The 72,089-nt window shown below is 37.7% G+C and overlaps 2 pseudogenes; both read right to left on the bottom strand.

The window, feature by feature from the left end:
* Positions 1-4,419: 4,419 nt before the first annotated feature.
* LOC143690151 (WW domain-binding protein 11 pseudogene) lies at positions 4,420-6,309 on the bottom strand (annotated as a pseudogene).
* A 46,652-nt stretch (positions 6,310-52,961) lies between these two features.
* On the bottom strand, positions 52,962-57,984 carry LOC143690150 (electrogenic aspartate/glutamate antiporter SLC25A13, mitochondrial-like; annotated as a pseudogene).
* Between the last annotated feature and the right edge of the window lie 14,105 nt (positions 57,985-72,089).

Genomic DNA, 72,089 nt, shown 5'->3' with positions numbered 1-72,089 from the left:
AAGCCTTTTATTTATTAACATAGTTTTGGCTATTCATTGCATTCACACTGGCACAACATATACTAATAGCTTTAATAATAACCAGCAATAAAGTATTACTAAGTACTAGGTACTGCACTAAGCCCTTCATCATCTGTGTAAACTCTCATAAACCTATGAGGATAAATAATTTTACATCCCCATTTTACAAATAAGAAAAATGAGGCATGGAATGTTAAATGACTTATCAGCACCAAGATTTATCAGCTAAAAAGAGGTAGAGCATCTTGACATTAGTTCCATCTGACTCCAAAATCCATGCTTTGTATTAATAAGATCAAAAGTCAAGGAATTGCTTTCTAATCCTTAGTTATTTTGACTAAAATTTAGGAGTACATCCTCCAACATGCTGCCTCTGTTGTGGTATATTGTCCAAGTGATGGGTTTTTACCCCTTCCAACTTAGGAACAGTGGGCTGCCCTTTCTAATCATTTGTGTTCTAAGCATTTCTTGTTTGTTTCGATTCAGTGTTTAAATATTGATAGAAAAGCAATGCTAAAGGGGAGGACTAGGGGAGAGTGGCATTGATCTTTTTCTTTTATGTGTCTCCCTATGTGTATGTACTTCTACATCTATACATATACACACACAGAGGCAGATATGTGATATGGATATCATTGGGAATTTTGCTCACAACTTTATTTTAGGAGGTGGGGGAGTACATGGGCCAGGAATTGAAGCCAGGTCTCCTGTATGGCAGGTGAGAATCCTACCACTGAACTACCCGTGCACCCAGCACTGGTCTTTTACACCTGTCTGCTGCTTCTTCACCCCACCCCAGACTTATGCTATAGTTGTGCCATCATCCGCGAGAACTCTGAAGTCCTACAGCCACAGGAAGCCTGTGTATGACTTGAGAACAAAAGTTAGACTCCAGCACTCTTAGCCTAGAGGACTCCCCAAGAGAAGTTAGAAAGAGAGAGGAAAACCCAAGAGCAACTGGATTAATGCTAATCTGGCAGGTGGGGAAAAGCAGTATCACTGTTAGAGGATGGATATAAGTATGACATCATCTTCCCTAACTTGTCAGTGAAGCCTGGACATTCCTGTTGCTTGTGCAAGTCCTCTCTTTTAAAAGACAGTACAGTATGAATTTTTTTCTGTTTTCTTTTTATTGCTTTTTCTGAGTTGATACAGATGTTCTAAGAAATGATCATGATGATGAATATACAATTGTGTGATGATAGTGTGAGTTATTGATTATATAACAAGAACAGAATGATCATATAATAAGAATGTTTGTGTTTGCATGTAGTTATGTATCTAAAAAAAGACAGTACAGAAATCTTCCACAAAAAGATTAACTTAATATGATACGCTAGTTGTGAGGCTATTAATAAAACTTGAAATATAAAGCAAACCAAGTCTTATTTATAAGACAGGACCTTTCTCATTAATCTATAGCTATTATCAGTTACTTTTTCTAACATTGGACCATTTCCATAATTTTGACAGCAATAGAACCAGACAGAACAGGTGAGACCAGGATTGGGAATGGAGCCAGACTGTTGGCAAAACAAATCATGTTGTATATCGGCCAAAGCACAGAACCAGCTTATATCGGTAAGGTGTGAAGTTAGCAATAGTCTTGTTCAAGATACAGGATGCCAGATCAACCTGAACAATGCAGAATGTTTGAGATTTGACTGGCTGGCCTGTGATGAGGATATAGAGATCTAAGCTGAGTAGAGAATGCAGGTTACTAAAGCGTCATGGTGTCAAAACCAGAGTTAGTGTCTACAGTTCCAAGCAGGGAAAGTAACACTGACAGAAGCCAATCCAAACATGCGGCATGGGCTAGAGGTGGGTATTAAAAAGATAAAAGGGAGCTCATCTAGGAAAAAAATCTGCTAGACTCAGCAAATGAATATTTGTCTGTATGGATCCATAACCCAGACTGTAGATGATTTGAAAGGCAATTTTTTGTTGTTTTGTAGCAGCATTTCTCTTATAGGCAGGTATGGCAGAGATTCGTAGATATTCTTCAAAATGTTTTGCTTTGTGTAATCCCTAAAAGAATTTTTAGGAATTATGTGTTGCTGGTTAAACAGATAGAAATGAGAGGAATTTGTGTCTTAGTGTCACAATTAAAAGATATTTTTGACTTACGTGGCAAAAATTACAGATAATATGCTAACAAAAATATTTTTAAACAATCTGTCCACTCACTACCTGATGAAGTCTTTTTTAATTTGGTTGCTGCAAAGACACCAATGACTCACAAAAATATTTGATATCCAATTTTTATACTCATTCCTTTTCTCAAAATGTGTTCACCACCACCAAAAATGTGTTCAAGTTCTAATTCTGGTATCAGTGAATGTGGTGTTACATGAACAATTTCTCCTTTACTGTCAGAAATTGTATATTGTCCCTTTTTTCTTTTTGAATATATATTTCTATTCAACTTTCACCAGAGAATTTTATTTAATATATTTTATGTTTGGAAGCCCTTTTCTGTTTGGGATATGTTTTCTATATTTATTTTATGTTTGGAAAACTTTTTTGGATGTTCATAGTACTCTTCTTCAAACTAATATGAGATTAAAATGTTTTAATATTTCATTTGACTATAAGTATAACATTTCTTCTGGATTGAGTTCTAATTAAAATTAGTATAGCACAAAGTTGATCATAAAAGACATATGTTACAAATTTTTATAATAATTGACTATAGCACAAACTTATTAGAATACCTCCCTCAATTAGATGAATATACTTTCTCAATAGTTCATGAGTTTGGGGATATTACTTATCACTCAAATCAAACAAGGTTCAACATAAATTCTATTGTAATTTTTCATTTTTTGTAAGCACTAGAAACCTTGTTCAAGTAAACAGATAGAAATGAGAGGAATTTGTGTCTTAGTGTCACAATTAAAAGATATTTTTGACTTACGTGGCAAAAATTACAGATACTATGCTAACAAAAATATTTTTAAACAATCTGTCCACTCACTACCTGATGAAGTCTTTTTTAATTTGGTTGCTGCAAAGACACCAATGACTCACAAAAATATTTGATATCCAATTTTTATACTCATTCCTTTTCTCAACAATGATATAAATTTTTCAGGTGACCATTTGTTTGACATTATGGAACAATGCAGCATATCAAGATTAAGGATGGGTGAGAAGGGTGTCTTTTATAAAGTAGGAAAGGGCAATTTTGAAAATGGAGATGGGGAAGGAGAATCTAATTGCTCCTCCATCAGAGACGGGTTCTCAAGCAGATCAGTTTTAGGAAAAAGCACATATGGAAGCTGAAGATCTGGAATTTGATTAACCTAAAATTGTCCATGGCCACAAACCTTTTGGGGAGTTTTTTCGAATCCCTGGGGTGTTCAGTACTTCAGTTTTGAGAAACTCTTTTTCCCAACAGCATCAAAGGGAAGCCCTTATATCCTTATATTCTAACACTCTGGTCTTAACTTTAGGTTAAATTCCCTTACAACACTATTTGAATCCTAGATGGGAGCAAAATCCTTCCTATAATTAATAAAAAACTTTGAAACTTTTGTCCAGGTTGACAGCAGTTCTTCCAGCAGTTTAGCTGAGAGTCCAGTATTTTCCTATAGTGTCTTATTAGTTTCAAAAAATAGCCTTTATTCAGGTAACAACTCAATAATGAATTTCATATGTATCAAATGTATGTTTTTAAACCGATGACCAAAGAGTAAAAAACAATTTGACCTACATTAGCAAAATGTTATCAAAAGCACAAAAATCCCCAGATAGTTCTGTATGACCTGGAAAGTTTCCTCACGTTTTCATTGTTTTGTTGTTGGTGGTGGTGTAGAACATTTATTTTTTCTACAAAACACTCAAAATTTAGGTTAATGGGAAATAATTTTAATCAAAGAAAGTATATTTTCTTCCCATGGATCCTGCTTTGTATTAGGAAATGACACTGTGATCCATTTTACTACAACTAAAATATTACAAAATATTCACAAGAAAATATTAAAAATAACTCAAATATAAAAGCCAAGATGTGATGAAATAAACAGGTTCCTTGTAAAGTTCTACTCCAGTGCCGGCAGCACACAAGAGAGGAAAGTGAAAACAAATATGTAACTAAGATCAGCCTGATCTCATATTTCAAAATAATTGTAGAAGGGGAATAAATGGGATGGAAATGGTGACATGAAACAGAATGGATGCTAATAGCAGCACTCTTTCAGTAATCAATCATTTCTGAATGAATACTCTTTCTTATATGCCATAAATTCAGACCAAGACTAAACTTTAGGATATTCTTTGCATTGAAATGAGAAAATATCTGATATTGGAAGTAGTTCTTTTATTTAATCTTAATAAGTGCCTCTTTCTTCATGAACCTCTGATGTGAACAGAAGCCTATAATGGCATCAAAAGCTTTCACAGTATTTCTTTCATCTCTTCCATGAAGGCTTCATACACCATCCTTAGTTTGCACTGAGATAGGAACAGAAGGACCAAATTTGGGGGTTGCTTTGGCAAGAAACACAGCAGAATCATCCTCTGACTTTCTTTAGGGAGTAACAGTAGCCCATTTATTCTCCTGACATACTCTTAGTGCAGTGGGCACAAACTAATTAATCTCTGCCTGGGGATTAGTGATCTATGGCTTAGTACTGATGGCTGCTGGGACTTTCTTCTCAACGGTGGCTGCTCTTGTATCATCTCTTTTGGGTCACAGAATCAAATTGGGTGGGGCACTTAAAACCCCTGAGTTCAGCAAGGGAGCTGGTGGGAAAAGCCCAGGTGGGGCAGGTTCAAGTGAAGCCACCAAAGGTGGGAGCATCATGCCAGGACGGGGGTGGAGGGCTACCTGGAAGTGCAGAGAAAAGGAGCCCTGGTGGGGGTCCTTGAGGAGGAGGGCTCAGAAGCTGACCTGGAGGTGAATTTAGAGGAAGGCCAGATGGTCAACCTGGTGATGGTCCTGGAAGTAAGAGTTGGGATAAAGGCCCTTGGAGTTCTGGCATTCCAGGTAGTCTCAGAATGGAGGAGATCCTGGAGGTGGCCCAGGAGGAAGTCCTGTAGATGGTCCAGCTGGCTGAATAGGTGATTCAGGTGCTGGTTCAAGAAGAAGTGGTCCTAGTAAGAGAGGTGCTTGTGTTTGAGGAGGAACAGACTGCAGAGAGGGCTGCTGCTGTGAAGAAGCTGGTGATGTGCCATCAGGAGAGTCTTCTTTATGCTGTTTTTGAGATTGCTTTTCTGCTTCAAAATCATCAGAATAATCTTCATCATTATTTTCTGAAAATACCTCACCTGGGACTTTCTGACCTGCCATTCAAATATCACAGCTTGAAGAGGAGTCAGTTCCTTCATGCTCTTTTTTTACCTTGATTTTTCAGTCCTATGTGCAAATCACATGCTCAGACCTGACTCTTTTTCTTAATTGTTGTCTTTCTAATTATCATCATGATGCACAAGTTCATTCCCCTCACTTTCTCCATCTGATCTGTCAGTGTCACTTTCATCAATGCTGTCATCATCCTTAGCCTGATCTTTATCCACAGGATAGCTAGCCATCATCCTCACTTGTGCTGGAAACATCATCATCATGACCTCACTGAGCAAGTTCAGGACTATACAACATATCTTCCTCTTGCCTACATGGAGGAAGATCTAAGGCAAAGTCTACTTTACATCTGTAAGACTTGAGGAGGAGATGCACCAGGGGGAGGGCCAAGAGGTTTTCTTCCAGGAGACAAATATGTAATGCCATGCTCAAGAAGAGTATGTATAGAAACTGCCTGAGTTGGGCGAACATAGGCTGAAGTCCTGTAAGGATGCAACATGACTGGGCACCACAAAGTGGAATGTCCTGAATCAAGGTGTTGGAAGGAGCATGAGGCATATCTGGCAAAGGAATACTGTCACCTTTATATGCTAAGCATTCTTGACAGCATCCAAACATTGGTTAAATTGAGCCCTTTTCTGTTCATATTCTACTTCTAGCATTCTTAATTCTTTGTAACTATCTGGATTCTCTTTTTCATAGAGTTGTAAAATACATTCAAAGGTTTTGTGCAGCTTTTTATGTTTGTTTTTCAGCACCTTCTCATACAACTGTGGCTGTTACGTGGGGTTAAATTCTATTTCATCTAATTACTCCATATCTGGAATAATCTGCTTGGCTCCTTCATCTTCAAAACTGTATCTTGACCATTATATGCAGTTTTTATTCTTCATTAATTCTCCCTTCTGGGTTTCCTTTTGTGCCTGGACTGTGGGGTTTATAAATTTTCCACTTGTGGTGGATGATGTAGATCTCCATCCCATGTTTAAAATCTGTATTATTGTTCATTAAAACAACAACAACAACACTTCTGCGGAGTTTCTGGGACTTTGAGAAGTGGGGTATGTGCAATTTTAACCTCTTTTACTTCATGGGAGTCTGCACTAAGACCCCTCAGTCAGCCACTCAGCCATTGCCACCTTGATACCTTGCATGTTTTCATTGTTCTTAGAAAATTTAAACTAATATCTTCCTACAGCTCTACATTCCCTTAGTTGTGAGTAGTGAGCTAGGGGCAACTTATTCAGTAAGTAATAATATTCTTACATTAGTTGAGCTCAGAAATTTCTAGGGAGAACTTTGGGAAACAAATCAAATTTGAATTTCATATAACCTTCTAAAGGGAAAACTATACACTGAAAACTAGAAACACTGAAGTGGAAATAAAGTGGGAAGTAGGATCCTAAATGGATTGCTAAATTATTTTATAAAACAGATTGGCAATCAAACTCAGAGTCAATCTCACCACCCAAAGTCCAGCAAGAATATACATGTATTCACAGGTTTATTTATTAGTTAGGTTTATTAACTTTATACAGCAAGGGAAACCACATCCAGGGGAATCTTAGGAGCATCTTAGTAAGGGGAACTTGAGATGGATTTCTTAATAGGGTTTGGATATACGGTGGAGGATTCTGAAAAGAGATTAGGAAGCAAGACCAGTTCTGGATTGGATGTTGTCAAGAAACATGGTCAGTGATTGCTAATCTAAAAAGGTTGAGTCTAGAAGCAGCAAGATTAGTGTGGGGCTAGGTTTGTCATTGATAAGAAAACAGAAATCACTCAAAAGGATGTATGCTAGTCATTTCTCTGGTAGCAGCTTGGCCTTGTTTCTGCTCCATTAGAAACATGCTTTTTTATGCGAGTAACATTGATTATGTTGGCTTTGTCTGTGTTCTGTTGGAAACATCAAATTCTGTGAGGGACATTGCAGTCTGATTAGCAGCAGGAGCTATTTTCATCGCTTTACTAATTAAGTGCTCAGTTTTTACTTTGCTGACAGGGTATGCAAATTTGGAAGCAGGGCTGAATTGTCCAGGAAAGCAGATGCTAATTCCTATACCTTCAGCAGCCCTGTTTCTCTTTCCTTCCATCTAAACAAGACACATTCTGACATCGACATTAATGCTGAACAAATATTTAAGGGATTTCAGTTTGCGGGACATCAAAATATTAGACCTGCTTGGGAACCCCATGTCTCATCCCATTTATGGGGTTGGTATAGGTTTTGATAGAACCCTATGAATTTTGTTATTAGTTTCATCGGCAACTCTTTCCCCAGTAGATTCTTCCAAAATATTACGATACAGAAATCAACACATGAGATGCAGGTATAGATGAACACAAATGCAACTGTGAGTACAAAGCAGAATGGAAATATGTAAAATAGATTAGTCCAGAGAATGAACCAATGTATGGTCATCCTTTTAATAAAACTTTTATTGCTCTTTATGACTGCATTCTTCCTTCTGCAAGAGAAAGACTCTGGACGATTGGCAGGCTCCAGCTCATGGTATTGGGGGTGGGAATATCACAGAGATAAGAAACGATAGGCCTATAGACAGAGTGGCAGACCCAGAACCAAAAATGCTTCTTCTGTCCTATTCTGAGCCCCCTAGCACAGAGCTGGAGGGAAGTCCATCCACTTATGCCCACCGCTTCCTCATGGGAGGCAAAGCCAGAAGAGCTGGCCAACCCCTGGGGACAAATGTGGAGTGGAATAGCACTATATTTTTGAGTTAAGCACCCTATTGGGGAGTTTTGCTTCACCTCTAGGGAGGAAGAAGATATGCACTGAAAGAGGCCTGTATTTTTATTTACTGATATTTAGCTTTGTGAAAGTGAGGGCACTTACAAGAAGGTGCTCTGTGTTGGCTGGTGACTCAAAGAATTAAGCTGCATTTGACTAGAGAGTTTCTGTTATTTTTTGAGAAGAGTAGAAGAGAATAATTATATCTTACCAGAACTGGCATTCATTTCCGATGAGCTGTTCCTGTTCACTAAGCAGTCATCAAATATAACAATTTTGGGGAATGTGCTGTCCTTGCATGAAATTTCAGTAACAGTAGACTTGCTGCTGTGATTTTACTCATTATGTACCTCATATGGGTGCCCTAAGTAATCATAAGGGGATTTAAACAAGACCTTGCACCACACAATATTAAGCTGTAGAAGCAGGGGGAGTGCTTTATTTTCCTATTGAGGGTCAGATCTTTCTGAGATGGAAAGAGAATGAGCTCTGGAGCAAATGAATGTTGAATAAATCCTCTACTTTGCCATTTACTTGCTCTGCCACAGAGAATGCAATTTCTGAATCTCAATTTCTTTATCTATGAGTTGGGAATAATTATACCCACACTGTGGATCTTAAATATATAAAGACAAATCATATATATACATTTGCAACAGTTTCTTGGGATCTAAACACATTTTATTCACAAGCCTATGTTTATATTTGGTAACGGAAAACATGTAATCAAGGAAGTCAGTCTATTTTGTTTTAAAAAATCTCTTTCAAGTGATTATTCAATCAATTTAGGGTTTAAATGGTCTCATTTCAAAGTTCATACTTCCCCTCCAGGCTCTCCTTTCTTCTTTCCTCCTACCCTCTTCCATCCAGGGTACCAGAGGCAAGAAAAGCTCAAATAACCTCATAGTCGTAGAGATGTTGTGAGTCCACCTGTGTTAGTTTGATTCAGTTGTCAACTTGGCCAGATGAGCATACCTAGGCTTGTTGCTGCAGACGTGAATCTCATCTGTTGCTAATTACATCTGCAGTCAGCTAGGAGGCATATCTGCTGCAATGAGTGACCTTTGATTTAATTGGCTGGTGCTTAAATGAGAGAACGCAATGTAGCACAGCTAGGCAGCTCCGCATTCATCTCAGCACTTGCAGCTCAGCCCAGGCCTTTGGAGATGCAGAAAGTCCCCCCTGGGAAAGTTGTTGGAACCCAGGGGCCTGGAGAGAAGGCCAGCAGAGACCATCCTGTGCCTTCCACGTAAGAAAGAACCTCAGTGGAAAGTTAGCTGCCTTTCCTCTGAAGAACTAACAAAATAAATCCCCTTTTATTAAAAACCAATCCATCTCTGGTGTGTTGCATTCCGGCAGCTAGCAAACCAGAACACCACCTGTTTCCTCTGAGTCTGTATTGGCAGCTCCTAAGATATCTTATGTCTATGTATTTTTGGCCTCTATGTTCATTCATTTCTGACCATGTAACATGACATTTATTCTCTTGGCATGGACAGTCACAATTATTCTTCCCACAATCATGCAGTTTTATCCCTCTCAATTGACTCCACAATGGCTCTGCTTCATCCTCCATCAAAATCTTATCTAAAGGATGTCTACTCACGGTCTCTGCTTAAGGAACCTATTCTTTGCCTCAGCTACTCCCAAGCACCCACTCTGTATTTTGCTAGTTTCTCCAGCCCTTTTTACAGGTCATGGAAACTTTCCAAGGCCAAGACACCTTTCACCCTCTTCTCAATTCAGCCTCAGCCTGAAGCTTGGACCTTAAAGCTTAACTCCAAGTTGCTTGAAGAGGAATAGAAAGACCTCCTTAATTGATGCCCTTGTGATTGAGGCAAGAAAAGCTCAAATAATCTCATAGTGGTAGAGATGTTGTGAGTCCACCTGTGTTAGTTTGATTCAGTTGTCAAAGGAAAGAGCATGAGGAATGAACTAGGGTCCCTGATTACTAAAAATCAACTCTGTATATTTACATACTTTATCAACTTTAATCAACTCTTCATATGACTACCAACCTCTTCTGTTAAGAGCTATTCATATATTTTGCCATTTTTACCACTTTTTAGAGATGATCCTGGGAAATTAGAGAAATATTTCTGTCTTCATGTCTCTGCCGCTTTTTCAGTAAACCAGATAAAATAATGCCTTCATTTTGGGGGTTCTAAGAATTAAATGAGACAATGAAAGGAAGCATCTGCTACATAGTAGATGATCAATGAATGTTAATTCTCCTCATCCTCTATTTCTAAGCAGGCATAGCAAATTGATGAAGAGTTCTACTGAACATTCAAAAGCTCTGCCAGACTGCAGTTACTGTCTGGCTTATTTAAGCATTTCTTTTTCCTTGAGAGTTTCATTTCAGTGTTTGAGGGAAATAATTCAGAATATGCTAATGAAATTGATGACATATGCTATCCTCACCCTGAGAAATGAAATAAAATCCTTGATGGAACCAAAAATCTCTTTGAAGAGAGATACTTAAAAATATCCTAAAACTGAAAATTATTCAATTAAGTTGTTTGAAGACTGTGAGATCTGAGCAAAAAAGCATGGGAAGATGACAATATAATTCTGGTTACAAGCTCAATCACTAATTTACTTATCTACTTGGGACAAGTTGCTATACCTTAAACCTTCACATTTTATTTTTCTATCAGTAAAGCAAATTAAAAACAAGTTATAAAATGTCAGGCCATAAGTAGCCAAAATAATATATCATTGTTTAAATTGTTTTGTGTTGATTTATATATTTATATGCACTATAGCATTTAGGTAATGGAATTGTTTTTGCTTTCTTAATTTGAAATGTTTCATACATTCATAGTTTACTTAAAGTTCTGTAACATGTATCCTGGTATATATATGTCAGGGTTTTTCCAGGGGCATGTAAACATTTAACTTTTGTTAAATGTTTTTTTTTTTTTTAATATTTTTTTTGTGCGTGTGCTCTTTCCCTTTACTAATTTTGCCAAAGTTTTGTCAATTTTATTAGCCTTTCCAAGGTACCAGATTTTGGCTTTAATTTCTTATGTTTATTTTTTCTTTCTGTCTACTTTCTTTGGGTGTTAACCCATTGTTATTTTTCTAACTTCTTAAAAGGAATACTTGTCTCACTTAATTTTAGCCTCTCTTATTTTCTAATATAAATATTTAAAGCCACAAATACCATTTTAACTGTATCGTACAAGTTTTGGTGTGTGGATTTTTAAAAAAATCGTTTAATTATATGTATTTTCTATTTTACGATATTGTCTTTCAGGAGTAGATGTTTAAAATTGCAGGATTTATTTTTATTTCCAAATGTAGTGTTAATGATTTCTAACTTATCTTCATTGTAATATTCTGTAGTATGTTGCTTGCAATTTATTGAGAAATTAATTGTTTGAATTTATTGAAATGTGTTGAGTGAGCAATTTTTGTAAATTATTCATATAGACATGAAAAAATATATCTTACAGTTTTTCTTTATATAAACATTATATACATGTCCATTAGAATAAACTTTTGTATTTGTCAATTACTAAGGATGCATTAAAATCTTGCACTATATTGGCAGATTTATCAATACCTCCTGATGGTTCTGTCTATTTTTGCTTTCTGTATTTTGAGGCTTTTGTGAGATATATTCATCTTCTAATTTTGCAAGATAAAATACAGAACATCCAGGTAATATGAATTTAAGATAGACAATGAAAAACTTTTTAGTATAAGGATGCCTCATGCAATCTTTGGGACATGCTTACTTAAAAATGATTTGCTGTTTATCTGACATTAAAATTTCACTGTATGTCCTGTGTTTTTATTGCTACATCTGGCAATTCTATCTTTTGGAGAACTGAACCTTTAATCTACATGTGATAGTCTACATGTGATATTTCTAAAAATGCTAGAAATAGAGCTATATACTTCCTGCTTTCTTTTCCTCTGTTTATCTCTCTTCCTTCACTTTCTTCCTTTTATTCCATTCCTTCTTTTATTCCTATTTGGCATTTTGTCTAATAAATCTTTTCACATATTTTCATTTTCATCTTTTCTATGTCCTTATATTTTATATATGCCTCTTTTAAGAAAAATATAGTTGAGCCTTTTAATGTCTGACAATCTTTGCCTTTTAGTTAGCGTTTAATTCTTTTATATCACCCATAATTATAGGTATATTTGGATTTGTCCTACTTTTTTCTTTGTGATGTTTTCCTTTGGTTTCAGTCTTTTGAATTAAGGATTTTTCTTGTCCTATTTTTTCTCTGTATTTATCCTACTCAAGATTTATTCGATTTTCTAAATCTAAGGGAAAGTTTCTTTCATTAATTCAGGAAAATTATTAGCCATTATCTATTTGAATATTTCAGCTTACAATTTTCTTTATCATCTCTTTCTAGAACTCTAAAAAGGTGGGACTTGGACCATACTCTCCATCTTTGCAATTTTCCAATTAGTGATCCCTCTGTGCTGTATTTTATATAACTTTACTTCTACTTTCCATTTCACTAGGACCCCAAAACTAACTTTTATCTGGTATTTAGTTTGTCATATTGAATTTCTAATTTTAATTATGGCACTTCTTTTATTTCCATAAATTTTATTTTTATTTTTTCAAATCTTCTGGGTAAATTTTGACAGTGTTCTTTCCAATGTCTTCTTTACTTACTTGAATATATTAAATATTATAGTTTATATCTGATAATTCAAAAGTGTGTTTTTAAGGGTCTGAAATCTGTAGTTGTTACAGTTGACCCTTGCTCAGGAAGCTTCTCTCCTCAAATATTCAGTAAGATCTTGTGAGCCCTTGTTCCTTGGAATGTTATTAGTGGAAATTTTTTGAAGCTTCTGTTAAGCTCCTTCACTAAAGAGGGACAGTGTTTACTTCTGATAGATATCTAGGAGCACTATTATCTTGGGACTGATTTAAATTTAATTTTTGGCCTAAGGTTTGGGTGCCTTAGACAGTGTAGTTTCAGGTTCCTAATCTGTTAGGAGAGGTGGTTAGGAATTTGAAGGCAGGACATTTTCTGCTCTCTATTTAGTGTCAAAGAACAGACAGGCAAACAATCTCCTTCCATAGATTGGGATTGCTTGTCTACTCACTCAGGGTGTTACCATTTGGATTTTTTGCCTTTAACTAGAGATCTCTGACCCAAATTTCCCCTACCCTTGGGGTTGAGATCTCCAGTTAAAGGCAAAAAAAAAAAAAAAAGTAAATGCTTAGCATTGAAGATTTGTACTTTCTTATGGTTTCTCGCCACCAAAAATTCACTAATTTAGTCACTAATTCATCCATCTGTTAAAACACTTGTTTTTTCATCATTTTAATATGAGCTGTACTGGGAGAGGTTTCTTTGACAATCTAGCCTACAATATTATTGGAAAATGAGGTCTAAAGCTTTTTAACGTGGATTGTAAAGGGATTCATATTGTAATTCAAAATGCGAAAAAAATGAATCCATTTAACAGATGTTCAAAATAAATAGCAAATTTCAAAAGATACCACTCTACCACTGACATTTTATAGCTTTGGATTTGTGTCTACTCTGAATGAGATTTTCCCGATTAAATACCTAGAAAATTAAACACTGCACTAACTGCCCCTCTTAATGTAACAGTTTTTTTTCACCATAGCAATTTAGCTAAGAAATGTGTTTTTTGTTTGTTTGTTTTTGCAAAGCTTCATTTTATGGTACAAATACTATGGAAACCAGACCCTAAGAAGCCTTCCAATGAGCCTTGCCTCTTGATATTCATGCCCTCTTCTTATATAATCTTTTCTCTTACTGAATAGGGCTGATCTTTTTAACCACAAGTTATACAAAAATGACTATGTCTTTCCAGAGTAGGTCAGAAGAAATTTTGTGACTTCTGCCTAATTGCTTGGGTCATTCACCCTGAGGGAAGTGGACTGCCATCATGACCATCATCAAACAGCTCTAGGGAAAAGTTTCCTGCCAATAACCAGCACCAACTAGCCTGCCGCATAAATGAGCTATCTTGAAGCAGATCCTCTAGCTCACGCAATCCTTCAGATGACCGCAGCCCTGGCCAAAATCTTGACTGTAACCTCAAGAGAGACTCATAGTTAGAACCACATAACTAATCTGTTCCAGAATTCCTGACCCACAGAAACTGTATGAGATAATAAATGCTTATTGCTGTTGTAAGCCACCAAAGTTCAGAGCATTTTGTCATTATAGCTATAAATAAATAACACAATTACCCTACAAGTTAGGTATGCTGATATTTTCACGTAATTGAAAATTTTGTGTCACTTTTTTGTCTCCTAAATAATCCAATGGCAATCTTATCAGGACATCTATTTCAATAATAAGATCCAAGCAAGGACTGAATTCAGCTCAGAAATCTTTTCAGCCACGCAAAATTACCAAACACTGGAAAGAGTAAACTATCCCTGGATGAGAGGGAGATGTCTGTGATGCGCTGCTGTCTGGGCCAAGCAATACCAGTGACTTTGCACTGTCTGTGTACAAAAGCTCTTACCCCTGTTGTATTAGTTTAAAATACACACACATATAAGAGAACAGCAAAACAGTTTTGAAAGGTTTTTATGGTTTTAATATGTATTACAGCTCACAGAACATATGTCCAAATGTAGGGATTGCGTCACTTATTTCTTACAGCACCTAATGCTGTCGTGTACCCCACAGCATATGCATGTGAGGACTCTAGAAAAAAACTAGTAGTCTCAACATTTTTCTCTTTTTTCCATTTTCCCACCAAACAACCTTTTTTTCTGAGCCCTTTTCTCCCCTCCATACCAAACTGTATTCTTACATTCACCTCTCTAACCTATAACCTACAGACCTACTGACAGTATCTACTTTCAGGGAATTCTTTTATTAATGATGGAATAAATACTACATTCCTTAGCCAGTATTCGAATTCCTCTCTACATTGGATTCAAATTACCTTTCTAGTCTTTCATCTCATCTTATTACCCACATAAATCCTTCATTCCAGACAAATATCCCCTATTTCTGCTTCTGATTGTTTTAAGGATGACATTTCCTCTGCAAGAGAATCTCTCCTCCTGGCTCACACAGGTCTTTTTACTCTTCAAAACCCACCTCTGATGCATGTCTCCATGAAGTTTTCCCTCACTGCCATAGGGGGAAATGTCTCAGCTACTATGGCAATCTTTTGTACAGTTCATTTAGCTCTTGGGACTTACAGTTATATCATTTACTAAGGGCTGTACCTGATTTACAGCATCATCTCTCCCTTCCTCCACCAAACAAACACCTAGAATCCTAACTGCCCTTCTTCCCATCTAGCTGTTAATTTGTTAGGATTGTGACATCTTTGTACTTTCAACCACCTTCAGCACAAGGCATTCTTTGTTCCCTAGTACTTGATCATGAGACAATGGCCCAGGGGGAGGGGTGAGCACTTTGAGGGACACGTGGACCACAGGATGTGCTGTGGCCGAGACCCTCAAGGGGGCAGAAGAGGACTTGCTGTCTCGAGTCCACCAGCAGAAGTAATTGCAATCTGGTTTTTAAGATTTCTCACCTGGTCCCCAGGAGGTAAATAAATGCAGAAGGCGGGAAGGAAACAAATATGAGTTATTTAGAAGTTACTCTGAATAGCAACAAGAAGAGCTACCTGGAACAGAAAGCAGCCACATGATAACCCAAATGGGGAGAGAAAGAGGAAGCCCATCCAAAGAAAGGCAGAAAAGCCCCAAAACACATTTGTGTAAGACCAGAATTTGGGATATAGGCCAGGTTCATTTTTGAACAAGAAAGAGAGCTAAGCTCTGAGTTTGGCAAAGTAAGAGGTAGGACTGAACAGAGGGGGCAGGAAACCAAATGTGGTTTGGCTCAAATTACTCTAAAACTTGGACAGATCTTTTTAAATTCATAATATATTTATTAAAATAGGATAACAAAATTAAGTAAAATATTAGCAAAGAGAATTCATCAATACATTCAAATAATGATACTACATCATGACAATCTACTTACATGACATATAAGAAGAAAAATTATATGATCTTCTGCATATATTAAAAGTGACTTTTGACAAAATTCAACACCTAGTCTTATAAAGTTAATAAAATAAAAAATTTTCTTAACATATCTTATACGAAAAGTATTACCCAAATCAAACACACAAGAGGAATTAATTAAAGGTATGAAATTTGGAAATGAAGTGCTAAAAAGATCACTATTTCTAGATACTTTGATTATAAAACTGAAACTCTTGAGAGATTCAACCAAAAAAAAAAAAGCTGCAAAATAATAAGAGATTTCAATAAGAAACTGGGGTAATTAATATGCAGAAATTAATTCATAAATACAAGCAACAAATAACTAGAAGATATAATGAAAGAAAATTCCACCTACAATTGCAACAAGATGATAAAACACGTAGGACCAAATTTACCGAGAATGTGTAGATGCTTTTAAAAGCAGGTAGCCTCAATAGCAGAGAGCAGACATCCTCATTCCCTGGAGTCCATGTGTTTCAAGTAATTTTCCTCTGAAGACCTGAAGCAGACTCCCCATGTCTTCCTAATTTGAAGGCTCAGACTATTTTTTAGGAATGTCTACAAAGTATTGTTTGAAGAAAGCTTCCAGATCTCAATTCATGTAGGGAACAGAGTTGGCTGAACACTTTGTTGAGGAATACCTTGTCTAATCACTGAAATTGCCTTGAGAATACCACCTCTGTCAGGTTCTCTGTGTTGGCACATTGCCACCTAAGGAAGTGGTTTCACAGAATCTCATCATTACTCAAAATACCAAAACACTGGAGAGCAATAGCAAATACAGTTCCTAGCCTGAGAAAATGAGAGTTATTGTCTCCATGTCCTGATATGTTTTAATCACTAGACTGATAAATTCATTCACACTGGTATAGATGATTGATAATATTTCTGTCAACATAATTTCCTGTTATAGCAAAAACTGTAAGCAAAGAAATAATTTAAAATATCAGTTATTAGGTGGTGGTTTACAAGAACATTTGTTTCTGTAAAATGAAATTGACTATCTCTTGATTTAAGACTATGAACCATAATATCCCGTTAAAGATTATTTTTCAGGTATAGTCTCCAAAACCTCAAGTGACTGTACTGAGCAAGTGCTAGACACTACAACACGTATTTTACATATTTTTGGAGGAAAAGGCTAAGTCAACTTTCTTGGAATCCATTCACTTCTTTTATGGGGAGTAAAATGGAACTGGGGGATACCTTTGAGGAAAAGAAAAAAGGAAGTTGACTGGTTTTCTCTTCTTATCAATGGGCTCCAGGAAAATAGACTAATGATATTTGCTAAGAGGAATGGCCCTTAAGCATATGATGCCCTTGACTAAAACATTTATAGTAAATAATCTCAAAGAATCTGTGGACTATGAGACATAGCTCTTCAGAAAACATCACATAGGTCACACAAACACTGGCATATAATAAAATGAAGGTATTTCATAGCTTAAACGCTCCCTACTGTGTCAGATAACAACCTACGAAATCTCATTTGGAGATCGCATCTGTTTTTCTGAACCAGAGTCAGGCCTGGGAAGAAAGAGCCTTAGTAACCATGTGGTTATTCCCAGGCCTCTGGCTGCTTGGCCTGTCCCTCTGTTACCTGTGCTCTTGCAATGATTTGCAAGGCTCAATACTGGGTAAGATTTCTGATTTGAGTGAGTTGAATTGGACAAGTTGATTCTATCGACTTACTTCTTACAAGCCCTAAGGTAGGTATTATTTATCCCATTTTGTGAATGAAGAGACTGAAATTTAGAGAAGTTAGGAAGTCTACCCAAAGTTACACAGCTAGTTTAATGGCAGAACTTGGGGTGCACATGTGTCCACCTGATTCCAAAGCCCTCGTTGTTCCTATTACATCTTTTACTAGTTTAATGAATACATCATTAGATTGAGTTTAGATGAAATTTTCTCTGAAAAGAAGTCAATGATTCAAAAGTAGAGATGAAGGGACCTTAAGTCATTTTCATTGCCAAATGTTTTTTACCCTGAAATGTAAAAGCTGTTATGGCAGTGGCTGGAAAATGGGTGGCCAGTTTTACACATTGCAGTTGTAAATATTGTCTCATGAAGTGTATCATGAAACAATAAATAGAAAAACCTCAACTGAGGTTGTGTCAGAGAGGGATGCTTAACAGTGTGAGATGGTGGGTTTCAAAGAATTGATGTCTTTGTGCAGACAGAAGACTGCTTTCTCACCCTAATCTAGTGACTTAACAACATTCATTTTCTACTGATGTGCATCTCAGAAGAGGACAATATGAATTTGAAAGCATCTGAAGGAGAGGTATGGTCGAAATCGGAAAATTATTCCGGAGTAAAATAGGCAGCAAAAATGCTGGAAGGCAGTTCCAGCATTTACCCAGTTCTGCACTATAATATGAAAGAAAGCCAAACAAATGTAAATGTACCATACAAACATATATGTGAACTTTGAGCAAATATTTGGAAGGATTTAAGAGGCTCTACAATTGAAATAAAATCGATAGTTTTAGTGCAAGGACACAGAAGATTAATAGCAAATGATGCAGAATGAGAAACAATATAAAAAAGAAAGACTCTAAGGAAAACCAGGTTTTAGTGCTAGGAAGAGCAAGAGGAGAGAATTTCCAAAAGAAGAAATGCAAATAGATAATAAAATATGAAAAAAGTTCAACCTCTACAGTAATAATTTTTGCCAAATTATCAAAAAAATTTTTCTTAGTGAAAATAATCAGTTTTGGTAAAGAGGAGGTGAAATTTATGGTGGGAATTTAACGCCCAGTGGGAGCTAAATAAACGCCACCTTTCTGGAAAGCAGTTTAGGACTATGTATTAAGAGTTTTAAATATATTTATAGTCTTTGAGTAAATTTAAGATAGGCATCATTTATTTGTAATAGTGAAAAACTGGAAATAGATTATTTGATAAATGAACAATAGAAACTTTTAAATACAATCAAACAATGAAAAGGTGTTTTGACATTATAAAAATTATGTTTTTATTAGTGTTAAATGTACCCAATGTATTTTTATAATAAAAATATACAAAAAAATATTCTGGTTGTCAAAATGAGTAGACATGATAGACAGCTCTTAATACAGAAAGTTGCTTGAATAAAATAACTATTTTTGACTGGGAATGCAGTTTTAAAACATTACATGGCTCTCCTAGAGTTCATTACAGGCAATAAATCTTGCAAGATTGCCTTCTCAGAGAATGTTCTGATTGCCAAAGGAGACTAGAGGGGTCATGGAATTAAGATTTAGGGAGGAATAACATACAGAACTAAAAAGAGTCTTCAATAAGGAGACATTCCTGAATGGTAAAATGTAGGATTGCTACTTTAATTAGGTAAGTCAATGAAAACAGATAAAGGCATCCAAATTTTTGCTTATGAAAATGACCTTATTAATAATCTCAACAACAATATAATGAAATTGCATATGATGGAAATTGTGGTTTTAGTATTTATAGCTTAGAGAATGAAAGATGAAAGCTTCCATTAATTAAGCAATACTTTAAATAATTGGTATTTTATCATTTGCAATAGTATCTACATACATTTGAAAAATAGACATTTATATATGCATGAAACACTATCTTTATTCTATACTCTAGCACGGAACAGAATATACATTCACAGATTCCTTACAAAAATTCCATGTCCTCCTAGAGGGAGTGGGGAACACTTGTATAGATTTGTGACAAGTTAAACTGGAAAAATCTTCTTTCTCTCACTTATATCAAAAGAATACTGAGATTCAGGAAAATTTACTCAGAATTGTTACATTGGAAATGACAGGCATAATTTCTGATTCACCAAAACCAGGAGAACAAACTTTGGCAGCTAACTGTGTTTTATCTTATAAAGTAGTCAAGCCTCAGGCATAAAAGAGAAGGATGAAATGCTTCTCAACAAAATTATGATGATGGTAGTGATGGTTGGTATGTATAATTCTAAAGAGAAAGTCAAAAACAACACATGAGATTAGACTGAAAAGCAATTTACTGCCATTCTTAAACTAACAAGCTTTTCATTTTTAAGAACAGAAGCTTAAAAGAGAAATGATTAAATTTTGAAATCCAGAGGGACCTGACTTGAGAAATCAAGCCAGAGTTTGGAGAGCTCATAAAAATTAAACGTAACACAGGAAAGAATGAAAGATATGCAAGAGTAGCTCTGAGTACAGGAAGGGAAAAAAAAAACACCTCCACCTTACTGGGCTATGAAGAGGAACCTGGGTGTGTGTGTGTGGGGGGGGGGGGTAGGAGGGTGTTGAGGAGAAGAGAGAGAAGAATTAGCTGTAGATGGAGTCCCTGAAGAATTAGCTGTAGATGGAGCCTCTGAGGAATTAGCTGTAGATGGAGTCCCTGAAGAATTAGCTGTAGATGGAGTCCCTGAAGAGGCTTTGTTCTGCCTCCTCCAGTAGTGAGGGTACTGGGGTAGGGTGGGGAGGGCATCAGAATACGATTCAAGGATTGAGAAACCATGTGATGACCTTCTTACTTTAAACACTTGGAGGAAACAGACATAACCCCCAATGTGGAACCACTGCAATAAAACTGTAGTGTACAAAGAGAGGAACAAACTTGAACTAGATATTGCTTATTCTTCCCAGGTCTCAGTCAGCAGGGCAAGCTGTAGAGAGGATCTAGGAAAGTTCTCATAGCCCCCATGAGAAGATTTGGAAGACAACTGAAAATTCAAAATAATTCTATCTTTTGGAGGTCCCTGTGAACAATGGGGGTGAAGGATTGTAGATGAAGCTACAGAGTGAGCTTCTCAGAGCCCAGGGCCAGTGGGAGGACATGGCTAAGTGAGGATAGGTAACATTTGAAAAAGCTGAGGTAGAAGCCTGGCAGAAAGGGGGTATGACTGAGTTCCTCTCAGCTGTCTTTTGTAGTTTCAGTATACAGATTTTCAATAATTTTTTTTCTAAGCATTTTAATTTTTTTAGGGAAGACAAAGTGAAATAGAGAGAGAGAGAAAGAGAGAGAAAAAAGAGAGGAAAGGAGAAGAAAGAGAAGAGGGAGAGAAGGGTAGAGGAGGGAGGGTAATGTGGGCAGGGAGCACCACATTCCCCATCTGTTCCCCAAAATCTTCAATCAGATCATACTAGAGCAAAATGTTAGAGGAAGTTGCATTGGCTTTCCATCTGGAAGCTGATCACTTCTTGGCCTGTTATTCAGAGCCAAGAATACGGCTTGCCTTTAACATTGTTATCTTTACCAGAGTCAAAATATCAAGATCATATAGAACCTATCCTTTTGTGTCTGTCTTATTTCACTGAGGATTACGTCCTCAAGTTTCATTCATGTTGTCATATGCCTCAGGACCTCATTCCTTCTTATTGCTGAATAATATTCCATTGTATGTATATACTATTTTGTTTATCCACTAATTTGTTGGGGTGCACTTGGATTGTTTCCATTTTTTAGTGATTGTGAATAGTGCTACTATGAACATTGGCATGTGTGCTGGTTTGAAAGGATGAATGTACCCTAGAAAAGCCATGTTTTAATCTGAATCCCATTTTGTAAAGGCAGCCATTTCTTCTAATCCCTATTCAGTACTGTATGATTGAAACTATAATTAGGTCATCCCCCTGGAGATGTAATTCAATCAAGAATGTTTGTTAAATGGGATTAGGTGGGGACATGTCTCCACCCATTTGGGTGGGTCTTGATTAGTTTACTGGAATCCTATAAAAGGGGAAACATTTTGGAGAATGTGAGAGATTTCTGAGAGAGCAGAGAATGACATAGCCATGAGAGGCAGATTCTACCAGCCAGTGACCTTTGGAGATGAAGAAGGAAAATGCCTATTGGGGAGCTTCATGAAAGAAAGCCAGGAGAGAAAGCTAGCAGATGACACTGTGCTTGCCACATGCCTTTCCAGATGAAAGAGAAACCCTGACTCTGTTTTCCCTTGTACCTTCTTTCTTGAGAGAGAGACCCTGGCCTTCATCAGCCTTCTTGAACCAAAGTATCTTTCCCTGGATGTCTTAGATGGGACATTTCTACAGACTTGTTTTAATTGGGACATTTTCTTAGCCTTAGAACTGTAAACTAGCAACTTATTAAATTCCCCTTTTAAAAGCCATTCTGTTTCTGGTATTTTGCATACCAGCAGCTAGCAAACTAGAACAGTGTGCAACTGTTCAGTATATACTTTTCTGAGTATATACTAAGTAGTGGTATTGCTGGGTCATAGGACAACTCGATGTTTAGTTTTCTGAGAAACCGCCAAACTGTCTTCTATAGTGGCTGTACCATTAGTCAGTCCTACCAGCAGAAAATAAGTGTTCCAATTTCTCCACATCCTTTCCAACATTTGTAGTTGCCTGTTTGTTTAATGGCAACCATTCTTACAGGTGTGAGATGATCTCATTGTAGTTTTAATTTGCATTTTCCTTATAGCTAAAAAAGATGAGCAACTCTTCATGTACTTTTTAGCCATTTGCTTTGCTCTTCAGAAAAATATCTATTCATATCTTTTGCCCATTTCATAATTGGGTTGTTTATTCTTTTGTGGTTAAGTTACATAATTTCTTTATGTGCACGAGATGTATGGTTTCTTAATATTTTCTCCCATTGAGTTGGCAGCCCCTTCACCTTTTTGACAAAATCCTTTGAAGTGCAGAAGCTTTTGATTCTAAGGACCTCCTATTTATCTATTTTCACTTTTGTTGCTTGTGCTCTGGGTGTAAAGTTCAAGGAACTACCTCCTATTACCAGGTCTTGAATATTTATCCCTGTGTGTTCTTCCAGGAGTTTTATAGTACTGGCTATTTAGGTCGTTGACTTTTTTTTTTTTTAATGTGGGCAGGCACCGGGATTGATCCCGGGTCCTCTGGCATGGCAGGTGAGCATTCTTGCCTGCTGAGCCACCATGGCCCTTTTGATTTATTTTGAGTTAATTTTTGTATAAGGTATAAGATATGAGCCCTCTTTCATTCTTTTGACTACTGAGATCCAATTTTCCCAAGCCCATTTATTGAAAAGACTGTTTTGTCTCAATTCAGCAGATTTGGGAACCTTGTTGAAGATCAATTGACTGTAAATTTGGTAGGCAATGTATGCCCTCTGGATTCAGTTCCATTGGTCAATGCTTCTCTCTTGCCAATACCATGCTGTTTTAACAACTGTGGCTTTGTAGAAAGCTTTAAAGTCAGGAAGTGTTAATCCTCCCGCTTCATTCTTCTTTTTCAGAATATTTTTAGCAATTTGAGGTTTCTTTCCCTTCCAAATGAATTTGACAATCAGCTTTTCCAAGCCCACGAAATAGGTTGTTGGAATTTCAATTGATATTGTATTGAATTTATAGATCACTTTAGGTAGGCTTTACATCTTATCAATAATCAACCTTCCTATTCATGAGCACAGAATATCTTTCTATCTGTTTCAATCTTTTTAAATTTCTTTTAATAATATTTTGTAGATTTCTGTGTACAGGTCCTTTACTTCCCTGGCTAAGCTTATTCCTAGATACTTGATTCTTTTAGTGGCTATTTTGAATGGAATATTTTTCCTTAATTGTCTACATATTGTAAGAAAATTAGGTTTAGCTTTCTCACAAGTTGGTGCAGAAAAGGACTGCAGGATAGCTCAAACCGGTCTTGCAGGCAGGGAAGGAGAGCACCTCTGATGTGAGCCTAGAATTGACACCAAATAGGTAGAAACAAAGTTTAAATAACTGACAGCCAGAATCATTGAAATGCAAAGCATAATCAAAAGCAGGAGCCTTCTGTGAGAAATTTGAATTAGTTAGACTATACAGATAATCTGTAACCTCTGGAATATCTTATCAGCAGAGAAACAGGGGAGGAGCGTGCATGCTAGGTTTAGGATATAAAAACCTGTGGTATTCTATTGTTTGTTGCACTAGCCACCATCATTTTTGGCTAGGCACCCATTCTTGCAAGATCATGAATAAATTCTTTTCTTCTCCACAATCAGGTGAGCCTTTATTCTCTTTCAGGTATGGCATTCTTTCTAACAATTTGGGGCTTGTTCAGGATCTGAGGCTTCAGAGGGGAACCCCTGAGGAGGACAAAGGGAAGGCTCACCCCACTGATTGAGTGGTCTCAGACTCCTCCATTGGGGGCCCACCTCTGGCAGCCAGAAGGACCCAAGACTAGACGCTTGGATCCTCCTATTGTGAAGGAGAAAAGGGGAAGGGAAAATCTGCCTCACAGTGATAGGCAACTCTGTACATGGGCCAACATAAAAAAAAGTGCTATTAAGTATTGCCTGGTGGTCAGGATGAATTCTGATGAGCCTGGCATTGAGAAAGCACATGTGGATTCCATATCTGCTGTTCCCTTTTCCATGAGAGAAAGGGCTAGCATCAAACAAAGTGAAAGGATGCTGAGACAAAGGAAACCAGGTAAGACTCAGAATGGGTAGAGGCAGTTAGCCGGCTGAGGACAAAAGGAAGGAGGTACAGAAACATCACCCCAGAAATATTTCCCCGGAGAGCCCATAGGGAGAATGTGGTACATTTGACTGACAGTGCCTGGACCAAGGGGAAAGGAAAATGTACATTTGGACAAAAAGAAAGCGTTGTGCCACCTGATGTATTCTAGCAAAAATATGGGGCAGATGAGGACTGGCTTTGTACTGACCTCGTGCTTTATGTTAATGAAAAGAAGCCCTTCTCCAAAGAGGAGTCTGATTATGCCATGTTTTGGCTGAAGGTAAGGGGGACCCTTCTTTATCCTGTTAAGATCAAAACCCCAGAGCCATAAGGCTAAATCTTTAGAAGGTACGGACTGGGATTCTTTACTGAGCCTTCTCCCACCCTATGCTTATCCCCCCTGAGCAGGGACTGTTGGACCCTGAAGGCCCAACAAAATTAATCCACCTTCCTCCTGGGGAGCTGGAGGAGCAATCAGGGCCAACTGCTCCACCCATGATAACCCACCAACAATTGAGGAAGGAGTTGGAACACTGGGAAAAAAAAGATATATGGAATTCTCCATTTCCAGGGGCTCCTGAGGAAAGAAGAGGAAAGAACATAGACCTGTTGAGTCCTCATACCCTCTGAGAGAAATACCTGTTGGACTAGGGGAAATTGGTTATATACCTGGTCCAAACTTATGTCTATCCTAAATATCCTCTTTATGGGGGAAGAAAGGTGAATGGTGAGGAGGGCAGCTGTGAAAGAATGGGAGAGGCAGCACCTGCCCAGACAAGAGGTAATAGCAGCAGAGCAGAAATTCCCCAATGTAGATCCCAACTGGAATAATAATGATCAGGAAGACAGGACACAAAGGAGAGATCTTTAAGGCCTCACTATACAGGGGATAAAATTGGCTATACCCAAATCTTGGAACTTAAATAAAGCCTTTGAGGTGGCTTAAGAAAAAGACAGCTTAAACTATCCAGTAACTTTGAGTCTTTAAAGGGACTAAAGAAGCTACCCAGAGTTACCGATAATCTGGTAATTTTCTAGTTTTGTCTCCTTAGTTCAATAGAACTATTTCAAAGTGGTACGTGACCCACTTGCTGCAGAGTCTGAGTTTCTCTATAATAAATCCCTTTGCCAAATGCAGGAGTTGCAGACTTGCTGCTGGTAAGAGTGAAGCAAATGGGTGAATAAAACTATCTTGATGTGAGAGTATTTTCCTGTAGGAGTTCAGTCTTGATAAAAGTGTCAGTGCAGGAAATGGACTCCTAGGTGTCTCCTGACAAGATCTGCCAACTACTTCTGAGCAATAATTTTGGCATTGTTTGAGGTGGCAGAAAAGATGCCTGCCTTCTGATATATTTGGGCAAGTAGCTGAGCCAAGGAGAGGTTGAATGATTTGAATGATTAAAAGAGACACAAGGGATTCTTGGTTAAAATGGAGACTTCATTTGAGAACAACAACAACAAAAAAAACCTCAAATAATCTCTTGGACATTGAGCCACATATTTTACACATCTTTATCCAGTAAAATCCTGTTGGGTTTTATGTCTGTTTTTTTTTTTTTTTTGTTATTGTTGTTGTTTTGAGGAATGAACTTAAACAAAACTCCCTCTGCTTACCTGCAGAAATTGAGGGACCAGGTGAGGAAATATTCAGGAATGGACTTTGTTAGTCCTGTGGCCAAAGAATGTAAAGGGGTCTTGGGCTGACATTCAGAAAAAGATCCAGAAAATAGATGGGTGGAGGGATAAACTACCAGGAGCATTATTGAGAGAATCTCAAACTGTATTTTAGTTGTAATGTTTTGTTGTATTCAACTTTTCTGGTGATGCTGGCCCTTGAGACCCAAACAGTTTCCTTTCTTTGCTTCCAAATTTTATTTTAGATGCAGGATCATTCTTTGGCACAGCCATGGGCTTTCATTTGTTGTTTGTCTGCTCCTAGGTGTTGTATGAGAGGAAGGTGGGGAGCAGGTGAGAGGGGTGTGCCTGGAACTGCTCAGTGTCAGGACTGTGAAGGACAGGCTGGAGCTCTCAGCTTTGAATCAGCTCTGGAGAAGCAGCAAGAGGGAATCAGATAGTCTCTGGGCATCTATTAGGTGCCAGTTAGTGAGGGTCTTGTTTATTCAAGAGTGAAGCAGAAAAGAGGTGCTGAGACCAGCCCTGCTTGCAGTGGCCACGGGGCACATGCTGGCCCTTGCAGCTCTGTAGCCATTAGCTACATGCTGGTCACTACTGCATGGAGGCCAGAGTCACTTGGCTGACTAGGGGTGGGGGGAAGAAGCCCCAGTGCTGGGAGCATGGACTTGGCAACTGCCTGGCTCCCTTCTGTAAGCCCCAAAGCTCTCCACCACATGTGGCCCACTCTTGGGTTCCCAGGACTGCACAGCTGCTGGCCCCTCTGGAGATAGGGGCCAGTGCCAGGGATGGGCCAGGGATGGGCTTGGCTGAGGGGCCATTGCAAATACTGCCTGGGTGTTCTTTATGCTGCCCACCAAGTGTAGAAACCAAGTCACTTGGTTGGACGGCTTCCTCTGCCATGCCATTGGTTATAGTGGGTTGTGATAAGGGAAGATGAAAGCAAAAGTAACAAGCTAAAGTCATGTTGAGCATGGGCAACCACATGGTCAAGAAAAGATTAGAGATGAATCAGGGAGGAGACAGGCAGAAGCAAGATTGAGAAATGGTCTGGCCCAAAGAGGATAAAGGGGTGAGGAGGGCACAGGACTCATCAGTGTGTTATCACTGTGGGAAATCTGGTCATTTCAAAAGGGAATGCCTGAGTTTAAAGAAAGAAGTTGGGTTATACCCTGTTGAATTTTGAGGATTAGGGAGGTCAGAGCCTCCTCATCTCAAGAGCCCACTGGGAGCCTTTGGTAAATCTAAAGGTGGGCCCATATAGTGAGAAATTACATTTTTGGTGGATACTTGGGCAGCTCAATCTTCTGCTCCCCATATCCCAAAGGGGATTGAATTGCCTAGTAGCTCCCTCACAATTTCAGGGGTAAGGGGGGAAAGATGTAAAGTCCCCATTTTCAAGCCTACTAATATATGTTGGGAAGATAATCAAATTATAGGCACCCCCAGCTGTACAGTCCAGAAGCTGAGGGTAACCTGTTGGGAAGGGATAATACTCATGGGACTGGCTGATGGGCACAACCTGAGACTACTACATAGAAAACCAGTAAGAGTGTTTGGCACTGCCAGTTGGGCCTGGGAGGGACAGGGAAGGGACAAATTGGAGGAAAAATGGATTCAGGGGCAGAACTATGGAAGCTAAGGTCTGAAGTTGGGAGGTCTTGGGCAAGGAGAGCAGACTTGGAGAGGGTGAGTTTGCCCTGAAGGCAGAGGATGAGCCTTCCACCTTGTGGTGGAGGAATGGTGCCACCCTAGGCCTTAGAGAGGGTTGAGCACATTCCTTGGGGATTGGGAGGCCTGGCTGCCTACAAGTGGAGGGGTTGGGCATGTGTCCCAGAGATGGCAGAAGGCCTGGGTGTCACCTGATACTCGGAGAGGGTGGAGCCAACAGAGATGTGGTCTTCCCCGTGTTCCCCAGGGTTGCATTCAGAGGCAGGCCACTGTGTAGACCCTTTGGAAGGGTGGGACTGCAGCTTTCTAAAGCCCCATAGATAAATGAGTCTTAGACTTTGAAATCTAATGGAGTTTGCCCTGCCGGTTTTTGAAACTGCTTGGGTCTAGTGACCCCTGTATTCCTTCCAATTTCTCCTAATGGAAGTGGGGACATGTATCCTATGACTGTCCCTCCTTTGTATGTTGGCAGCAAATAAATTATTCTGAGTTTTATGGGTCCAGAGTCAGAAGAGAATTTTGCCTTAGGACAGACCATGCCAGTAACTGACTTTGCAAAGGACCTATTCCTTAAGAATTATGTACTGGCTTTGTCTTCTATTCTGTCATCCCTCAGACACCTTGACTTGCTGACCCAGACTCCACCTCTTGAATTTGATGCCCATCAACACCAACCTGGCAGTTGGATTCTCATCAAATTGTTGAAAGAGTCCAAACTCCAACCAGCCTGGAAAGGATGTTGACACCTGAAATGGCCATCTGGATGAGAGAGAAAGACTCACTACACCTGGGTGAAAGTACTACTACCTGAGCTGAATGATAGCTACCCAACAACACAGTCCAATTCCTGGGAAATAACTCCAACCATGGACCCTTTAAAAATTACATTAAAGAGACAATCATTGGGAGGGTAGATGGGGGTTTTGGATTTGGGGTTTGGGCTCTTTATTTTAATCTAACATAGTTAATAGTGACCCTGGCCAAAGGAGAGTCTTACCCAAGGAAGACAGATGAGGGATCTGAGGCCCAATTTAAAAATGAGAATAATTATACTTGTCATAATGTTCCAAATTGGGGATGCAACAAGGCCTGTTAGTTTGGTGGTGAATGTAACTGAAGGCTTAAAGTCTTAAACTGTACAGTTTGGTGAAAAGCAAACTTAATGAACTCACCAGGAAGGAGGTGGGACAAAAGAGTTCAGGCAAAGGCTTTATTTCAAGAAAAAAAACAGAGCTGCCCAGGCAGCAATTCAAGAGAAAGAGAAAGACGGCTCCCCAAGGTGGCAGGGGATAGGGTTTTTAAGGCTTAGGGAGTTGGGGGCCAAGGGTTAGGCGGGTCCCTATTGGCTAGTTTTCATAAATAGGGGACACATTTGGAGTTGGCAACTTTCCATTGGTAAAGTTTAAAATTTAAATGCTGCTTTAGGCATGCAGGGTTATAAATCCCGAAGGGTGTATAGTAAATAAGGGGAGTTCGCACAAGAATGCATCTGCTGGAGACTGAAGGCTGAATAATGGGAGGTTATTGCAAGAGGACAGTTGATGGAGGGGGAAAGAGATCCAGGCTGGGGCAATCTGAAGGGAAGAGAGGCTTTCTGAAATATTTGCCAGGAGTAGGTTACATCCTGGGGGGGAGGGTTCCTATCCTCCAGGCTTAACATTTGATGCTTGGCAAGTAATAGACTGCAGAGACTTAACAAATCAATGGCAATTGAGTGGGGAAAATAAGTACTTGTGTCCAGAACCAGTAGGGGGGTGTTACATTTGAGCCTTTCCTTCTCCCTCCTGGGATGATGTATGATGGACTACCCAGTTTCAAGGGTGGACCGTGAACATGGGATTAATTTAACCTGGTGGTGATAACCATCAAGGAAGCAGACAAACATCCAGCAGGGAGTGGCAGCAGAGATACAGTAGTAGTTGATAGAATATGTGGGATGGGTGCAGACCTCACTGGAAAAGACCCTCTAGGAAGATTCAAGATACAAGTCCTATCCCCCGATACCAATAACACCCTCTCCAGTGAACTCTTTAATAGCTCCTAAGGATACTCAGCTAGAGATTAGTTCCCCAATAAGGAATGATCCCAAAGTTATCAGGATGGACAGAACAGAAAATTTGGAGCAAACCATAGAGATAGAGACAGGGTACAGAGATACAAATACCTGGGTGGAATGGATCAAAATACAGTCCAGAGTCTAGACAAAAGCCATTGTTATGCTTGCACAACAGGCTGACCCACTGCTCTTGTCGGGCCTTTTCTGATGGGTTTTTCAGTATACTATTCCTGCTGAAAATTGTAATACATTGTCCTTTCTTTTTCCTCCAGTCAGGGGTGCAAAAGTGAAGACCATACCAGCTTCTCACCTTAGTCTAGGAAACCGCTCTGCCAGTCTCTCTAGATGGGAAGAAGAGCTCCAGGACCTTGGGACCATGGCTTCATGTACCCAAGCATGGAATGTGACTGAGGATAGTACTGGCAATTTCTGCAGTTTAACCATACCCCAAGCAAGCCTTTGGTGGTACTGTGGAAAGGGCATCCTCTGACTGGTATTGCATGAGAAGTGGAAGGGACCTGTGCTCTGGTCCAATTAGCCATCCCATTCACCCTGGCATTTGAAAAGGAGAAGGAAGTTCTAATCCAAGGGAAAAAAAAAGAAAAGAAGCTTACTTGGTTCATTTAATGATAGGGATGCCAAGGGGAATCCCAGATGAGTTAAGGCTAGGAATCAAGTAGCTGAAGGATTTGAGTTATCCTTATTCTGGTGGATCACCAACAACAAAAATATGGAGTGGCTTAATCAGGAAAGATTTATCAATTACACAAGGATGCAGTTAAGGGAATAGTAGAACAGTTGGATGCTACTAGCTGAATGACATGGGAGAATAGGATGGCCCTAGACATAATGCTAGCTTAAAAGGGAGGCATTTGTGTTATGGTCAGATAGTAGTTGTACATTTATCCCTGATAATAAAGCCCCAGATGGAACTATCACCAAAGCTACACAAGACCTAATGGCCTTATATGAAAAATTGGCAAAAAATTCAGCCTTTGATAACCCCATCATAGGATGGTTAGAAGGATGGTCTAGGAAATGAAAAGGAGCGGCATTGTCCATGTTAACTTCTTTAATCATCATAGCTGAGGTACTCCCAGCACTTGGGTGCTACATTATCCCTTGTCCCTGAGGGTTAGTACAGAGACTCATTGAGTCTGCCTTAACCAAGCAATTGCCTATTCAGTACTGGCAAAACAGTTTGTAGCCCCTTAAAAAGGAAGATCCCTATGGTGAAAAGTGTGAAAAGGCTCTTATCAAGTTTGAAGAAGGACTAAAATATGAAAACTAAGAATTCAAAAAAAAGAGGGGGGATTTGTAAGAAAATTAAGTTTAGCTCTCACACAAGATGGTACAGGAAAAGGCTGCAGGATGGCTCAAATTAGTAGGAGAGCACCTATGATTTAAGTCTAGAATTGGCACCAAATAGGTAGAAATAAAGTTTAAATAAGTAACAGCCAGGGTCATGGAAATGCAAAACATAATCAAAAGTGGGAACCTTCCATGGGAAATCTGAATTAGACTATCCGGATAGGTTGTAACCTCTAGAGTATTCAGTCAGTGGAGAAACAGGGGAGGGGCCTGCATACTAGGCTTAGGATGTACAAAACTGTGGCATTCTATTGTTTGGTGCACCAGCCACCATTTTTTGGCTAGATGTCCATTCTTGCAAGATTATTAATAAATTCTTTTCTTCTCCACAATTGGGTAAGCCTGTATTCCTTTCAGGGATGGCGTTCTTTCTAACAATATTTAGGTCATTATTTGAATATAGAAACATTTCTGATTTTTGTACATTAATCTTGCATCCTGTCACTATATTGTTTGTTTATTAATACAAGTAACTTTGTTGTGGATTTCTCAGGATTTTCCAAGTATATGATCATGTTGTCTGTGAATAATGAATGTTTTACTTCTTCCTTACCTATTTAGATGCCTTTTATTTCTTTCTGCCTATTTGCTCTAGCTAGGACTTCTAGTACAATGTTGAGTGATAGTGGTGACAAAAGACATCTTTGTCATGTTCCTGATCTTAAGGGGAATGTTTTCAATCTCTTGCTGTTGAGAATGATGCTAGCTATGTGTTTTTTATAAATGGTCTTTATGATATTGAGGAAGTTTCTTATGATTCCTGCCTTTTGTGGTATTTTTACCAGAAAAAGATGTTGAGTTTTGTTGAATGCTTTTTCAGCATAAATTGATATGATTATATGATTTTTCCCATTGAATTTATTAATATGATGTATTACATTAATTGATTTTCTTATGTTAAACCACCCTTGCATTCCTGTTGTGAATTCCACTTGGTCATGATATATAATTCTTTTAGTGTATCACTGGACTCAATTTGCTAGAATTTTGTTGAGAAATTTTGCATCTATGTTCATTAGAGAAATTGGTCCATAGTTTTCTTTCTTGTAACATCTGCATCCAGTTTTGGTATTAAAGTGATATTAGCTTCATAAAATGAGTTAGGTAATGTGCCGGTTTGAAAATATTGTATACCCTAAAAAAACCATATTCTTTCATTTTCATTCAATGTTGTTGGGTGGGATCTGTTTAATTAAGTTGTTTCCATGGAGATGTGACCTACCCAATTGTGGGTGGGGCTTTTTGATTAGGCAGTTTCCTTGGAGATGTGTTTCCACTCATTTAAGGTGGGGTCACCTACTGGAGCTCTTTAAGATGGAACCTTTTGGAAGAAATTTCAGTGCTGACAGAGCCAATAGAGCCAACATGAGACCCAGACATTTGGAGATGAAGGAAGAAAATGTGCCTGGGAAAGGTGTTTGGAATGGAAAGCCAAAGACCCCAGGAGATGCCAGCCACGTGCCTTCCCAGCTGACAGAGGTGTTCCAGACCCATTGGCCTTTCTTAAGCCAAGATCTCTTTCCCTGTATGACTTAGTTTGGACATTTTTATAGTCATAGAACTGTAAACTTACAACTTAATAAATTCTCTTTTTAAAAGTCATCCCAAGGTGGGCCATGGTGGCTCGGCTGGCAGAGTTCTCACCTGCCATGTTGGAGACATAGGCTAATTTCCTGATGCCTGCCCATCGAAAAAAAGAAAGAAAAAAAAAGCCATTCCATTTATGCTATATTGCATTCCAGCAGCTTTAGCAAACTAATATAGGTAATGATCCTTTTTCCTCAATTTTTTGAAAGAGTTTGAGGAGAATTGGTGTTAGGTTTTTTTGGAATGTTTGATAAAATTCTCCAGTGAAGCTGTCTAGTCCTGTACTTTCTCTGTAGGAATATTTTTGATAAATAATTGAATCTCTTCATTGGTAATTGGTTTGTTAAGATCCCATTTTCTTTTTAAAACAGTGCTAGTAATTCATAGGTTTCTTATAATTCATAGGATATTCATAATATCCTCTTATGAATCTAATAGTGCTGGTAATTCATAGGATATTCATAATATCCTCTTATGTCTTTTAAAATCTCTTCAGGATCCATAGTAATGACTCCATACTCATTTCTAACTTTGTTTATTTGCACCCTCTCTCTCTCTTTTTCAATCTAGCTAGGAGTCCATCAATTTTATTGATTTTCTCAAAGAACCAATTTTCAATTTTGATTCTTCCTATTGTTTTGTTGTTGTTGTACTCCATTTATTTCTGCTTTAATCTTTGTTATTTCACTTCTTATACTTACTTTGGTGTTAGCTTGCTGTTCTTTCTCTAGTTCCTCCAGGTGAACAGTTAGATCCTCTATTTTTGCTTGTTCTTCCTTTTCAATGTAGGCATTTAGGCAATAAATTTCCCTCTTAGCACACTGCCTTTGCCAAATCTCACAAGTTCTGACATGTTATATTTTCAATTTCATTTGTCTCCAGATATTTACCAATTTTGCTGATATTTTTTTCTTTGGCCCACTGATTGTCTAAAACTGTGTTGTTTAATCTTTTTATATTTGTAAAAGTTCTGATTCTTTGATGACTGAACAATCTATTGTGATCAAAGTGTTTTGAATAATTTCAATCTTATTAAATGTATAAAGACTTGATTTTTTACTCAGCATATGGCTTATCCTGCAGAATATCCTGTGAGCACTTGAGAAGTATGCATATCCTGGTATTTTAGACTGTAACATTATAGATAAATACATATATATTAGGTCTAATTCATTTATCACATTTTTAATTCTCTATTTCCTTATTGATCCTTTGTATGGTTGTTCTATCAATAGAGGAGAGTGGTGTATTGAAATTTCCCACTAGTCTTGTTTAAATGTCCTTTGCTCCCTTGAATTTAGCCAGTATTTGCCTCATGTACTTTGGAGCTCCTTGACTGAGAGCATAAACATTTATTATTCTTATTTCTTCTTGGTGAATTATCCCTTTGATGAATATATAGTGCCCTTCCTTATCTCTTATGACATCTTTATGTCTAAAGTCTATTTGATCTGATGTTAATAATTCTATCCCTACTTTCTTTTGGTTAGAACTTGCATAGAACATCTTTTTCATCCTTTCACTTTCATTCTAATTTATACCTTTAGATCTAAGATAAGTCTCTTGCAAGCAGCATACAGATGGATCATATTTTTAAACTTATTCTGCCAATCTATAACTTTCAATTGATGAGTTTCATCCATTAACATTCAGAGTTATCATTGTAAAGGCAGTTCTTGAAACTGCCATCTTATCCTTTAGTGTTATTTATCAGATCAATATATGCTTTTCCCTCTATCATGATCTTTTAAGTTACTATTAATCTTCAATTCTGTACTCTCCTCCAGACCTCCCTCTCTTGTCTTTTTTTTTCAGTCAACAGGGCTCTTGCTGGCAAACTCTTATAGCCATTGTTTGTCAGTGAAGATTTTTATCTTTCCTTCTATTTAAAGGATAGGTCAAAGAATTTTTGGCTAGAAATCATTCTCATTCAGAATAATAAATATATTATATCCCTGCCTTCTCACCTCCATGGTGGCTGCTGAGTAGCCTGAGCTCAGTCTTACACAGTTTCCCTTATATGTAGTGAATCACTTTTTCCTTGCTGCCTTATTACTTTTGGCTTCTCTTTAATATTTGACATTCTGATCAGTACATGTCTTGGAGTAGGCTTATCTGGATTAATTCTATTTGGGGGTTCCTTGGTCTTCTTTGATTTGCATATTTGTCTTTCTAAGAGTTGGGAAGTTTTCTCCCATTATCTCTTCAACTAGCCTTCCTATCCCTTTACTCCTCTCTTCTCCTTCTAGGACATTGAAAATTCATTTATTTGTATATTTTGTGTTATCTCTTGTTTTCCTGAAATCTGGTTCCATTTTTCCCATCTTTCTTGCCATTTGTTCTTTGATGTGCTCAAGTTCAATTGCCCTATCTTCTAATTTACTTATTTTTATTCTGCCTCTTCAAATCTGTTGTTATATGTCTCTAGCATACTTTTAAATTGATCTACAGTATCTTTCATCTCTATGAGATGTACTATTTTTCTATTTATTCTTTCTTATTCTTCTTTACCCTCTTCCAGTGTCGTTCTGATATCTTTTATGTCACTATGAACTTCCTTTATTAGTTATTCCAAATCTCATGTTCATTCTGGTAATTAAATTAGTTCATTTCACTAGGCCATATCTATGCAAGTCTTAACATGCTTTATGTTTCTTGGTTGCACATGGAGCATCTACATTCTTAATAAGGCTATTTTGAAATTTAATTTCCTTCATGTGTCTATGTCTTTGTATTTTATTTACATTAAAAGTCCCTTTTTGAACTTAGTTTGCCAATCCTTCCTCCCCAAATAAGCCCTGGATCTCATGTAGGTATTGCAATTCTTCTTAAAGTACTATTGAGATTTAGGCAGATAGGCAATTTGCTAGACTGAACTTTCTGCTTCTCCCAGAAGATGGCGTACTTGAGCCGCTACTTCTCCTCAGGCCCACCTGTAGTCCCTAATTATAGGTGCTGGTTAAGTTAATTGGAAACCCCATGTAATTCCAGCCAGGGCTCACCGCTTGCATGGCCAATTGTTCTGGTGGTTCTCAAACTTTCACTTGGGATGATCTTGGGCTGAGGGACTGGGTATTTCAGCTTCCCCAGGCCACAGCCAGTACAGAAATATTTGGTGGGTAATTGTCATGCACAGTTCTGCAGCTTCCCCAGCCTTGCCTCTCCAGCTGCATATGCCTGAGGTCTCCCTAGTCAGCGGCAGGGTAGTCTGGAATTGTGACAGAGCTCACTCATCCCATTCTCTCTGTCCTAATATGTCCACTTTTTCAATCAGGTTGTCCCTAGTTTGAGATGAAAGCCCTCTCTTGTCACTCACACTTTGGAACTGATGTCCTGGTCATTTTTCAGCTCCTTCTTTCATTATTGCATGGAGCCTGGGTGAACTCAGTCTCTCCTGTTCCACCATCTTGTTGGAAGTCCTATTTCTAAGTATTTCATGTTCTTGATGCTATTGTAAATAGAATTGCTTCTTTAGTTTCAATTTCTGATTGTATATAGTATATAGAAATAAAATTAATTTTTATATATCAACCTCGCATCTTGCAACCTTATTAAATTCATGTAACTATTCCAATAGATGTTTAAATAGATTTTTTGCATACACAATCGTGTTGTCTGCAAGTAAAGACAGTTTTATTTTGTCCATTCCAAACTTTATGCCTTTTATTTCTTTTTCTGTTCAATTTATGACCTTTATTTATTTATTTATGCCTTATTGAGTGGCTAGGACACCAGTAAAATGTTGTATAGAATTAATGAGGTCAGACATCTTTACCTTGTTTTCTTTCTTAGGTGTAAAGCATAACTATTAAGCCATAGGTTTTTATAGATGCTCTTAATCAACTTGAGGAAGTTTCCTTTTATTCCTTGTTTGCCAGTCTTTATCATGAATGGGCAGTTATTTTTGTCAAATATTTTTCTTGCCCTTGTGTTAATAAGGGGCATTTATTTGTGTTTTTTACAATACAATGTTATTAGATATACTCACACACCATAGAAACCATCTGAAGTATACAACCACTGGCTCACAGTACCATCACATACTTGTGCATATATCACCATGAACAAATTTAGAACATTTTCATTACTCCAGAAAGAAATAAAAAGAAAACCCTAATCCTCCCATACTCCTTATCCTCCCATATTATTGACCTATAGTACTGGTGAGGTACATTTGTTACTGTTGATGAAAGAGAATGAAAATATTATTGTTAACTGTAGTCCATAGTTTGCAATAGGTATGTTTTCTCCATATACCCCTCTATTATTAACTCCTTATAATAGTGTTGTACATTTGCTCTAATTCATGGGAGAATCTTCTATTTGTACATTAATAATGGGCATTGTTCACAAGATTCACTGTGTAATTCATTCCCATGTTTTAACATCCAACTTTCCTTCTGGTGACATTCCACCCCACTCACAACCATTTAGCACTGTTACTTATTCTCATGATAACATGCTACCAGCACCTCTGTTCATTTTCAAACATAAAGTTCAACCTCGTTAAACATTCTGTACATATTAAGCAAATACTCCCCATTTTTCAGTCTCATTCTGTATCTTGGTAACATATTCTATATTTTATGGCTATGAGTTTACATATTATAATTAGTTCATATTAGTGAAATCATATCATATTTGTCCTTTTATATCTGACTTTTTCATGTCACATTATATTCATCCATGTTGTTACATGCTTCAGGACTTCATTCCTTCTTACTGTTGAATAATATTCCATCATATGTATACATCATTTTGTTTATCCATTCATCTGTTGATGGAAACTTGGGCTGTTTCCATCTTTTGGCAATTGTGAATAACGCTGCTATGAACACTGGCGTGTAAATGCCTGTTTACACCCCTGCATTCAAAACTTCTGGGTATATCCTAAAAAGCAGGATTGCTGAATAGTAAGGCAACTCTATACTTAGCTTCCTGAGGAACCACCAAACCATCCTCTATAGTGCCTGTACCATTTTATATTCCCACCAGTACTGAATAAGTGTTCCAATTTCTCCAGATCTTCTCCAACACTTTTAGTTTTCTGCTTTTTTTTTTTTTTAATAGTGGTCATTCTAGTTTGTATGAGATGATCTCTCATTGTGGTTTAGATTTGCATTTCTCTAACAGCTAGAGATGTTGAGCATATTTTCATGCTTTTAGCCATCCATATTTCCTCTTTGGAAAAATGTCTATTTATGTCTTTTGATCATTTTTTAATTGTCCTTTGCCTTTTTATTGTCACATTGTAGGATGTCTTTATATCTTCTGGATATCAAGGTTTCCAAATATTTTCTCCCTTTGAGCCTGTTGCCTTTTCATCCTTTTGACAAAGTCCTTTGAAACAGTGACGTATTTGATTTTGAGGAGTTACAATTTATTTGGGTGTAAAGTCTAAAAAACAACCATCTATCATTAGATCTTAAAACATTTCCCTACATTCTTTTATATTTAGGTCATTGATCCGTTTTTGAGTTAATTTTTGAATAGGATTCCTCTTTCATTATTTGATTATGGATATCCAGTTCTCCCAGCATCATCTATTGAAGAGACTGTTTTTATAAAAAAATCAAATGACCAAAATGGGGCAAGATGGTAGCATAGAGAGGTGTGGAATTTAGTTTGTTCTCCAGAGCAGCTAGTAAATAGTCAGCAACTATACAGAACAACTGCTGGGGGTGGGTGGGGGTGGCATCAGTGACTGGACATACAACATACACCAGTCTGAGATCCCACACAGAACTGTAAGTCTCCCAAGTTGTGGAAGCTGGTGCTGCTTCCCCACAGGCATGACAGTCTGGTTCCCCAAGGAGAAAGGAAACAGATTTTACTAGTAGCAAAAGCTTAGCTCAACTAAGCTCTAATTGTGGAATTAATTAACAAATTCTGACTACTGAAAACAAGCCCTGAGCACAGATGAACCTGGAATAAGCAGTAAAGGAACCAGGAGTTTTTGCCCTGGCAGAGAAGGGGCAGGACTGATGGGGAAAAAAAAGAGGTTTTTGAGTTGGACAGCCTAAAATACTGGAAAAGGGTTAGACCCCAATAAAAGGAGGCACACAAAACCTGGGGATGCATAGAGACATGTACCAACTCAAGCACCTTTTAATAGCTCAATGGGTAGAACTGTAAGTCCTCTCAGGCTCCAGCACTGCCTCAGGCAATGGTGGAACTAAAGCATGACTGAGAGACCTAGTCAGGTGAAAGGGGTTAATTCCCTAAAGGGGTTTCTTACCCCAAGAAAAGGGTGGCAGAGAAGTGGAAGCCCTTCTTCAGGAAATTCAGGCCCTAGTGGCTGGAAAACAGAGGCAATCAAAGCCTGCCTATTAGCCTACTATTGCAGCCTCTGTCTCAACAATGCCCCTGGCAGGGAGATTCTGCTGAAATTAAAGGCAATGCATCACTTTAAGCTGGTGGGAAGTTGTGGGCATACAAGTGCCACATTCTTGGCAGGATAGGAAAAGCACAGAGTCTAGAGGCTTCATAGGAAAGTCTGACAAGCTGTTTGTCTAACCCTCAGGAAAAACTGATGCTGGCTACTCTCTCCTCCTGAGAGATGGCTCTGTCTTGACTGAAATAAAATCTGACTGTGGTCTATAATATCTGAAGAAACTGTCTTCAAAAGAAAGACTCCATATAAGTAGGTCAAGAAACAGAAAGACAGGAACTGAAAAATTCTGATCAGTTAAAATAGCCTGTGCTGGAGGTCTAGAATAAATTGAACTGAATGTCAAAGAACAGCTGGAGAACAAAGCTGTCCAGCAAGAAAGCCCTAGCTAAAAGAATGAAAATGATCTCCAGAATAAATTAATTAGGGATATCAAATGCCTAAATGTCAGCAAAAAAAATAATGAGTCATACTAAGAAAACTGAAGATATGGACCAGTCAAAGGAACAAACCAACACTTCGAATGAGATACAAGCATTGAAACAACTAATTCAGGATGTTGAAAGAAACATGCAAAATCTCATCAAAAATCAAATCAATGGTGGTTCAGTGGTAGAATGCTCACCTTTCATGTGGGAGACCTGGGTTTGATTCCTGGACCATGCTCCCCCCCCAAAAAAAAAAAATCAAATCAATGAATTGAGGGAGGATATAAAGAAGACATTGGGTGAACATAAAGAAGAACTCAAAAGTTTGAAAAACACAAATCATGGAAGCTATGGGAATGAAAGGCACAATAGAAAAGGTGAAAAAACAATGGAACCCTACAACAATAAATTTGAAGAGGCAGAAGGAAGGATTAATGAACTAGAGAACTAGATGTCTGAAATCTGACACACAAAAGAAAATATAAGGAAAATAATGAGAAAATATGAGTAAGGTCTCATGGAATTGAATAATATAAAGCACATGAATATATGTGTTCTGGGTGTCACAGAATGAGAAGAGAAAAGAAAAGGAGTAGAAAGACTAATGGAGGAAATAATCACTGAAAATTTCCCATCTCTTCTGAAAGACATAAAATTACAGTTCCAAGAAGTGCAGTGTACCACAAACAGAATAGATTTAAATCGACATACTCCAAGGCACTTACTAATAGATTGTCAAATGTCAAAGAAAAGGAGAATTTGAAAACAGAAAAGGAGAAGCAATCTGTCATATACAAGGGAAGCTCAATAAGACTATATATGGATTTCACAGCAGAAACCATGGGGATGAGAAGGCAGTGGTATGATATATTTAAGATTCTGAAAGAGAAAAACTGCCAACCAAGAATTCTATACCCAGAAAAAACTGTCCTTCAAAAATGAAGGGGAAAAGGAAAACCAATTATTTCAGCTTTACTGCACCATCACCAGAAATGTCAAAGTGGTTATATCTTGTTTGATCATCAATTTTAAAGTTATAGGTAAGACATTTTAGTAATTTATTATTTGTTTAATTAAATGTCATGAATAAAGCTTCTTTTATTGCAAAAAAAAATGTCATTGGGGAGAACTTCATCTCCATAAAATTGGTGATACTCAGGCCACAGGAGTTTGCAGCATTGCCTATTTAAAAGAGCAAATGTTTAAGAATGTGGCTGATTTATTTGTGATGAAAATGAAGGTTCAAAGGGCAGGGTCCTGCTGTACATCATTTTGAAGAGAATGGATAATGATTTTAGGAAGAAAGCACAGGAGTAACCTTAGATTTAATTGTAAAAGCTAGCATGTTTTAATTTTTTTGTCGACAAAAAATTTAGGATCCCTTATTTTTCAGAGGTTTCTTCATAGAATTGTCCCTTCCCTCAGGTATTAAGTATCTATTAATTTGTTATTACATCAGTAATAATTTTAGAAAAATATCACCAAAAGCAACATAGTGTGATGTGGTGTGAATATGGGACCCTGAGGTAGAAGTCAGAAGACCCAGGGATGCTAGTACCTGATTTGATCTGACTACCTGTAGGAACTAACAGTCACTTAATTTCTCAGCCTGAATTCCTTAATGTGGAAAGTCAGGTAGTTGGAGTAGAGATCACCAAAATTATAAGTGTCTGACTTTAGCAATTTCCCTACCTTGTCACAGATATTTGCTGCAGATCTCTGTAACTATAATTGTCCCAAAATCAAACCCAAAATTAGGGCATATGCCTTAGTACAGGAAAATCAAGAATATACATACACCAGTAATAGAGACAAAAAGATGACCAAGTATTAGTCAAAGTTCAATTCATTAAATGATTTATTTAAAAATATATAACAAAAGAATATAATTTTATAATGTCCTTCCTTGGTTTGAATGAAGAATATAGGCTATTACTAAAATTTTTCAATGCTCAAAGTATTGAATTGTAGGAAAAACATATTTTTAGATATCCCCTGTATCTTAGATTCTGCATATTACTAGCCAACTTTTCCTCTTTTCTTTGGGGTCTCAGCTTTTTTTCTTCCACTCAGATTATCCCTTGGCATACTAGCCCTGTAGGGATTTTCTTTAAGGTCTCTAAGGATTTCTCCATCACTAAAGCTAAGTTTTTCTCAATCTTCACCTAAATTGTTATGCTATCTGATATTATTTATCACCAATACTTCTTAAGATGATCTTCCTTTTCTTTCATAAGATAATTTTGTATTTTATTTCCCTAGCAATTCCCCTATCTTCTTTTTCCTATTTCTTACCACTTTTCCCTACACTCCAAAGTCTTGTACTTCATGTTCTTCATTTTTAAACTCTTTTTCATGGCAATCACACATGAAAAATGACCTAAATTATTTATCAGTAGAAATATCATAAGTTTCTAACTTATAGTATCCCTTGACCAGAGTTTTCTAAATATATTGCTGAGCAAAATAGTAATAAAGTCAGATCAATTTTTGAAAAAAATGAAGGGGAGATCAAAATATTTTAAGACAAAGAATAGCTGAGAGAATTCATGACTAAGAAATGGGCTGTGAAAGAAATACTAAAGGGAGTACTACAAGTATATAGGAAAAGACAGGAGAGAGAGGTCTGGAGATGAGTGTAAAAATGAAGACTATCAGTAAAAGTAAAAAGAACTATATATATATATATATATATATATATATATATATATATATATATATAACATTAAAAAACACAAAAGACAAAATGGTAGAAGAAAGTGCCACGTTTACAGTAAAAACATTAAATATTAATGGATTAAACTCCCCAATCAAAAGACATAGGCTGCCAGAATGAATTAAAAAACAGGACCTATGTATCTGCTGTCTACAGGGGACTCAATTGAGACCCAAGGTGAAAAATAGGTAGAAAGTGAAAGGTTGGGGAAAGATATCCTATGCAAACAACAACCAGAAAAGAGCTGGGGTAGCTATACTAATATCTGACAAATTAGACTTCAAAAGTAAAACAATTAGGAGACAAAGGATACTATGTATCAATAAAAGGAGCAGTTCAACAAGAAGACATAACAACCATAAATATTTATACACCAAGACAGAGTTCTTCAAAAAAAACATTAGGCAAACACTGACAAAAATGAAAGCAAAAGTACACACCTCTACATTAATAGTTGAGGACCTCAATTCCCAGCTTTTATCAATGGATATAACATCTGGACAGAGGATCAATAAGGAAACAGAGAGTTCAAATAATATGGTAAATGAATTAGGCTTAACAGACATTTACAGAATATTACACCCCACAACATCAAGATACACATTTTTCTCAAGTGCTCACGGAGCATTCTCAAGGATAGATAATATGTTGGGTCACAAAGCCAGTCTCAATAAATGTAAAAATATTGAAATTATATGAAACACCTTCTCAGATCATAATGGAATGAAGTTGGAAAAAATAACAGGCAGAGAGCCAGAAAATTCACAAATATATGGAGATTAAATAAAACACTCTTAAACAACTAGAGGTGAAGGAAGAAATTACAAGAGAAATCAGTAAATATCTTGAAGAAAATGAAAATGAAAACCCAGTATATCAAAATTCATGAGATGCAGCAAAGGCATCTGATAGATGCCTTTTAGAAAGGGAAATTTATTGCCTTAAGTGCCTATATTAAAAAAGAGGAAAGAGCAAAAATCAAGGAATTAACTGTTCATTTGGAGGACAAGAGAAAGAACAGAAACCTAACTCCAAAACAAATGAAAGAAATAACAAAATTAGAGCAGAAATAAATGAAATTGAGAATATGAACACATCAAGAAACTCAACAAAACTGTAAGTTGGTTTTTTGAGAAAATCAATAAAATCTATGGACCCTTAACTGGGCTGACAAAAAAAAGAGAGAGAAAGAGAGAGAGGATGCAAATAAATAAAATCAGAAATTGAAGAAGGAGTATAACCACTGACCAGGCAGAAATAAAGGAGGTAATGAGAGGATACTATGAGCAACTATATGTTAATAAACTAGATAACAAAGATGAAATGGACAACATCATAGAAAGGCATGAACAACCAGCTTTGACTTGAGAAGAAACAGATGACCTTAACAAATCAATCACAAGTAATGAGATTGAATTAACCATCAAGAAGCTCCTCAAAAAGAAAAGTTCAAGGGCAGATGCTTTTACATGTGAATTCTACCAAGCATTCAAGAAAGAATTAGTATCAGTCCTTCTCAAACTCTTCAAAACTTTGAAAAGGAAGGAAAGCTACCTAACTCATTCTATGAAGCCAACATCACTGTAATACCAAAGCCAGACAAAGATACTACCAGAAAAGAAAATTATAGACCAATCCCTTTAATGACTACAGATGTAAAAATTCTTCATAAAATACTTGTAAATTGAATCTCACAGCACATTTAAAGAATTATACACCATGGCCAAGTGGGATTTATTCCAGGTATGCAAGCTGGTTTAACACAAGAAAATAAATTAACTTAATACATCCTATCAATAAGTCAAAGTGGAAAAACCAATAATCATCTCAATTGATGTAGAAAAGGCAGTTGACAAAACTCAACATCCTTTCTTGATGAAAACAGTTCAAAGAATAGGAATAGAAGAGAACTTCCTCAACTTGATAGAGGAATATTTGAAATAAACCCACAGGTGACATCATACATATGGGGAAAGACTGAAAACTTTCCCCCAAGATCAGGAACAAGACAAAGATGCCCACTGTCACCACTGTTTCCAAATACTGGAAGTTCTAGCCAGAGCATTAGACAAAAAAAAATTATAATAAGAAGAAATGAAAGCCATCCAAATTGGAAAGGAGAAGTAAAACTCTTATTGTTTTCAGATGACACGATACTATATATTGAAAATCCAAAAAAATCTACACTAAAGCTACTAGAGCTAATAAATGAGTACAGCAGAGTGGCAGGGTTCAAGATCAACACCTAAAAATCAGCAGTGTTTCCATACATTAGTGATGAGCAATCTGAGGAGTAAATCAAGAAAAAAAATTCCATTTACAATAGTAACCAAAGGAATAAAATGTTTAGGAATAAATTTAACTAAGGATATAAAAGATGTATACACAGAAAACTACAGGAAATAGCTAAAAGAAATCACAGAAGACCTAAATAAATGGAAGGGTGTACCATGTACATGGATTGGAAGACTAAATATAGTTAAGATGTTAATTCTATACAAATTGATTTATAGATTCACTGCAATACAAATTAAAACCCCAACAAATTACTTTGCAGAAATAGGAAAACCAATAACCAAATTTATTTGGAAGGGCAGGGGACCCCAAATAGCTAAAAATATCTTGAGAAAGAAAAGTGAAGTGAGAGGTCTCAAACTACCTGACTTTAAAACATATTACAAAGCTACAGTGGTCAAAACATCATGATACTGGCATAAAGATAGATATTGACCATTGGAATTTAACTGAGGGTTCAGAAATAGACCCTCTCATCTATGGACAAATGATCTTTGATAAAGCAGTCAAACTCATCCACTTGGGACAGAGCAGCCTCCTTAATAAATGGTATTTGGAGAACTGGCTACCCATATGCAAAAGAATGAAAAAGGATCCATATCTCACACCCCACACAAAAATTAAGTCAAAATGGGTCAAACACCTACACATCAAAGTTAAGTCCATAAACTTTTAGAAGAAAATGTAGGGAAATAGCTTATAAATCTTGTAATAGGTGGTGTCTTCCTAGACCTTACACCCAAAGCCCAAGCACTGAAAAAAGAAATAGATGAATAGGATCTTCTCAAATTAAATACTTTTGTGCACCAAAGAACTTTGTCAGGAAAGTAAAAAGGCAGCCTATGTTATGGGAGACAGCATTTGGAAACAACATATCAGATAAGGGTTTAGTATCCAGAATATATAAAGGGATTCTTCAACTCCAAGCCAAAAAGACAAACACCAAATTTAAAAATGTGCAAAAGACAGGAACAGACACTTTTCAGGAGAGGAAATCCAAATGGTTAAAAAGCACATGGAAACTTCACTGGCTATTAGGGCAATGCAAATCAAAACCACAATGAGATCTCATCTGATACCCAACAGAATGGCCATTATAAAAAAAAATGGCAAGTGCTGGAAAGGATATGGACAAAGAGGCACATTTACCCACTGTTAGTCAGAATGTAAAATGGCACAACTGTTTGGGAAGGTTATTTAATGGCTCCTCAGGAAGCCAGGCGTAGAATTGCCAGATGATCAAGCAATCCCATTACTAGGTATATATTCAGAGGAACTGAAGGCAAGGACACAAATAGACATTTGTACCCCAATATTTGTATCAGTATTATTTAATTGCCAAGAGATAGAAACAGCCCAAATGTCCATCAATGAATGAGTGGCTAAACAAGGTGTGGTATACACATATGATGGAATATTGCACAGCTATAAGATAGAACAACATCATGAAGCATGTTACAACATGGATGAACATTGAGGGCCTTATGCTGAGTGAAATACTGTATTATTATGAACTCCATTAATGACTGCACTTTGAGAGTTAAACCAAGTGATAGAAATAGGGTAGAGATTGGGCATTTGATGCTGAAGGAATACAGATTGTGTAACAGAACTGATTGTAAAAATTCAGAAATGGATAGGACAATACTACCTGATGTTAGCACAATAATATAAGCACACTGAATGAAACTGAACGTGAGTATGGTTGAGAGAGAGGGGCTGGGAGCACATATGAAATGAGAATGAAGATAGAGGATAAAGACTGAGATGGTATAACTTAGAAATGCCTAGAGTGGACAGTTGTGGTGATTAAATGTACAAATACAAAAACATTTCATCATGAGGAAGAACATCTCAACGTGTTGAAAATGGATGATAAACAGGAAAAAGTAGAATCAATGCAAGCTAAGGTCTATAATCAACAGTAACGTTGTAATATGCTTCCACTGAATGTAACAAAGACATTATGCTGAAACTAAATGTCAACAGGTGGGGCCATGGGGGAGGTGTAAGAATTCTTTGTGGAAGAAAAGGAAATGTCATCATATAGATTATGGTGGTGAAGGCATGTCTATACACTCAGGTTGGGTTGTATGATGTGCACATAAAATAGTTTAAAAATGAACAGAGTGGGCGGGTCACAGTGGATCAGCAGTCAGAGGTCTTGCCTGACAAGCCAGAGACCCAGGTTAGTTTCCTGGTGCCTGCACATGCAAAATAATAATAATAATTAATAATAATAATAATAATAAATAAATAAATGAACAGAGAGAAACAAGTGCTAAGGAGCATGTGGAGAAAGTAATGTACCTATTCACTGTTGGTAGGGAAATTGAGAGGTGCAGCCCCTCTGGAGGGCAGCATGGTGATGTCACAGGAGGCTAGTGGTGAGGTTGTCACATGATCTTGTAACCCCATTGCTAGTAATATACCTGGAGGAACTGAGAGTGGGGACACAAATGGACATTTGCACACTGTTGTTTATGGGGGCAGTATTCATGATTCACAATGGATGGAGGTGGCCTAAGGGTACAAGGACTGAGATAAGGAAGGGGGAATTGTGGTATATACTTAAAATGGACTACTGAGAGGCTGCAAGAAGGAATGGAGTTGTGAAGCATGCCACTAGGTAAATAAACCTTAAGGATGTTAAGCTGAATGAAATGGTAGAAACAAAAAGACGAATATTATAAGACTTCAATAATATGGACTTCAAACATTATCAACTTCAATCATAGTTAATAATGTACAAATATGGAGAAACTGAAGTTGAGAACATGGGATATCAGGTCAGGGCCTATTGTAAAGGGTCCAAGTTTGTAAGCACTGACAGTATCACGTATATTAAGGAGTTGTAATTCTTACTTGTAAATTCTGAGATACTAAGATGTTTGTATATAATCTGGTCATTCCCAGAAACTTAGAGTATTTACATTATACCTGAGACTCTGAGTTAGAGCTCTGAAGCTATGAAAGCCAGCATTATCCCACATAGCAACTCTCATAAAAGTTGAAAAAGTGATCAGACTTTGACTAGAGATATGAATGAAGCTGATATGAACTACTTCTGCAAAGTAGTCTGTTGGAATTTTGATTGATTTTGCATTGGATTTGGGTAGAATTGCAATCTTAATGATATTTAGCCTTCCAATCATGAACATGGTATGTCTTTCCATTATTTAGGTCTTCTTTGATTTGTTTTAGCAAAGTTCCATAGCTTTCAGTGTACAACTCCTTTCCATCTCTGGTTAGGGTTATTACTATACATTTGATTCTTTTACATGCTATTGTAAATGAAATTTTTTTCTTGATTTCCTCCTCAGATTGCTCATTACCAGTATGTAAAAACACCATTGATTTTTGTGTTGATTTTGTATCCTGCCACTTTACTTAACTTGCTTATTAGCTCAAGTAGCTTTGCTGTCATTTTTTTTAATGGATTTTTTAAAATATAGGGTCATGTCATCTACAAATAATGACAGTTTTCATTCTTCCTTTCCAATTTAGATGCTTTTCATTTCTTTTCTTGCCTAATTACTCTAGCTAGAACTTCCAGCACAATGTTGAGTAGAAATGGTAACAGTAAGTGTCCTTACCTCGTTCCCTATCTTGGAGGGGAAATGTGCTGGTTTGAAAAGGTTTATGTACCCTAGAAAAGCCATGTTTTAGTCCTAATAAACCTTGTGGGAGCAACAGTTTCTTCTAATCCTTATTCAGTACTATGTTGGAAACTTTGATTAGATTATCTCCATGGGGATGTGGCTCACTCAAGAGTGGCTGTTAAACTGGATTAGGTAGAGATGTGTCTCTACCCATTCCAGGTGGGTCCTGATGGATTTTACTGGAATCCTTTAAAAGAAGCACTTTAGAAAAAGCTAGAGAACAACAAGAGAGAAAGCCATGAGATTCTGAGAGAGCAGAACACCGCAGAACCACAAAGCAGAGAGTCCACCAGCCAGTGACTTTTGGAGATGAAGAAGGAAAATGCCTCCCGGGGAGCTGGAGAGGAAGCTAGCAGATGATGCCATGTCTGCCATATGCCTTCCACATGAGAGAGAAACCCTGAACTTCATCAGCCTTCTTGAATCAAGGTATCTTTCCCTGGATGCCTTAGATTGGACATTTCTGTAGATGCTTTCATTAGGACATTTTCATGGCCTTAGAACTGTAAACTAGCAACTTATAAAATTCCCCCTTTTAAAATTCATTCCATTTCTGGTGAATTGCACTCTGGCAGCTGGCAAACTAGAACAGAAAGCTCTTTGTCTCTCACCATTGAGTATGATGCTTAGCTGTGGGTTTTTAATATATGCCTTTTATCATGTTGAGGAAGTTTCCTTTGATTCCTACCTTGTGAAGTGTTTCTATCATGACAGGATGCTGAATTTTGTCAAATACCTTTTCTGTGTCAATTGAGATGATCATGTGGTTTTCCCCTTTTGATCTGTTAATGTGGCATATTATGTTAATTGATTTTGTGTGTTGAACCACCCTTGTGTTCTTGGAATAAAGCCCACTTGGTCATGCCATATAATTCTTTTAATATGCTGTGGAATTTGATTTGCAGTATTTTTGTTTTTTTGAGATTTTTGCATCTATGTCTATTAGAGAGATTGGTCTGAAGTTTTCTTGTAGAATCTTCATCTGGTTTTGGTATTAGGGTGATGTTGGCTTCATATAATGAGTTAGGCAGTGTTCCCTCCTCTTCAACTTTTTGGAAGGTTTGAGCAGGAATGGTATTAATTCTTCTTGAAATGTCTGGCAAAACTCATCTGTAAAGCCATGCAGTCCTGAGCTTTTCATTGTCGGTAGATTTCTGATGACTGATTCGATCTCTATACTTGTGATTGGTTTGCAGTATAGGTTGTTCGTGTTTCTAGGAAGTTGTCCATTTCATCTAAATTGCATAGCTTGCTGGCATACAGTTGTTCATAGTAACTACTTATGATCATTTTTATTTCTTTGGGGTCCAAGGTGATGCCCTGTGTATTAGTTAGGTTTCTCTAGAGAAACAGAATAAACAGGGAACACTCACAAATATAAATTTTATAAAAGTGTCTCACGTGAATGTGGAAACGCAGAGTCCAAAATCTGCAGGGCAAGCTGTGAAGCCAATGACTCTGATGGAAGATCTGAATGAACTCCACAGGAGAGGCTCACCAGCCAAAGCAGGAATAGAACCTGTCTCTTCTGAATCCTCCTTAAAAGGCTTCCCATGATTAGATTAAGCATCACTCATTGCAGAAGACACTCCCCTTTGGCTGATTACGAATGGAATCAGCTGTGGATGCAGCTGACATGGTCATGATCTAATTCTATGAAATGTCCTCATTGCAACAGACAGGCCAGCACTTGCCCAACCAGACAAACAGGTACCACAACTTGGCCAAGTTGACACATGAACCTGACCATGACACCCCACTTCTCGTTTCTGATTTTATTTATTTGAAGCAGTATGTATCTGGTAGACAGTTCTGAAGCATGGTCAAGACATTGCAATTGGAAATTTCAGAGTCATTAACAGAGTTTTGGTTGAAGCTATAAAAAGCAGGCCTCTAGTTCTAGCTAGTAGGTAGCAGCAGCTTAACTTTCCCACTGCAGCAGACAGCCAGGGACTGAACCTTAGGAAATATTTCTAGAAAGTGAGAGTAGAGACAAAAATGAAGAATATAAACTGTAAAGTAGCAATTGAGAGTTAGAATAAACAACAATCTAAACCATTATACAATGGAGCAAGGCATTTCATGATAAAGAATGATCAAATTTACAAATGCAATATAGAAGTCAAGAAGAAGCCAAGTTTATAGTTATTTCTAAGAGTTACTTCTGGAGGACCTCTTTTGCTGCTCAAATGTGGCCTCTCTCTCTAAGCCAAACTCTGCAAGGAAAATCATTACCCTCCCCACTATGTGGGACATGGCATCCAGGGGTGAAAGTCTCCCTGGAAATGTGGGATATGACTCCCAGGGATAAGCCTGACCCTGGCACCATGGGATCAAAATGCCTTCCTGACCAAAAGGGGTAAAAGAACTGTAGCAAAATAAGGTATCAGTGGCTGAGAGAGTTCAAATAGAGTCAAGAGGCTACTCTGGAGGCCACTCTTATGCAAGCTTCAATTAGAAATTCCTACTTATCATGGGTTCCTAAACAAGAGAAGTCCTGAAATGCAGAAGGTTCAGCCTCTCCAAGAACATTAATTAATTTCAACACCTCTCCCAAATTATCGACACCCGTTTCTAAAGAAAAAGTCAGAATCTCTCTAATGGACATAGATGCAGAAATCTCAACAACAAAAAAAAATACTTGCATAAATACCCTTAAAGATTGGCAGAAAGATCAAAGGAGAAAGAGGAGTTATAACAGAGAAGATAGGATTTAACAAATGAGTATAACTGCTGAATCATTATATTTCTTTTAGTCTCCAGTGTCTCAGAGAAGCTAGAAGGAAAAACCTGAGATTGTGAAATGTAACTCATACCAAACTCTGAAATCTTTTCTATCACTACTTGTTACAATATACTTTGAAATTTATTGCTTTTTTTGTATATATGCTATATTTCACAATAAAAAAGTGTTAAAAAATAGTTTACTTCCACCTTCACAAACACAAGTCTAAATATCATGCTAGGCACCACAAATTAAATAACAATCTATATTAGACTATATTTTCCTTAAACATGATTTAAGATAATGTAGATTTTAAAAGCAAATGGTTTTGCTTCAGTCTCATACATAAGTTGAAATTTTAAAATATTAATTACCATCTATTTTCAGGAAAAAAATGTGTATTTGGCACAAAGTTTATATTTTGACTAGTGCATTCCCTAATATAACTTATGTAGACAGCTTAATTGAACACCATAAATACATGGAACCTTGAGTAGGACATGAGATTTTGTTGGTTTGTCCAGAGTGATGTCCCGATAAATCCCAGAGTGATTTGATCAGTGAATAAAAAAGTATTTGCAAAGTCCCCTTCGGGGACTGGTGAGAATGGGGGAAAATTCAACTTTCTCAAGTTGAATTTTTGATATTCTCACAAGCAGTGTGGATGACCAAAGCTATAGGCTGAGCCCCCAGTCTTGGGATTTGTTCATATGAAACTTAACCCCACAAAGGATAGGTCAAGCCTACTTAAAATTAGGCCTAAGAGTCACCCCCAAGAGAGCCTCTTTTATTCCTCAGATGTGGCCTCTCCCTCCAGCCAACACAACAAGCAAACTCACCACCCTCCCCCTGTCTACATGGGACATGACTCCCAGAGGTGTGGACCTTCCTGGCAACATGGGACAGAAATCCTAGAATGAGCTGAGACTCAGCATAAAGGAATTGAGAAAACCTTCTCAACCAAAAGGGGTAAGAGTGAAATGAGACAAAGTGTCAATGGCTGAGAGATTCCAAATAGAGTCGAGAGGTTATCTTGGTGGTCATTCTTTTTTTTTTTAATTTTTTTTGAATTAAAAAAAATTAACAACAAACAAAACAATAAGATATCATTCCATTCTACATATATAATCAGTAATTCTTAATACCATCACATAGTTGCATATTCATCATTTCTTAGAACATTTGCATCACTTTAGAAAAAGAAATAAAATGATAATAGAGAAAAAAAAGTTATACATACCATACCCCTTACCCCTCGCTTTCATTTACCACTAGCATTTCAAAATAAATTTATTTTAACATTTGTTCCCCCTATTATTTATTTTTATTCCATATGTTCTACTCTTCTGTTGATATGGTAGATAAAAGGGGCATCAGACACAAGGTTTTCACATTCACAGAGTCACATTGTGAAAGCTATATCATTGTTCAATCGTCATCAAGAAACATGGCTACTGGAACACAGCTCTACATTTTCAGGCAGTTCCTTCCAGCCTCTCCACTACATCTTGAACAACAAGGTAATATCTACTTAATGCATAAGAATAACCTCCAGGATAACCTCTTGATTCTGTTTGGAATCTCTCAGCCATTGACACTTAGTCTCATTTCACTCTTCCCCCTTTTGGTCGAGAAGGTTCTCTCAATCCCTTGATGTTAAGTCTCAGCTCATTCTAGGGTTTTTCTCAGTCCTTTGATGCTGAGTCTCAGCTCATTCCAGGATCTCTGTCCCCCATTGCCAGGAAGGTCCACACCCCTGGGAGTCATGTCCCATGCAGAGAGGGGGAGGATGGTGAGACAGCTCATCATGTTGCTGGAGGGAGAAGCCACATCTGAGCAACAAAAGAGGGTCTCTTGGGGGTGACTCTTAGGCCTAAATTTTAAGTAGACTTGACCTATCCTTTATGGGGTAAAGTTTCATATGAACAAACCCCAAGACTGGGGGCTCAGCCTACAGCTTTGGTTGTCCCCACTGCTTGTGAGAATATCAAGACTTCGACTTGGGGAAGTTGAATTTCTCCCCACTCTCACCATTCCCCAAAGGGGGCTTGCAAATACTTTTCCACTCACTGATCAAATCACTCTGGTATTCATCGGGGCATCACTCTGGACAAACCAACAAAATCTCTAGTCCTACCTGAGATTCCAAGTACTTATAACGTTCAATCAAACTATCTACATAAGTTATATTAGGAAATGCATGCATTAAGTAGATATCACCTTGTTATTCAAGATGTAATGAAGAGGCTGGAGGGAACTGCCTGAAAATGTAGAGCTGTGTTCCAGTAGCCATGTTTCTTGAAGATGATTGTATGATATAGCTTTCACAATGTGACTGAGTGATTGTGAAAACCTTGTATCTGATGCTCCTTTTATCTACCTGGTCAACAGACAAGTAAAACATATGGAATAAAAATAAATAATAGGGGGAACAAATGTTCAAAGAAAAAAAGACACAACAACAATGAACTGTGAGCCCCACAATTTGGGGATGATGGATATGTTTACAATCTTGATGATTGTATACATATGTTAAAACTTGTCAAAGTGTTCACTTTTTTGGGGTGTGTGTGTGTGCATGGTCCAGGAATCAAACCCGGGTCTCCCGCATGGAAGGCGGGCATTCTAACCTCTGAACTACCTATGCGCCCCAAAGTGTTCACTTTTTATGTGTGTAATTTATTATACATCAGTTAGACCTCAGAAAAGGTGATTTTCAAAAAGAAAGCTTTCCAGGTAATTCCAAACATCTAGCTATAGATAAGAAGTATCAGCTGAAACATAGGATCTTACTTAGCACCAGAGATCTAACATCATAAGGTTCTGATCGTTTGAATTCAGTGTAATGTGGTTGAAGAATATCAAGTGTTAAATTTTATATTTTGCTTAAATGAAACTCGTTTTGGAAAATAAATTCACGTCTGCAGGGAAAAAAAAAAAGCAAATGGTTAGGCAGGCAACAGTGGTTCAGTGGCAGAGTTCTCACCTGCCATGCCAGAGACCTGGGTTCGATTCCCGGTGCCTGCCCATGTATATAAACAAAAAATGTTAAAAAGCAAATGGATGCCAATTACATAGGGTGCTGGTTTGAAACTGTTATGTACCCCCAGAAAAAGACATGTTCTTCTAAACCAATCTTATGGGGACAGACCTATTGTTGGGTGGAACCTTTGGATTTCCATGGAAATGTGACCCCCACCTATTCAAGGTGGGTCTTAATCTGCTTATTGGAATCCTTTCAGAGAGGGATATTTTGGAGAAGACACAGATGTTTGGAGACAGATAATTCCCCAGGAGCTGCTTAACTAAGAGATGCAATCCAGAGTTTCCCCTAGAGAAGATAAGAGAGGACCCATGGATGCTTAGAGAGGGAAAACACACCAGGAGATGCCAAAAGCTGAGAGAGCAGCTCTTGAAACCAGAAGCTGGGAGAGCAGGATGGCAGACATTGCCATGTGCCTTCCCATGTGGCAGAGGAACCCCAATGCCAACCATCTTTCTTCCAAGAAAGTATCCTCTTGTTGGTGCCTTAATTTGGACATTTTCAGAGACTTAGAATTGTAGCTTGTAACTTAATAAATCCTCTTTATAAAAGCCAATCCATTTCTGCTATATTGCATTCCAAAACCTTTAGCAAACTGAAACCCATGGGGTAGGGTGAAGATTTAGGTACCAATCAAGCGGGTGAATGCATTTTCTACAGTATATATTGAAGCACGCAGGCATACAGTTATCTGAGATTAGTGTACCCGGGGGCAGTACAATGTCTGAGTTTCTTTGTCCATATAATAAAACCCCAAAAGTATTTGCCTAAAGTGCAAAGACTTTTCCTTGGTAGTCTTGGTCCCAGAAATAAGAGAGTATGATTACTAAACACCTTTAACGTGATTTTCATTACTGGAAAAAACCACGTTTCATGTAAAGTCTTTATAAAATAATTCAGAGACAGCATATTTAAAATATGAAGACAGGCTGGCTATTTCTGATAATTTTTAGTTTTATAAATATGCATTCAGTTTACTACCAGTTTAAACATGTACAAAATATTTTGTCCTCAGCAACATGATATACCTTTCAGAAGCCTCTCTGGAATTACAATTTCAGTCCAAGGAGAAAGCTCTGATTTCTCATCACATTTGCTCCATCTTCCAGATCATCTTACCATTGACCAAAACTTCACTTGTATGTAATATTAAAATTGTACTACTATTATTAATAAATAGTATTTATTAATAATTTCACAATGATTTAGTTTAAAAATTACAAAAAAATATATGACTTTACTTTATAAAAAGCCCTGTTTTTCTAGTTTGCTAGCTGCCAGAATGCAACACACCAGAGATGGATTGGCTTTTTTTTTTTTTTTTTTTACATGGGCAGGCACCGGGAATCAAACCTGGGTCCTCTGGCATTGCAGGCAAGCATTCCTGCCTGCTGAGCCACCATGGCCTGCCCAACAGATTAGCTTTTAATAAAAGGAGATTTATTTTGTCAGTTCTTCAGAGGAAAGGCAGCTAACTTTCCACTGAGGTTCTTTCTTACTTGAGAAGGCACAGGATGGTCTCTGCTGGCTTCTCTCCAGGCCCCCGGGTTCCAACAACTTTCCCTGGGGAGACTTCTTTCTGCATCTCCAAAGGCCTGGGTTGAGTCACGAGCGCGAGCGCATTGAGATGAGGAATGCTGAGCTGCTTAGGCTGTGCTACATTGCAGTCTCTCATTTAAGCACCAGCCAATTAAGTTAAATGTCCTTCATTGCAGCAGACACGCCTCCTAGCCAACTGCAGATGTAAATCAGCAACAGATGAGGTTCACATACCATTGGCTCATGTCCTCAGCAACAAAACTAGGTCCGCTCACCTGGCAAAGTTGACAACTAACTAACTACCACAAGTCCCAATTTGAATTTAAACAGGACACAGAAGAGAAAAGAATGAACTGTTGCTTCAATTTGAGATGGGGCATTCTTTATTGCAGTAACAACAAAGCTACAGCAACATCCTGAGGTCCATCCTTCTAGGAACTCCACTGATAACTTCTGAGGTAGATAAGGTCTAAATTTGTTTCCAATCCCTGTGAATATTCCAGCTGCCAATTTGTAGCCCCCAATGTGATCAGGATTGGGAGCAAGCAGTATGATCCTGGATTTAGGAACTGGCTCTGAACCCATTGGTTTTACTCCCCCCAAATCAATGTAAAACAATCGCTGTAGCAATTCATAAGTAAGCAAAGTCACACCAAACTGGGGCAAGGATTAAAATACACAAGCACTACCTCCTTTCCAAAAAGCTTTTGGACCTTCTTCCTGCAATTTCTTTTTAAAGCAGTCTATAACTCCACTGTAAGTGGTTTGGCCAGCGTGGACAGCCACCTGCAATCTCATTGTGATAACATCAGAAGGGATCATTAAAGATGCTGCAGGCAAACCTGCTACAGCACCAGTAAGAGCAGGCTTCCTAGGCTCATCTGCCCATCCTCATTTGCAAAGGAAGGCTTCACATGAGCCTAGGACTGAAAGAAGATGGCCGAGAAAGCAATGTCTTGCAGAAAGCATGCTTTGGCACTCTTGTAGACCCCAAAGAATCCTAGGTCTTGCACAACAGACAAAGCACTAACTTGAGGACAGTGATGATATCTTCAGCAACTTGCAAATGGATCTTGATAATTTCTAAAGCATATGTGAAAATTACCTGGGAACCTCCAGCAAGAATTTCTCCTGCGAGTGGAACAGAATCATCTTTATGCATAGATTTATCCCTCACAAAATCATTCACTGCAAGAGTTATGGCCTCCTCTGGTGCAACTCCCAATAACTACAGCAAGAGACCTCTACAAAGTCAAAAGAAGCCATCATAGCATAGCACTTTCTTAAAACAATCAAAACTGTTTTTATACATAAGTTCTCCTACAAAAGAAAAACCAGTGAAACGGTGGTTTTACATTTGAGTTTTTACAAAATCAACAAGATACAGGAAGTGGCTTCAATAGCTCCAGCAAAAGAACCTACAGTGAATGTGTAAACTGACTCTGCAACCTGTATGAGGATTGGTCAAGCTGAATCCCCTGAGGCCTTCTGCCTCTGGGCCTCAGCCAAGTTAAAGGGCAGCATTCCCTCTTCCAGAGAAGCAATTTGTTTAATATCTGCTAAGGTCAGCCATCCCCATGGCTCTTATAAATCTGTTACCTGAAACAAGATGTCAAATTCCAGGGGTGTAACCTGACCAAATTAAAGCTGCCAGAATAAACTCCTCCTTAGTCACCTCTATATCTTTCCTGTTGCCAACCAAAGTGATGTAGATCTTTCTAATAAGTTTCATGTTGTTAATGAGTTAATTAAATTAATTAAAACAGGAAAAACAAACTTGATGGGATGTGGTACCTCCAGCAGCAGCTACTAGACATTCTTCCATGAAAGGTGTCAAGACACAGAGACTGATAGTGATCACGATGACTCAGAGTTGATGACTGTAGCTCTTCTGGTCCTGGAGTTGTCGCATTGCACAAATGCATGCTTTGTATGCTCCAGTTGTATCTGTAGCAAATACTGAGTGAATTCTGCATATGTCAAGTTATTTTTCCCAAATGTATTTGCACAAATTCTGAATCCGCATTAAATGGAATATGTTGATGAATTACGATCTGTTTAAAAACTTGCTTAACATCCTCAAAAGTAACTCTCCTTTGCCAGCTTTGTCAAACAGCTAAAATGCCACCATGAACAAAGTACCAAAGCCACACAGAACAGATTCAAATACAACAAATTCTTGAAAGGATATTCATCCACCTTTGGTCTGATTCACTATAGCAAAGTCTTTGGAAAAGTTTGACTTTCTCCAAAAATGTTTAAGTATCGAGTGACAAAGTCATTGGGAGCCACAAAAAATATTTTACAATGCTTGCATACCTCAGAAATATTGTGCTAAGCTCAGCTAGATCTGCTTTCTTGGTTAAAGCCACCTTGGCAGCTCTCATGCCCCTGGATGGGGGTGCAGTGGGTCCTACTCACTAACTTGCTCACACTATGAATCTGGATGGCTCATTTCCTGTCCTAACAGTGGCAGAAGATGAGATATGGCCTGGCAGTGTGAGTGTCTGGCCTGCTTTCTCATTCTGTCTTGCCAGCACAGGTCATGCAGGCATTGCCAGCCTATTGGCTGGGCTCCAGTATATTTTTAATTTCATGTACAGTGTCTTTTATTTCCATGTCTGTTATTTTTCAATGTATTCTTTTAAAATTCTTTATGTTCTTCTAGTGTCTTCTTAATATTCTTTTTTAACATACACATTTTCCTTCATTTCTTTGAATTCACTCAGATTTGTTTGCACATCTTTCATTAGTTGTTCCAGATTCCATATCTCCTCTGACTTTTGATCAGTTATTTTGACTGTACCATTTTTTCCTTGAGTTTTAGTATGGCTTGTGATTTTTTGCTGATTGTCTCAGTTTGCTAAAGCTGCCAGTATGCAATACACCAGAAATGGATTGGCTTTTACAAAAGAGATTCATTAGGTTACAAATTTACAGCCCTAAGGTCATTGAAAATGTCTATATTAAGGCATCTACGAGATGATACCTGGACTCTGAAGAATGGCTGCCAGCATCTGGAATGCCTCTGTCAGCTGGTGTACTAGTTTGCTAGCTGCTGGAATGCAATATACCAGAAACAGAATGGCTTTTAAAATGGGGAATTTAATGAGTTGCTAGTTTACAGTTCTAAGGCTGAGAAAATGTCCCAATTTAAAAAGTCTATAGAAATGTCCAATCAAAGGCATCCAGGGAAAGATACCTTGGTTCAAGAAGGCTGATGAAGTTCAGGGTTTCTCTCTCAAGTGAGAAGACACATGGTAAACACAGTCAGGACTTCTCTCTCAGCTGGAAGGGCACATGGTGAATACGACGTCATCTTAGCTTTCTCTCCTGGCTTCTGGTTTCATGAAGCTCCCCAGGAGGCATTTTCCTTCTTCATCTCCAAAGGTCACTGGCTGTAGGACTCTCTGCTTCGTGGTGCTGTAGCATTCTCTGCTCTCTCTGAATCTCTTATTCTCCAAAATGTTTCCTCTTTCATAGGACTCCAATAAACCAATCAAGACCCACCCAAATGGGTGGAGACATGTCATCACCTAATCCCATTTAACAACCACTCTTGACTAAATCACATCATCCAGGGAGATGATCTGATTACAGTTTCAAGCATACAATATTGAATAGGGATTATTCTACCTTTATGAAATGGGATTTATATTAAAACATGGCTTTTCTTTGGGAGCATACTTCCTTTCAAACCAGCATAGCTGAGAAGGCATATGGGTAGCATCTGCTGGTCATTTCTCCCAGTTTGATGTATGCAGCTTCTGATTCTAACGTCCTTTCTTAGCTTCTTGGGGCAAAACTCTGGATTTCATCTCCTAGTTTAGCATCTCCTGGGGCATTTTCTTTCTTAACTTCTCTAAGCATCTGTGCTTTCTCCAAAATGTCTCCCTCTTAAAGAACTTCAATAACTGCATTAAGACCCACATTGAACGGGCAGGGTCACATCTCCATGGAAACAACCTAATCAAAAGTTCTCACTAAACAATAGGCCTGGCCCCACAAGATTGGATTAAAAGAACATGGCTTTGGCATAAGGGTGATGTTAGCTTCATAGAATGAGTTAGATAGTTCAATTTTTTTGAAGAGTTTGAACAGGATTGGTACTAATTCTTTCTGGAATGTTTGGTAGAATTCACATGTGAAGCCATCTGGTCCTGGACTTTTCTTTTTGGGGAGTTTCTTAATGACTGATTCAATTTCTTTACTTGTGATTGGTTTGCTGAGTTTGTCTATTTCTTCTCAAGTCAATGTTGGTTGTTCATGCTTTTCTAGAAAGTTGTCTATTTCATCTGCATTGTCGTGTTTATTAGCATAAAGTTGTTCATAGTATTCTGTGATTACTTCCTTTATTTCTGTGGAGTCAGTGATTATGTCTCCTCTTCCATTTCTGATCTTATTTATTTGCATCCTCTCTCTTCTCCTTTTTGTCAATCCTGCTAAGGGTCCATCAATCTTATTGATTTTATCATAGAACTAACTTCTGGTTTTGCTGATTTTCTCAATTGTTTCCATGTTCTCAATTTCATTTATTTCTGATCAAATCTTCATTATTTCTTTCCTTTTGCTTGCTTTGGGGTTAGTTTGCTGTTCTTTCTTTAATTCTTCCAAGTGGACAGTTAATTCTTTGATTTTTGCCCTTTCTTCTTTTTTGATATAGGCATTTAGGCCAATAAATTTCCCTCTTAGCACTTCCTTTGCTGCATCTCATAAGTTTTGACATGTTGTGTTTGCATTTTCATTTGCCTCAAGATATTTACTGATTTCTCTTGTAATTTCTTTCTTAACCCACTGGTTGTTTAAGTGTGTTGTTGAGCATCCACATATGTGTGAATTTTCTGGCACTCTGCCTATTATTGATTTCCAATTTCATTCCTTTATGATCTGAGAAAGTGTTTTGTATGATTTCAATCATTTTAAATTTATTGAGACTTGCTTTGTGATGCAGCATATGGTCTATCCTTGAGAATGATCCATGAGCACTTGAGAAAAAGGTGTATCTTGCAGTTGTGGGGTGTAATGTTCTATAAATGTCTGTTAAGTCTAGCTCATTTATTGTATTATTCAAATTCTCTGTTTCTTTATTTATCCTCTGTCTAGATGTTCTGTCCATTGGTGAGAGTGTGGAATTGAAGTCTTCAGCTATTATGGCAGATGTGTCTTTCTCTCTTTTCATTGTTTTCAGTGTTTGCTTCATGTATTTTGGAGCATTCTGGCTTGGTGCATAAATATTTGTGATTGTTATGTCTTCTTGTTGAATTGTTCCTTTTATTAATACATAGTATCCTTCTTTGTCTCTTTTAACTGTTTTACATTTGAAGTTTAATTTGTTGGATATTAGTATAGCTACTCCTGCTCTTTTCTAATTGTTATTGGTATGAAATAGATATTACAAAGATATTACAAACAGATATTACACAGGTATTACAAAAAATAAAACTACAGACCAATCTCTGTAATGAATTAGATGCAAAAATCCTCAACAAAATTCTGGCAAATCGAATCTAGCAACACATTAAATGTGTTGCTAGACCAAGCAGGATTCATCCCAGGTATGCAAGGATGGTTCAACATAAGAAAATCAATTAATGTAATATACTATATCAACAAATCAATGCATAAAAATTACATGATCAATTCGATTGATGCAGAAAAGGCATCTGACAAAATTCAACATCCTTTGCTGTTGAAAACACTTCACAGGATAGGAATAGAAGGGAACTTCCTCCAAATGATAAAAGGAATATATGAAAAACCCACAGCTAACATCATCCTCAATGGGGAAAAACTGAAAACTTTCCCCCTAAGATCAGGAACAAGACAAAGAAGTCCACTATCACCACTGTTACTCAACACTGTGTTGGAAGTTCTAGCCAGAGCAATTAGACAAGAAAAAGAAATACAAGGTACCAGAATTGGAAAGAAAGAAGTAAAACTCTCACTGTTTGCAGATGATATGATATGTTGAAAACCCCGAAAAATCTAGTAGCAAAACTACTAGAGCTAATAAATGAATACAGTAAAGTGGCAGGTTACAAGATCAACATTCAAAAATCTGTAGTGTTTATAAACACTAGAAATGAACAATTTGAGGGGGAAATCAAGAAAAGAGTTCCATTTACAATTGCAACCAAAAGAACAAAATATTTAGGAATAAATTTAACTAAAAAGACAGAAGACCTGTACAAAGAAAACTACAAGAAATTTTTAAAATAAATCAGAGAAGACCTAAATAGATGGAAGGGCATACTGTGCTCATGGATTGGAAGACTAAATATACTTAAGATGGCAATTCTACCTAAATTGATTTACAGATTCAATGCAATACCAATTGAAATCCCAAAAACTTACTTTTCAGAAATAGAACAACCAATAACCAAATTTACCTGGAAAGGCAGGGAGCCCCAAATAGCTAAAAGTATCCTGAGAAAAAAAATGAAGTCAGAGGTCACATACTACCTGACTTTAAGGTGTATTATGAAGCTACAGTAGTCAAAACAGCATGGTACTGGCCTAAAGATAGATATACTGATTAATGGAATAGAATAGAGTATTCAGATATAGACCCTCTCTTCTATGGACAACTGATCTTTGATGAGGCAGTCTGCCAATGCACCTGGGACAGAACAGTCTCTTCAATAAATAGTGCCTACAGAACTGGATATGCATATGTGACAGAATGAGAGAGGATCCATATCTCATACCCTATACAAAAACTAACTCAAAGCGGATCAAAGACCTAAACATTAGATCTAAGACCATAAAACTGTTAGAAGAAAATGTAGGGAAATATCTTACAAATTTTATACTAGGAGGCAGTTTCCTAGACCTTACACCCAAAGCAAGAGCATTGAAGAAAGAAAGAAAGAAATGGGAACTCCTCAAAATTAAACACTTTTGTACATCAAAGAACTTCATCAAGAAAGTAAAAAGACAGCCTACACAATGGGAGGCAATATTTGGAAATGATATATCAGATAAAGGTCTAGTATCCAAAATTTATAAAGAGATTTTTCAACTCAATAACAAAAAGACAGAAAGACAGACAACCCAATTACAAAATGGGCAAAAGACTTGAACAGACACTTCTCAGAAGAGGAAATATAAGTGGCCAAAAGGCACATGAAAAGATACTCAACTTCCCTGGCTATTAGGGAAATGCAAATCAAAATGACAATGAGATATCATCTCACACACACCAGAATGACCATTATCAATAAAACAGAAAATGACAAGTGCTGGAGAGGATGTGGAGAAAGAGGCATACTATCTACTGTTGGTGGGAATGTCAAATGTTACAAGTGCTGCAGAAGGCAGTTTGGCAGTTCCTCAAAAAGCTAAATATAGAATTGCCACATGGCCCAGCAATATCATTGCTAGGTATCTACTCAGAGGACATGAGGGCAAGGACACAAATGGACATCTGCACACCAATGTTTATAGTAGCATTATTTACAACTGCCAAGAGATGGGAAACAGCCAAAATGTCCATCAACAGAAGAGTGGCTAAACAAACTGTGGTATATACATACTATAGAATATTATCCAGCTGTAAGACAGAACAAAGTTATGAAGTATGTAACAACATGGATGGACCTTAAGGACATTATGCTGTGTGAGATTAGCCAGAAACAAAAGGATAAATACTGTATGGTCTCCCTGATGTGAACCGACATTAGTGAACAAACTTGGAGAATTTCATTTGCAACAGAGACCATCAGGAGATAGAAATAGGGCAAGATATTCAGTAACTGGAGCTGAAGGGAAACAGATTGTGCAGCAGGACTGAATGTAAAAACTCTGAAATGGATAGCACAATACTACCTAACTGTAATGCAATTACGTTAAAACAATGAAGAAGCTGAATGTGAGAATGACAAAGGGAGGATGACTGGGGTCACAAATGAAATCAGAAAGAACGAAAGACAATAAAGACTGAGATGGTATAATCTAGGAATGCCTAGAGTGTATAATGATAGTGACTAAATGCACAAATTTAAAAAAATTTTTTTTCTTTTTAAATTTTTATTGCAATGCTTTTATTGTAAAAACTTAACATGCAAACATAGAAACATTCCTGATGTACAAACATTCCATAAATGGTGTACAATCAATGGTTCACAATATCAATCACGTGAATAGTTGTGTATTCATCACCATGATCATTTTTTTTATTTTTTTATTAATTAAAAAAAGAAATCAACACAACATTTAGAAATCATTCCATTCTACATATGCAATCAGTAATTCTTAATATCATCACATAGATGTATGATCATCATTTCTTAGTACATTTGCATCGATTTAGGAAAAGAACTAGCAAAACAACAGAAAAAGATATAGAATGTTAATATAGAGAAAAAAATAAAAAAATAATAATAAAAAATAAAAATATATATATATAAAAAAAGGAAAAAGAAAAAACAAAAGACACAAACAAACAAACAAACAAAAACTATAGCTCAGATGCAGCTTCATTCAGTGTTTTAACATAATTACATTACAATTAGGTATTATTGTGCTGTCCATTTTTGAGTTTTTGTATCTAGTCCTGTTGCACAGTCTGTATTCCTTCAGCTTCAATTACCCATTATCTTACCCTGTTTCTAACTCCTGATGGTCTCTGTTACCAATGACATATTCCAACTTTATTCTCGAATGTCGGTTCACATCAGTGGGACCATACAGTATTTGTTCTTTAGTTTTTGGCTAGACTCACTCAGCATAATGTTCTCTAGGTTCATCCATGTTATTACATGCTTCATAAGTTTACTCTGTCTTAAAGCTGCATAATATTCCATCGTATGTATATACCACAGTTTGTTTAGCCACTCTTCTGTTGATGGAGATTTTGGCTGTTTCCATCTCTTTGCACATGTAAATAATGCTGCTATAAACATTGGTGTGCAAATGTCCATTTGTGTCTTTGCTCGTAAGTCCTTTGAGTAGATACCCAGCAATGGTATTGCTGGGTCATATGGCAATTCTATATTCAGTTTTTTGAGGAACCGCCAAACTGCCTTCCACAGTGGCTGCACCATTTGACATTCCCACCAACAGTGGATAAGTGTGCCTCTTTCTCCGCATCCTCTCCAGCACTTGTCATTTTCTGTTTTGTTGATAATGGCCATTCTGGTGGGTGTGAGATGATATCTCATTGTGGTTTTGATTTGCATTTCTCTAATGGCCAGGGACATTATGTGCCTTTTGGCCATTTGTATTTCCTCTTCTGAGAGGTGTCTGTTCAAGTCTTTTTCCCATTTTGTAATTGGGTTGGCTGTCTTTTTGTTGTTGAGTTGAACAATCTCTTTATAAATTCTGGATACTAGACCTTTATCTGATATGTCGTTTCCAAATATTGTCTCCCATTGTGTAGGCTGTCTTTCTACTTTCTTGATGAAGTTCTTTGATGCACAAAAGTGTTTAATTTTGAGGAGCTCCCATTTATTTATTTATTTCTTCAGTGCTCTTGCTTTAGCTTTAAGGTCCATAAAACCGCCTCCAATTGTAAGTTTCATAAGATATCTCCCTACATTTTCCTCTAACTGTTTTATGGTCTCAGATCTAATGTTTAGATCTTTGATCCATTTTGAGTTAACTTTTGTATAGGGTGTGAGATACGGGTCCTCTTTCATTCTTTTGCATATGGATATCCAGTTCTCTAGGCACCATTTATTGAAGAGACTGTTCTGTCCCAGGTGAGTTGGCTTGACTGCCTTATCAAAGATCAAATGTCCATAGATGAGAGGGTCTATATCTGAGCACTCTATTCGATTCCATTGGTCGATATATCTATCTTTATGCCAATACCATGCTGTTTTGACCACTGTGGCTTCATAATATGCCTTAAAGTCCAGCAGCGCGAGACCTCCAGCTTCGTTTTTTTTCCTCAAGACACTTTTAGCAATTTGGGGCACCCTGCTCTTCCAGATAAATTTGCTTATTGGTTTTTCTATTTCTGAAAAATAAGTTGTTGGGATTTTGATTGGTATTGCATTGAATCTGTAAATCAATTTAGGTAGGATTGACATCTTAACTATATTTAGTCTTCCAATCCATGAACATGGTATGCCCTTCCATCTATTTAGGTCTTCTGTGATTTCTTTTAACAGTTTTTTGTAGTTTTCTTTGTACAGGTTTTTTGTCTCTTTAGTTAAATTTATTCCTAGGTATTTTATTCTTTTAGTTGCAATTGTAAATGGAATTCATTTCTTGATTTCCCCCTCAGCTTGTTCATTGCTCGTGTATAGAAATGCTACAGATTTTTGAATGTTGATCTTGTAACCTGTTACTTTGCTGTACTCATTTATTAGCTCTAGTAGTTTTGTTGTGGATTTTTCTGGGTTTTCGATGTATAGTATCATATCGTCTGCAAACAGTGATAGTTTTACTTCTTCCTTTCCAATTTTGATGCCTTGTATTTCTTTTTCTTGTCTAATTGCTCTGGCTAGAACCTCCAACACGATGTTGAATAATAGTGGTGATAATGGACATCCTTGTCTTGTTCCTGATCTTAGGGGGAAAGTTTTCAATTTTTCCCCATTGAGGATGATATTAGCTGTGGGTTTTTCATATATTCCCTCTATCATTTTAAGGAAGTTCCCTTGTATTCCTATCTTTTGAAGTGTTTTCAACAGGAAAGGATGTTAAATCTTGTCAAATGCCTTCTCTGCATCAATTGAGATGATCATGTGATTTTTCTGCTTTGATTTGTTGATATGGTGTATTACATTAATTGATTTTCTTATGTTGAACCATCCTTGCATACCTGGGATGAATCCTACTTGGTCATGATGTATAATTCTTTTAATGTGCTGTTGGATTCGATTTGCTAGAATTTTGTTGAGGATTTTTGCATCTATATTCATTAGAGAGATTGGTCTGTAGTTTTCTTTTTTTGTAATATCTTTGCCTGGTTTTGGTATGAGGGTGATGTTGGCTTCATAGAATGAATTAGGTAGCTTTCCCTCCACTTCGATTTTTTTGAAGAGTTTGAGCAGAGCTGGTACTAATTCTTTCTGGAATGTTTGGTAGAATTCACATGTAAAGCCATCTGGTCCTGGACTTTTCTTTTTAGGAAGCTTTTGAATGACTGATTCAATTTCTTTACTTGTGATTGGTTTGTTGAGGTCATCTATTTCTTCTTGAGTCAAAGTTGGTTGTTCATGTCTTTCCAGGAACCCGTCCATTTCATCTAAATTGTATTTATTAGTGTAAAGTTGTTCATAGTATCCTGTTATTACCTCCTTTATTTCCATGAGGTTAGTAGTTATGTCTCCTCTTTCATTTCTGATCTTATTTATTTGCATCCTCTCTCTTCCTCTTTTTGTCAATCTTGCTAAGGGCCCATCAATCTTATTGATTTTCTCATAGAACCAACTTCTGGTCTTATTGATTTTCTCTATTGTTTTCATGTTTTCAATTTTATTTATTTCTGCTCTAATCTTTGTTATTTCTTTCCTTTTTCTTGCTTTGGGGTTAGTTTGCTGTTCTTTATCCAGTTCTTCCAAGTGGACAGTTAATTCCTGAATTTTTGCCTTTTCCTCTTTTCTGATATAGGCATTTAGGGCAATAAATTCCCCTCTTAGCACTGCCTTTGCTGCATCCCATAGTTTTTGATATGTTGTGATTTCATTTTCATTCACCTCGAAATATTTACTAATTTCTCTTGCAATTTCTTCCTTGACCCACTCGTTGTTTAAGAGTGTGTTGTTGAGCCTCCACGTATTTGTGAATTTTCTGGCACTCTGCCTATTATTGATTTCCAACTTCATTCCTTTATGATCCAAGAAAGTGTTGTGTATGATTTCAATCTTTTTAAATTTGTTAAGACTTGCTTTGTGACCCAGCATATGGTCTGTCTTTGAGAATGATCCATGAGCACTTGAGAAAAAGATGTATCCTGCTGTTGTGGGGTGTAATGTCCTATAAATGTCTGTTAAGTCCAGCTCATTTATTGTAATATTCAAATTCTCTATTTCTTTATTGATCCTCTGTCTAGATGTTCTGTCCATTGATGAGAGCGGTGAATTGAAGTCCCCAACTATTATGGTAGATGTGTCTATTTCCCTTTTCAGTGTTTGCAGTGTATTCCTCACGTATTTTGGGGCATTCTGGTTTGGTGCATAAATATTTAAGATTGTTATGTCTTCTTGTTTAATTGTTCCTTTTATTAGTAGATAGTGTCCTTCTTTGTCTCTTTTAACTGTTTTACATTTGAAGTCTTGTTTGTTGGATATTAATATAGCTACTCCTGCTCTTTTCTGGTTGTTATTTGCATGAAATATCTTTTCCCAACCTTTCACTTTCAACCTATGTTTATCTTTGGGTCTAAGATGTGTTTCCTGTAGACAGCATATAGAAGGATCCTGTTTTTTAATCCATTCTGCCAGTCTATGTCTTTTGATTGGGGAATTCAGTTCATTAACATTTAGTGTTATTACTGTTTGGATAATATTTTCCTCTACCATTTGGCCTTTTGTATTATATGTATCATACCTGATTTTCCTTCTTTCTACACTCTTCTCCATACCTCTCTCTTCTGTCTTTTCATATCTGACTCCAGTGCTCCCTTTAGTATTTCTTGCAGAGCTGGTCTCTTGGTCACAAATTCTCTCAGTGACTTTTTGTCTGAAAATGTTTTAATTTCTCCCTCATTTCTGAAGGACAATTTTGCTGGATATAGAAGTCTTGGTTGGCAGTTTTTCTCTTTTATTAATTTAAATATATCATCCCACTGTCTTCTAGCTTCCATGGTTTCGGCTGAGAAATCTACACATAGTCTTATTGGGTTTCCCTTATATGTGATGGATTGTTTTTCTCTTGCTGCTTTCAAGATCCTCTCTTTCTCTTTGACCTCTGACATTCTAACTAGTAAGTGTCTTGGAGAATGCCTATTTGGGTCTAATCTCTTTGGGGTGTGCTGCACTTCTTGGATCTGTAATTTTAGGTCTTTCATAAGAGTTGGGAAATTTTCAGTGATAATTTCTTCCATTAGTTTTTCTCCTCCTTTTCCCTTCTCTTCTCCTTCTGGGACACCCACAACACATATATTTGTGTGCTTCATATTGTCATTCAGTTCCCTAATCCCCTGCTCAAATTTTTCCATTATTTTCCCTATAGTTTCTGTTTCTTTTTGGAATTCAAAAGTTCCATCCTCCAGTTCACTAATTCTAGCTTATGTCTCTTTAAATCTATCATTGTAGGTATCTGTTCTAGTTTGCTAGCTGCTGGAATGCAACACACCAGAGATGGATTGGCTTTTAATAAAAGGGGATTTATTTTGTTGGTTCTTCAGAGGAAAGGCAGCTAACTTTCCACTGAGGTTCTTTCTTACGTGGAAGGCACAAGATGTTCTCTGCTGGTCTTCTCTCCAGGCCCCTGGGTTCCAACAACTTTCCCCGGGGTGACTTCTTTCTGCATCTCCAAAGGCCTGGGCTTAGCTGCTAGTGCTGAGATGAGGAATGCTGAGCTGCTTAGCAGTGCTACATTGCAATCTCCCATTTAAGCACCAGCCAATTAAGTCAAATGTCACTCATCGCAGCAGACACGCCTCCTAGCTGACTACAGATGTAATTGGCAGCAGATGAGGTTCATGCACCATTGGCTTATGTCCTCAGCAACAAGACTAGGTATGCTCACCTGGCCAAGTTGACAACTGAATCTAACTAACCCAGTATCCATTGTTTTTCCAGCTTTTCTACTTTGTCCTTCACTCTCATAAGTTCTGTGATTTGTTTTTTCAGATTTTCTATTTCTTCTTTTTGTTCAGCCCATGTCTTCTTCATGTCCTCCCTCAATTTATTGATTTGGTTTTTGAAGAGGTTTTCCATTTCTGTTCGTATATTCAGCATTAGTTGTCTCAGCTCTTGTATCTCATTTGAACTATTGGTTTGTTTCTTTGATATGGGCCATATCTTCAATTTTCTTAGCGTGATCCGTTATTTTCTGCTGGCATCTGGGCATTTAATCAGATTCCCTGGGTGTGGGACCCAGCAGGTTGAATGATTTTTCTGTGAAGTCTCTGGGCTCTGTTTTTCTTATCCTGCCCAGTAGGTGGCGCTCGTGGCGCTCATCTGTCTGCGGGTCCCACCAGTAAAAGATGCTGTGGCTCCTTTAACTTTGGAAAACTCTCGCTGTGGGGGAGGGTCGCCAGCCGAAGTGGCTTGGGGGTGTGCTGATCCGGATCTCCCAGCCGGCCCAGGAATCCGCGTGTGGGGAGGGTCGCCGGCCTCCGTGGTTTGGGGGAGTGCTGGTCCAAATCTCCCAGCCAGCCCGGGACGCCAAGCGTGGCGGGGGGCGCCAGCTGCCGTGGCTTGGGGTAGTGCCTATCCAACGTTCCCAGCTGGACCGGGAAGCCACGCGTGTGGAAGGGACCCCGGTCGCTGGTCTCCGTGGCTTGGTGGACCTCCAATCCAATTCTCCCAGCCGGTCCGTGGGGCCGCGCATGGGGGGGACACCAGCTGCCGTGGCTTGAGGAGACTGCCTGTCCAATTCTCCCAGCCAGCCCGGGAAGGAGGGAGGGAGGGACTCCGGCCACCAGCTGCCCCAGCCCGGGGAAGTGCGCGCCCCTTGGTAATCTCACCGCTGTGGATTCTCCCTGCCGGTTCAGCTTTTCCAGAATGGGGTAAGCGGTCTTTTTGGTCTCTGTCGTGGCTCCGGGAGCTGTTCTGTACCATTTCTATTTCTTTAGTAGCTGTTCTGGGGGAGGAACTAAGACCCGCGTGTCTTACTAAGCTGCCATCTTCTCCGGAAGTCCCTAAAAAATGTTTTTGCATGAGGAAGAACAAAAGAATGTCATTATTGCAGGCTGTTGAAAATAGATGATAATTAAGATTTTAAAATTTTAACCTATGTGTGTGACTAAAGCAAAAATTGCTTATTTGGTACAAAATTTATATTTTGATTAGTGCATTTCATAATATAACTTATGTAGACAGCTTAACTGAACACCATAAGTACATAGATTCTTGAGTAGGACATGAGATTTTGTTGGTTTGTCCAGAGTGATGCCCTGATAAATCCCAGAGTGATTTGAACAATGAATAAAAAAAGTATTTGCAAAATCCCCTTCGGGGAATGGTGAGAAAGGGGGAAAATTCAGCTTTCCCAATTTGAATTCTTGATATTCTCACAAGCAGTGTGGACAACCAAAGCTATAGGCTGAGCCCCTAATCTTGGGGTTTGTTCATATGAAACTTAACCCCACAAAGGATAGGTCAAGCCTACTTAAAATTAGGCCTAAGAGTCACCCCCAAGGGAACCTCTTTTGTTGCTCAGATGTGGCCTCTCTCTCTCCCCAGCCAACACAACAAACAAACTCAGTGCCCTCCCCCTGTCTACATGGGACATGACTCCCAGGGGTGTGGAACTTCCTGGCAACATGGGACAGAAATCCTAGAATAAGCTGAGACCCAGCATCAAGGGATTGAGAAAACCCCTAGAATGAGCTGAGACTCAGCATAAAGGGATTGAGAAAACCTTCTCAACCAAAAGGGGGAAGAGCAAAATGAGACAAAATAAAGTATCAGTGGCTGAGAGATTCCAGAGTCCAGAGGTTATCCTGGAGCATTAAATAGATATCACCTTGTTAGTCAAGATGTAATGGAGAGGCTGGAAGGAGCTGCCTGAAAATGCAGAGTTGTGCTCCAGTAGCCATGTTTCTTGAAGATGATTACATAATGATATAGCTTGCACAGTGTGACTGTGTGATTGTGAAAACCTTGTGTCTGATGCTCCTTTTATCTACCTTATCAACAGATGAGTAAAACATATGGAATAAAAATAAATAATGGGGGAACAAATGTTAAAATAAATTTAGATTGAAATGCTAGTGATCAATGAAAGGGAGGGGTAAGGGGTATGGTAGGTATGAATTTTTTTCTGTTTTCTTTTTATTTCTTTTTCTGAATAGATGCAAATGTTTTAAGAAATGATCAGGATGCTGAATATGCAACTATGTGATGATATTGTGAATTATTGATCATATATGTAGAACGGAATGATCAAAAGTTAAGAATGTTTGCATTTGTTTATTGTTATATATATTTTTTAATTTAAAAATTAATTAAAAAAATAGAAAAAAAAAGAACGTGGATTTTCTGGGGTGCACAACAGTTTCCTAACCAGCATACTGATATCTAATCTTCTGATTATCTTGATGGGTCTTTTCTGAAGGTTGATTTCTCTCACTTGTCTAGGACTTAGTTGTTGTTTGGGTTTGTATTAGGGCACTGCTCTGATAATTGGGTTTTCCATATTTCTCAGCCAAAACAGGGCTGAGTACCTGTGCAGGGGATGTGGACCAGCTACAATGGGCCTGGGATAGGGTCTGGAGAGGCTGTGAAAAGCCTTGCAATGGCCCATTGCACTTTCTGGCCTGCCCAGCAGATAGTGCTCTTCTGTAACTTAACCATCTTCAGAAGGTGTTTATCTTCTGGAGCTCTGCAGCATCTAACTGGGCAGGACTGAAACAGTGGGGTTCCTTTGC

This window comes from Tamandua tetradactyla, chromosome 7, assembly GCF_023851605.1.
Source record: "Tamandua tetradactyla isolate mTamTet1 chromosome 7, mTamTet1.pri, whole genome shotgun sequence".
In the NCBI taxonomy this organism is placed as follows: domain Eukaryota; kingdom Metazoa; phylum Chordata; class Mammalia; order Pilosa; family Myrmecophagidae; genus Tamandua; species Tamandua tetradactyla.
Note: the sequence above shows the minus strand (reverse complement) of the source record. Positions and strands in the feature narration are given on the sequence as shown.